This window comes from Malaya genurostris, chromosome 1, assembly GCF_030247185.1.
Source record: "Malaya genurostris strain Urasoe2022 chromosome 1, Malgen_1.1, whole genome shotgun sequence".
In the NCBI taxonomy this organism is placed as follows: Eukaryota; Metazoa; Arthropoda; class Insecta; order Diptera; family Culicidae; genus Malaya; species Malaya genurostris.
The window spans coordinates 58,248,913-58,321,001 of NC_080570.1; the positions used below are offsets into that span (position 1 = coordinate 58,248,913).

Genomic DNA, 72,089 nt, shown 5'->3' on the forward strand with positions numbered 1-72,089 from the left:
CAACGGGAATCCAACACGGGACATTCGTTTGCCGATTTTGAAACAGACCGTTTAACCGAATGCCATTTTTTTCATTCAACAAGCCCGGCAGACAAAGGTCCATTGTTGAGCCATTTTTAATATGAGGAGTTGGAGGCTAGTTTTACTGGACAATTTCCGAAGTTTTTTCCACTTATTTTTTCAAACTAACACTACATACCTGCACAATACTTCTACTTCACGTAGCATAGCAACGATTTTTCTTTATGTATGAAGGTAACACTTAGATTTCACACTTTTTTGCAAGAGAAAAAACAACAACAAACCGTTCCAGCAAACTGAACGAATATTTCGTGCAGTATGTCGTTCAATAAGCGCTCAACGACCAATAAAATAGAACCGCCTGCTGAGAGGGTAGTCTCAGCGGAGTTTTACATAGACTGAAAAAAATTTATTTGATGCGGGTGCCACCAGTTAATGTTGTTTTAAATAAAGAGATGGCTTTTTGGTCAATTGGTTTCTCGTCAGAACATATATTTTTCGTTAAAGGCCAACGTTTCGAAGGTTATACCTTCATCTTCAGGGCAACTGTAATTTTATGTATTATTTAGTCACAAAATTTTTTTCACAAAATACAATAATTTTAAAAAATGTACTCACAACGACTACAAATATTTTTCGTCAAGTAGGGTGTAACATTTATAATAGTTGGTTGAAAAACGGCTACTCTACACAGAAAAAAATAAATTGTGATATCACATCAAAATCGCTGCACATCATTGTTTAAGTAGATTGTTGTAATATAGCACACCTATACACCTTATTGAAACGACGTATGAGTATTGATGTGATTAAGGAGATGTACTGTACTTATTGTAATGTAGCACGACGCGATAAAAAAAATGCGTGACGGCAATCGATGTGACCACAAACAATGTGATTTAAAACAACGTAATTGCAAACGATGAATTTTGTGAATATAGGTATTATTATGAACTTATTTCAAACATTTACAAAAACATAAAATGTGGGATTTTATATGAAAACAAAACATATAAGGTAGGATAAAGTAATTTTTATTCCCATTGGTTGAAAATCGTTTCGTTTGAAATCGAAAATAACTCAGTTTCGAACTTTACTGCTATCAACTGCAGTGGTTTGGGAGCTTAGCTACAAGCGTAACTTGCATTCTTTTAAATGCATTAATAATGCTGTTTTTCATTAAAAAGTACTAGTGGCGTAGATTGCTCTGGTTTTGCATTTTCGAGCATAAATGCAATATTCCGATGGTGTTTCATTGCCATTTGATTGATTGAAAGAAAAAACATCGAGCTCTGATACCGGCACTGGAAATAGAGGTTATATTAGGGAAAATTAGTATGAATAATTTTCTGAACATTAAATCTGTGCCAATTATAGCGTTAATGATATTCTTCATTACAAAATATTTCATATTACTTACCCAGAAAACGGAAAAATCTTGTAAGTTTTCCCTGAACTTACGAACTTAGCTCTTAGCTCACGAATGGCCAACAGTGTTTGACACAAACAGCATTGCACTGGGGAAAAAACACTTTAATTTATTAAAGCGCGCAATAGTGTAATATCACACAATTTTTAGGTGAAGTATAGATGTGCATTAATTTCAACGTGTTAATAAATCTAAAAGTGTAATAACACGCATTTCATAGGACAGAATTTTACACGAACAGAATTATATCGACGTTCTCATGCTTGATATTACATTATTTGATTGATGGGAATTGTTTACTCTATAACTTCCATTGCAATATTATGTCGATTTGCACACAAGATTCAAACAATTTGATGTTTATAAATTCAGTACGTTGTTTTGTTGTAATAATAGAAGATTGGGGTATTATCACTTATGAAAGACGTGATTAATCCACCTAGCAGTGAGATGATACCTTTTTTTATCAATCCGCATGTGTTTTTTTGCATGGATATTCTTAGGTGTTTTAGTTCTCATGACATTATTTTAATTATCGTCGTTTCAAACGGCAAATTGAGATTTTAATCACTCATTACCCTGTAATTTCGAATCTGCAAATCGTATCGAATTTCAATCTTAACGTGTGACATTCGATTGAACATTCCATGAGATGTCGAAGTAAGTTCCACTTTAGAGTTTTTCGTCATTATTTATGGTACTTCCAGAGCTGGTATTCAGGAACTAGCATAACCCAAAATGATTCGAATGGCCATAAATTAATACGCCAAACAATTTACATCTTATATATCGGTATGAATTCTAAAAATTCATCATCTGTAATTCCAGAAACGGATAAAATTCACCAATTTTGTATGGGACCTTAAGTCCTTTAATTTGAATTTTTGTTTTTGAAGTTCGATTTGGCCTTTTTGAAAAACTGATTAAACTTTGAGAAACGATTCGAAACTGGATCCGGAGTTCTAAGATCGGTGTAGCCGAAATCAGATATATTCACCTGAGGAGTGTGTAGACATCTTTGAGAAATTGTAGTGCGAATTAAAATTTGGGGGTACATTCCGAATCCAAAAAAGAATACCGCTTAAACTTATTTATGTAAAAGCGACATTTTTATACTAATCACCCTGTATCTCCTAAACCAGAAATCGGATCTGACTAATTTTTATAGGATTTTAAGACCTCTCATTTCAATCATAGATGATTCTTAGATTTCATTTGAATCTTAGATCGGTTCAGCCATCTACGAGAAAAATGAATTGCATTATTTTAATTTCGTTTCACATGTCATCCTGTGGTTCCGAAATCAGAAGTCGGATCCAAATTTGGAAGTATACTATTTTTCATATGAATCTGAGTTTGTAGAAAACGGTTTAGCCATCTCCGAAAAAATTGAGTGAAATTATTTGCTGTTCTCGACGAACTGAGTCGTATGGTATATGGAAGTTATGTTCTTCCAGCTTTTATTGCTGTAAGTAGTTTAAATCAATATAATTATGGAATTACTTTCAACTCGAAAATGCTGATATCATCTGGTTTATAAATGCCATATTCGAACGATTATGTTGCCAAAAACGAACCGTGCTAAAATCGGTCCAAGGCAAATTGTCATGAAAAAGGATGCTGTACACAGTCTTTTGGGCACTTAGAAACAATTGTATTTCTTTGTCATACAGTGCTCAAAACTTCTACTGCTGGAATAAGGGGAAAAGTCGTTTACACAATATCTCCGTTAAAAATGGACGGATTTTAACAAACTATGGCTTGTTGGATAGCTTAACAAACTATGGCTTGTTGGATACCGTGCGGAATCTAAGTTTAAAAACATATTCTGTTTTCAAGGTCAATTGTGACAGATACTGTCAAAAAACTGAAAATTTTGACATAAAACTCCGTATAACTCAAAAAGTAAACATCCTATCTCAAAACCATTCAATAGCGTTTAGGGTGACGGGGAGACCTTTCATTTGCGACTAGTTTGATCAAAATCGGTCCAGCCATCTCTGAGATCTCGACCTTTTAGTTGACAACACACATACAGACACACACACACATACACACACACAGACATTTGCTCAGTTCGTCGAGCTGAATCGATTGGTATATGCCATTCGGCCCTCCGTGCCTCGGAAAAATTTTCGAAAGTTTGAGCGAATTCTACACCTATTTTTTATATATTTAAAAAAAAGGTAAAAACGCAATATTGTCTCCAATTAACGAGTACGTCTTTATTTCAAGCACATTAGTAAAAATTACATCGAGGACTATTACAACTTTTTTTGCTGTGTACACTAAGACACAAAAACGAGACATACGAATGCAATTTGTTAAGAAATTTCAATTCGAATTATTTGTTTTTCCAAGAACTTACACAAGCACTTCCCACGCACATCGACTTCGATTGAGTACTGAAATATTGCAAGCAGCGAATATGAAAGACAGTAGAGCAAAAATTAGAGTGAAACAGATGAGAAATGATAGACAGCGAAATTGGAGGCGCGATTGACAGTTAATGTGTGAGAGAGAGCAACAGACCGGAGTATACAGCATTCAAATTATGCGTGTCGGTCCTGAAGTTAATGGTTGAACTGTCAGTAAAAATATGGCACATTTCCAATGTTTGTAAAGCATTAATTCTGTTTTCTTGATCGAGAATTCTGGTTTTGTTCAGATCAAAACTGCGTTCATTGTCGATCATATGAACCATCAATGCGGTTTTTTTAACTCATCTATTTTGCTCTCAGTCTTTTCGGAATCTGACAATTTGAATTTTTTATATCGTTGTATTAATGAACGATGTCCAGACAACCGTTGTTTCAGTTGCTGTGTAGTCAGACCAATGTAAGAACTATCGCAATCAATGCAGGGAATGCGATAGATCACATTGCGTCTGACAAGTTTCGGTGTCGTATCCTTCAATTTGGAGAAAAGAGATGCGTTAGTTTTCAAACATTTGAAACCTAAACGCACATTTCTCTGGTTTCGTTTTACAACTTTCGCAAGCGCCGGGGTGAGGAAATCAGCGTGATGAAGAGATCTAAATACTGTCTGATCACCGTCCGTTCGGTTATCCACCTTGGGTTTGTTTACAAATCTATTGATTAGTCCAATAACTAGCGAGCTAGGATAGTTGTTGCGGAGTAAGTATTCACGCACTGTTTTTTTTTCTCAACAATAGATTTGCACGTCGAAGTGGGAAGTTCTTGTGTAAGTTCTTGGCAAAACAAATAATTCGAATTGAAATTTCTAAACAAATTTCATTCGTATTTCTCGTTTTTGTGTTTTAGTGTAGAGTAGCCGATTTTCAACCAACTATTATAAATGTTACACCATACTTGACGAAAAATATTTGTAGTTGTAGTGAGTACATTTTGTAAAATTATTGTATTTTGTGAAAAAAAATTTGTGACTAAATAATACATAAAATTACAGTTGCCCTGAAGTTGACGGTATAACCTTCGAAACGTTGGCCTTCAACGAAAAATATATGTTTTGACGAGAAACCAATTGACCAAAAAGCCATCTCTTTATTTAAAATTGAAAAAAATTTACATACACTTATATCATAAGGGATTTTTTATTGAACAATCTATCCTCTCTCGGATTAGTTAAAGATTGGTAAAAGATTAGTAAAAGACGGATTAGAAACAATTGTAGTGTATTATTTAGTAACCTTTTTTGTCACCGCAATGATACTGTGATGCCCCTCGTGAATGGCAAAAATGATCATAATTGACATATGTATTTTTTTTCATATATACGTTTAATTCATAAGGCACTATACATAAGTTTTTCTTCGTCGTAGCATCCCCTATACATAGTACTTCAAGCCTAATACATTTCGAATATCATATTAGTATGTCGGAATTCATTAGTTAATCTCAACGCTGTTATCAAGCGTTTTACTATTATAAATTTCATTAAAATAAATATTTATTTTGCACATGATCTTATAACTGTTTCAGGTTTGTTTAATTAATTTGTTTACTTTAATTCAATATGAGATAGCTGGCTATTGGTCAAACTCATGGAAGAGAAAGGAGTCTAACATAAAATAAAATTTAATTTGGAACTCCAATGGAATTAATGAAACCATAAATAAATTTCATGTAAGGAAGGTCACGACAAGCAAAAATGTCGCGAACTGGAACATTGGATAGTCTACCTTGGTTACGCAAGGAATTTATTAGTTGAGATCTGACATCACGATACTCCACGCATGTCCAAACGACATGATCAATATCGCGATAACCTTCATCACAAGCACAATGATTAGTCTCGGAAAGTCCAATTCGAAGGAGATGTGCATCTAACGTGTAGTGATTGGACATTAGTCTGGACATCACACGAATGAAATCTCTACTCACATCCAGCCCCCTGAACCATGCCTTTGTCGATATTTTTAGGAATAATTGAGTCTAAAAACGAAAGTAATGCAATTCGTCCCTTTATTTCTATGGAAACCAAACTGAGTATCTGATAACAAGCCGTTCGTCTCGACCCAAGTGTCGCGACGTCGAAGAATAATTTTTTCGAACAATTTTCTGATGCAAGACAACATTGCAATGGGTCTATATGAGTTGTGATTGGAAGCTGGTTTCCCCGGTTTTTGAATGGCGATAACTTTCACTTGCCTTCAGTCAGGTGGAACAATATTTTGCTCAAGAAACTTGTTAAACAATTCCCACAAACGTCTTTTGCCGAGGTCGGGAAGATTCTTCACCAAGTTGAATTTAATTCTGTCCAACCCATGAGCGTTATTGTTACAAGACAAGAGTTCTATAGAAAATTCTATCATTGAAAAGGGGCTATGTATGTATAATATATTTGGTTCAAGTCAAAACCGATGTTGTATGGAAATATGAAAATAATTACCTAATCACTTTTTGGATAAATCAGAATCAGAACAAATTGGCTCTAATGGCACGTTCCCCTTGATATTTGGAGATTTGTGCCTTTTCTCCTAATATAAGTAATTGTGTTAACTGCTAAACGTTCATATATTGTGAAATGAGCGTTTTGTAGGGAAAAACGTTTTTCTAACAAAAACTTTTTCTTATCCAGCACTGACACTTTTTGCAAATATCGGGCAGCTAGCAAAAGAGGAAGACTGCTAAAGAAATCAAGAGTATGACATCATTATGGCATGCTGTGATTGGCTCGTGAAAACATAAATCAATTCTAACCAATTTTTTCAATGGTATGCTATTGAAATACTGAAACGACGTTGCAATACGTGTTTACGTTTAACGTTTCTGAGCCTATTGATAGTCAAATCATATAAATCCATATTTTTTTTATTGACACCCGGTCCCGTACTGCGAAGAGAAGAGCTAATAAAAAGCTAAAAAAAACTAAAAACAGGATTTGTTCTGGGAATGTCTTTTTCTATATTCAATTTTGATCAAGATATTAAGATCAGTCGAGACCAGCTGGAACAAGAATTATTGGTTTTGAGCAGTTTTAGCGAAATAAAATACATCATACTGGGTTTATAATTGGATTATTCCTCCCATCTCGAATAGATCGAAGAATTCGGTCAGCATTATAATAAGTATATGTCAGCATTATAATAAGTAGGATGCTGCTCGACAATAACTGGATGTAACACACTGGGACGCACCGTTGTTCGATTAATGGAAGCCTCCGACACCCCCGCCCCAGTCGTGCCGTCGTCGCCAGCGTTCATCAGCCGTCCCGGTCCTGTGGGCGGATGCGGTGAAGGGGGTTTCCAAACTTTTCTTCATGGCAAGTATTTATCATTTCCCAGTTATGCATGCGCTGATTCGTTCTCCGGTTCCAGTTCGATGACTTCTACTCACCGGACACTGGGACGCAATGCAGTTGGTATTATGGAAGCCTCTGATCCCCTCGCCACAGTCGTGCCATCGCAGCCAGCGCTCGTCAGCCGTCCCGGTCCAGTGTGCGAGAGCGGTGAAGAGGTCTTCCAACCCGTCGCCGCCGGCAAGTATACTAGCAACTTGCACAATTCAACAATTGACTGCCTCCCTGCTTCCAGCTCAAACTTACATAGACTACCTGCTCTTCGAAACGTTTTAAAAATTCACGTTTGTTATCAGAACGCTGGCGGTATGAATTCATGCTTGGAGAACTACCGACTAGCCTGTTCGGACGACTGTTTTGATATCATCGCATTAACAGAAACTTGGCTGACCGAAAATACGCTGTCCATACAAGCATTCGATAGCAACTACGAAGTATTTCGAACCGATCGCAGCTCCCGCAATAGTAACAAAATCATCGGTGGTGGAGTTCTTGTTGCTATTCGTCGTCGTTTGAAAGCACAACTTTTGCAGAACGCTTCTGAAAACAACGTTGAGCAGGTATGTGTGAAGATCAGTTTGAATGATAGCTCATCATTATTTCTCTGTGTGGTTTATCTTCCACCGGACCGGATACGTGACCTGTCACTGATCGATACGCATATACAATCGATAGACGAAATTACTTCCGTTCATATGCGACCTAGTGATGAAATCCTTATTATCGGTGATTTCAATTTTCCCGGCCTGAAATGGATCCCCGCTTCGGACGGTTTCCTGTATGTAGATCCGTTACATTCATCCTTCCACACTGGTATCACGAACTTGCTTGACCGATACAGTCTCAACCTGTTACGTCAAGTGAATCACGTTCAAAATGAGAATGGCAGAATACTCGACCTCTGCTTCTCGAGCCAATCCGATTGTGCACCCAGAATTATCGCAGCACCCTTTCCTCTGGTGAAATCCGTTAGACACCACCCTCCGCTCCACATTGTACTCGAATCAGATGGATCGTCGCACGACCGATATAATTCTCGCATCGTCAGCTACAATTTCAAAAAAGCCGACTACAATAGTATCATTGTTTTTCTTTCTAACTTGACCTGGAGTGAAATTCTTGACAACGACGATGTTAATCTTGCGACTCAACCCTTTTCTAACGTTATGACGTATGCAATCGATCAATACGTTCCTAAGCGAATTATCCAGCCCTCCAAACAGGCTCCGTGGCAAACCGCAGAGCTAATACGTTTGAAAAGTTCAAAAAGGACCGCATTGAAGAAATACTCGAAGAATGGCGGCTTAGTGTTTCGACAAAATTACATGCAAATAAATAAAGTATACAAAAAGACAGCCAAGCGTTGCTACTCTAACTATTTGCGCAATGTGCAAAGGAGGCTAAAGTCCGATCCAAAATCATTTTGGAAACATGTAAATGAGCTAAGAAAGGAATCGGACCTACCCTCGACAATGTTTTACGAACAACAAACTGGTTCCTGCACGCAAGAGATAAGCGATATGTTTAGGAAAAAATTTTCCAGCGTTTTTTCTAGAGAGACCTTAAGCCCGTACCAAATCTCTCAGGCGGCTCTTAATGTTCCCATATCGAGCCAGTCTTTGAATTTAATCAATATCGACATCGACACTGTACTAACGGCAATCGTAAAACTTAAACCTTCACACTCGCCTGGACCCGACGGTATTCCGGCAGTTGTCTTGAAAAGATGTTCAAGTGCAATAGTAACTCCCTTATGCCAACTGTTTCAACTATCACTCACGACCGGAGTCTTTCCCGTTATGTGGAAATCTTCCTACATGTTTCCAGTTCACAAAAAAGGAGACAAAAAGAACATTGACAATTATCGTGGAATTACTGCCCTAAGCGCCATACCTAAATTGTTCGAATTAGTAGTCCTTAAACCAATTTTCGACCACTGTAAACAATACATCGCGGAAACTCAACACGGATTCATGCCGAAACGCTCCACTGCTACTAATCTCTTATCTTTTACGACGTACATAATGGATGCTATGTCTAATGGCTTCCAAACGGATGCTATTTACACGGATCTCTCCGCAGCTTCTGATAAAATCAATCACGCTATCACGATCGCCAAACTGGATAGGCTGGGTTTCGGTTCCAGTATTCTTCGATGGATGCAATCGTATCTCTGCAATCGACGGCTGGCGGTCAAAATCAATGACAGCCTATCGCAGGAGTTCTTTGCTTTTTCCGGAATACCTCAAGGAAGCCATCTCGGTCCACTAATTTTCCTCCTTTATTTCAACGATGTAAATTACTCACTAGAAGGCCCACGACTATCTTTTGCTGATGACTTAAAGTTATACCAAATAATCAAGAGTGCAGAGGATGCTTCATACCTTCAGCGTCAACTGACCATTTTTTCAAGGTGGTGCGAGATCAACCGAATGGCTTTAAACATTAGTAAATGCTCCATTATCACATTCACTCGTAAGAAAGACCCTTTGCGGTTTGATTATTGCCTCCATAATGCTGCGATTGAAAGAGTTACTTGTGTCAAGGATCTTGGAGTTTATCTAGACGAACAAATGAATTACAAGCAGCATATTGGTTACATAGTTACGAAGGCTTCTCGTTGTTTGGGATTTGTTATGAGAATTGCTAAGCGCTTCACAGATATATACTGTTTGAAGTCGCTCTACTGCTCACTTGTTCGCTCAACACTCGAATACTGCTCGGTGATATGGAACCCTCACTATGTTAATGGTGTTCTCAGAATTGAGTCAATCCAACGACGTTTCGTTCGTTTCGCTCTTCGCAAATTGCCGTGGACCAACTCTCATCAGCTGCCGAGCTACGAAAGCCGTGGAATTCTTATCGGGCTCGATACTTTGCATGTGCGTCGTGACCTGTTCCGTGCAATGCTGATTGCCGATGTCTTGACGAACAATATCGATTGCCCAGCACTTCTTAGTCAAATCAACCTCAACGTTCGTTCCAGAGCTCTCCGCAACAACAACCTCCTCAGATTGCCTCTACGTCGTACTAACTACGGAATCAACGGTGCCGTCATTGGATTGCAACGAACCTTCAACGGTGTTTCGACGGGATTCGATTTTCATTTTTCCCGCAGCCGAATAAGCGAAAATTTTTTAAATATACTTAGAAACAATCATTAGGACTTAATTTTGTCTGTTGATTAAATAAATAAATAAATAAATAAATAAATAAATAAATAGATAAGTATCAAATCACGTAAAACTTTCTTTCGAGAGATAAATATCGTCACTAGCACATTACCCACAGAATGAAAAATAATGCTAAGACCCGAACTAGACAACGTAAACAATTCCATGCGCATCTCCTACGCATCGTACACCTTCCGTTTTACAAGCTCGTTTTGTCTGGTTAACATAGTAGTAACACGCGGATAGTCACTAACGCTTAGTCTTGCTGCAATAAAACAGTACTTACGAATACTGTTTTGAACTTCGGTTCAACTCTTTTTAAAAATCTGATTTAAAATTTAAACACCAGTAAACTATACACACTTTCAATTCAGTAATAAATATTTGCAACCAACTCAATGTCCCTTCCACTCTTTGGCTATCACAAATGAAACGAAATTTCATATTCCATACGAATAATCTGATTCACATTTACGAGCCCATCGGGCTGCACAAATCCGTAGTAGTGAGAATTGAATTAAAACATAATCGGTAGATCAAGCTCGTTTGACTCATTTCGGCATACCGATTATGACCATCCAAAAACACCAATCCTTTATTCAACGATCAAAACACAAACAGGATATCTCTCGGAAGCAATTTCATACCCCAATGCAGTGGTGGTCTATCGTTAAGCAATGGCCATAATCCGTTGATCTCGGCTGGCAAGGTTTTTACCGCACTAACCGGAGTTAGCCATTTTTTCGCCAAATCCGGGGCTCGTGATGAAATTAACCAAACACGGCTTACGGAAGCACGTTGGTGTAGTGTTGCGAAAAACGTGAGATACCGTGATAGCACTTGCACGGGATTGAATTTCGCACTTCAAAGCACATCCGCACCAAATACACTGCTCGGTTTATTACGTAGATGAACAAGAAAACTTCTCGATGCGTTCAACTGTGCACTCGAATCGAGCAGACGTTAGATTTATGGATGAAATGGATGAAAGATTTATGGGCAAAAAAAAACATTTTAGATTAGATCACGAAATTGCGAATCTTCGAATGCTAGCATCTTTGTGAGGAAGAATACACTCTTGAAACTAATTTATTGCTACTGATAGTTTAGATTGGATTCTTGCAACAACGATGTTCCCAAAGACTTCATCATTATGCGTTTTTTTTAGTAAACGATGCCTGAATCTACAAACCGTTAAACTACAAAACTGACCTAATTAGATATTAACATTCAGATTGGCAATTATTCCATTCCTGCCTAGGACAGAAACGAAAAACTTTAGAATAAATAGATTCAAATAAATTTGAATCTACTAACACATAATTATTTTTTCGCTTATTGTTCCGTACCAACCGAAGCAACTTTTTTTTTCGATGGAAGTTAAGATTTTCTTGCGGCAGAGGCATGAGAGAAGATAAGAATTGGATAAAGATTTTTCCAGTCGCAAGAACTACAACCACGGTATCCTGCACATCACCCGCCGGCCCTGCGTTGCATGATCCGCTAGTTAAGGTACGACAAAAGCAAACTAATTAAGAGCGAATGTTTTTCTCGGAAAGCAGCTTGCAGATTTGAATAATGCACTGCTTTCAGCAATGTCGATGCTTCGGATAGGATGACACAAAACTAAAGACCTCAATACAATCAAATTGTAAGAAACACGATTATTCTTAATAGGATTATGCAAATGAAAATCCGTGTCGATCGGTGGACAAGCAGACGAGGTCAATGATCTACAAGAGCCAGTTTGATAGCGACGGTTCCTGAATCATTGACATCATGGTACACTTGAAATTTATGAATCTTTTAAAGCATTATTTTGGGCCTGAGTTAATTTCGAACGAGAGGCCCTATGTTCTTTCTATTTAAAACAAAGTTGAAATGACTAATCCACGTGAAATGTTTCGTGCAAATATGACAAACGTTGGGATCGACCTGTTTAGTCCAATACGTCGCACGGCATGTGGATTATTTAGGTTAAGAAAAAGTGACAAGGGGCTACACAATGTTGGAGAAGCGATGAGTCAAGTGTATCGCTCTAGATGTAGATTATACTGAAGAATAAAAAAGATTTCACGGTAAAAAATCGACTTTTTCTTTGTTAGGCCCGGGACTTTTCATTCCATGTAGTAATCTTTGCAATCTAATTACGATTCGTGGTTGAGCAGTAAATCAATAATTGTTTTTGTGGGACCAACTATAAAGTGAATTTGATTTTTATAATCTTCCGGGTTTTCAGCTTAATTAACTAAAATAGCATTCATATTTCACAGCTTACAAAGTTCGTAAATTCATCGTTTTTTTGGCAGTCAAACTTCGGTATGGAGCTAAAACAAGAACTGACAACTTAGCCATGCTGAAAATATTTCAACTGCTGGGTTAGGAAGCGGGTCATATCACCGAAAGCCATTTCGCCGAAAGTCGTTTCGCCGAATGGGTCATTTCGCCGAAAGGGTAAATTCGACTACATCACATTAATAATTAGAATTGAATACTTGAAATCAAGATGGCTCGACGGCGGCGCCAGCTGAATTGCTCGCTGACCTGCCGTCGGAAGCGACGGCCTCTAGCATACAAACTAAAGCATACTGTAGCCGCCTCGTTTACCCGGTCTACTCAAAGCTAGTTTTATTTGCCTCAGTTAAGTCCGAACGAACGGTAGCGAGTTCGGATAGCACACGAACCAAAACGATGTGGCGAAGCTGCATTAGATATTTTTCATTTGCACTCAGTTAACTGAAAACACCGAAAATATTTTCCTGGTAGATGCACCAAAGCATTTGCTTTGGTGTTTAATTGCTAATAAAGTTACCAAGTTTCCTTGTTAATTCTGTTCTGAGGAACATGAATCAATCTGAAAAAAATATATTCAAAAGAGTATTCATTCTGAATTAAACGTGAGGAAATTAATTTATTCGTTATTTTTGATATGAGATATTTCAGAAGCAGATTTATTATCATCTTTCGTTGGTATTTATTTTGAATCAATTCAATATAAAGACAACTGAAGGATTCGACCAAAATAACCTTTCCACGAAATGTCATTCGTCGAAATTACCCTTTCGGCGAAACGGCTGTCGGCAAAATGATCCTGACACGCTGGGTTACGTGTAAGTTACAGTGATGTCAGATTTATTGATGTAAATATGCTCATATGCAGTAATTGAAGTCAAGAAAATTCAGCACTACGACAATTGTTATAGATGAATTTCACGCTAACTCAAACGTATGTTGGCAGTACCCTCTCAGATTTTAATGAAACTTGCTGTGCATAAGAACTTTGTCACAAAAAACCACTTTGCATATTTTGTTTTTTTTTTTTCAAAAATGATCTACCCTCTCTTTTAAAAAGGACCAAAGTTTTTTTTAAATTTTCTTTTAAAGGCAACCAAAAGCTGACCAATCTTACAAAAAAGTGTTGTATGAAGGATTTATACAAAATTAATCAAGTTGTTGAATAAAAACATGAAAAAAATCCTAGTCGACTCCTACACTAAGAAAAATCGCAGAAAAAAAACATTTTTGTTTTGAATTCCCCAATTACAGTCAAAAAAGTTTGCTATAAAATAAAACTGAAAAAAATCAGTTTGGACAAGGAAAAGTTTCTTTCAAGTAATTTTCTACCATAACAAAGACAATAAAAAATAGGTATAGAATTCGCTCAAACTTTAGAAAAATTTTCCGAGGCCCGGAGAGCCGAGTGTCATATTCAAATCGATTTAGCTCGATGAACTGAGCAAATATCCGTGTGTGTATGATTGTTGTGAATAAAAAAATCGAGATCTCAGAGATGACTGAACCGGTTTTGAGCAAACTAGTCGTAAATTGAAGGTCTCCCCCTCACCCTGAACACTATTGAATGTTTTTCAGATCTGATTTTTACTTTTTGAGTAATAGTTTTATGGCAAATTTTTTATATAATATCTGTTACAATTGACCTTGAAAACAGAACATGTTTATAGACTTAGATTTCGCACGGTAATAGCTATCCAACAAGAAAATGATTGATAAAATCCGTCCATTTTAACGGAGATATTGATATTTTTGTATAAGCGATTTTTCGCCTTATTCCAGCAGAAGAAGATTTGCGCGCTTGATGATAAAGCGATGTTCGGAGCAAAATGAAACACGATTTTCAATACTGTTTTATGCTATTATTTCTCAGCACCTAAAAGACTATGCACAGCACTCTCTTCATGACGTTTCGATTTTAACACTGTTCGTTTTGGCAACATAATCGTTCGAACATGACATATGTGTTAGAAAGATGGCAGTATTTTCAAATTCAAAACAGTATCATATTTATATTGATTTATATTGCTTGCAACAATAATTGCTGGAAGATCACAACTTCCTACACCCTTATACCATTCGAAGAAGTTCGTTTGTGTGTAAAAAAAAATTTCATATTTTTTTTCGGAGATGGCATAACTGATTTCTACAAACTTAGACTCTTATGAACGATCCTATGCTCCCATATAAGGTTTATGAATCTCATTTGGATCCGACTTCAAGTTGCGGAACTACAGGATTTTGTAGTAGATGGCTGAACAGATTTCGTCCATCTATCATTCAAGTAAAACGTTTTAAGGTCCCATTAAAACTGCTAGTTTTCTGATAACCAAAAAATTTGATGTGAAACACACTACGATATCTCTAAGATAACTACACTGATTTTCAAAAATTTCGAATCTAATGAAATGGTTTACAATCCATTAGGCAAATTTAACTACACCGACTTCCGAGTTCCGTTTACCGAAAGTATCGGAAATAAAGAAGCCAAAAGAAGTCCAAAACGAAAACAAAAATTCAAATTAAAATAAAATACAAAATTGGTGAATTTTATCCGATTTCGACTTCCAATTTTGAAATTACAGGGCGATGAGTTTTTATATCAAGTGTATAACTTTGCTTCCGCCGTTTTCCGATAGGTGGCTGTACCGGCTAAGGCTGATCAAAATACATAGATGATAATGCCTTTAAAGTGAGTGTGTATAGTGCCTAACGAATTGTTATCGCCGTTTTAGTGACAGTTGTTCTTGTTTTCGTATTATTCACGCTCGAAAATGTCTGTTGATGTGCCCAATTCTCGCCATTTGCGGGAAGTTTTACTTTTCTGTTACAATTCGAAAAAAAATTTCGGTGATGCTGCTGAGTAATAGAACGTGTCGGGAGTGGTTTCAACGTTTTAAAAATAGTGATTTCGATGTCGAAGATAAACATGGTGGTGGAAGAGAAAAAACCTTCAAGGATGAACAACTAAAAGCATTGCTTCTAGAAGATTCGTGCCAAACCCAAGAAGAGCTTGTCGAATCGTTAGGTGTGAGTCAGCAAGCCATTTCAAAACGTCGCAAGGCTCTGGGCATGATTCAGAAAGAAGGAAACTGGGTGCCGTTCGAGTTGAAACCGAGGGACATCGAGCGCCGTCTATTTGTATATGAGCAACTGCTTCAAAGACAAAATCGTAAATGGTTTTTACATCAAATCGTAACCAGTGATGAAAAGTGGGTTCGATACGATAATCCTAAACGCAGAAAATCATGGGGAAAGCCCGGGCATGCTACTTCGTCAAAGGCAAAACCGAATATTTACGGCGCCAAGGTTATGATTTGTATTTGGTGGGATCAGCTCGGTGTGATTTACTACGAGCTTTTAAAATCGGATGAAACCATCACAGGAGATCGCTACCGAACGCAACTGATGCGCCATAGTCACGCGCTAAAAGAAAAGCGGCTACAATATCAAGAGCGACATGACAAAGTCATCCTCCAACACGACAATGCTCACATCTCACATCTCAAAAGTGGTCAAAAAGTACTTGGAAACGCTGAAATGGGAAGTCTTGCCCCAAACGCCGTATTCCCCAGATGTCGCCCCTTCTGACTTCCACCTATTCCGTTCGATGGCACACGACCTGGCAGATCAACATTTTCAATCCTTCGAAGTTGGAAAATGGATTGCTTCATGGATAGCGTCAAAAGAGGACTCCTTTTTTCGAGCCGGGATCCGAAAATTGCCGGAAAGATGGGAGAAAGTTGTCGCTAGCGACGGACAAAACTTTGAATAATACATCTGTAAGCACTTTTTCGCAATAATGCTTTTAATTTAGAAAAAAAACGGAGGAAGCAAAGTTGTTCACCTGATAGTTCAAACCGTCAATCTTCGAAGTTGGACTCAAAACTCAAGTTTTATTTATTCGTCAAATTAATTTATGGACATTCGAACTATTTTTGGTTACACTGGTCTCTAAATACCGTTTCTGTAAGTATCATAAATAATGACAAAAACTTTAAAGAGGAACTCACTTCTACTTCTCATACGATGCTTAATCGATTGTCACACATTTAGATGGAAAGGAATAAGTGTAAGGTTTCAAACAATTTCTATATCATTGTAACATATTTTTAATACAGACATTTTACTCTCCAGATAAATACACACGGAACGACCGAAATTAGCTCTGCGCCTAATTCGTATTACTGATTTTGAATTAGTTGATTTTAACAACAAAATTTCCAAAATAACTATAAAATTAGTTAAGATTGAGAATTTACTTTGCTGAAAAAAACTCTTATTTTTAGAGAATGTGTTCAGTTGGCGAATATTCTGGACACAAACCAGCAATATTTCAATCCAGTACGAAATTCTCATTGACAACAAATTTTGTTATTAAAATCAGAAAATTTGTTTCTATTTATCTATCACCATCATTACTGAAGGACAGGACAAAGAAAACAAAAATGAAATTGGTTTAATTAACAACTTTATTAGCTAAAAACTCATGAGAAGTGTCAAAGCAAAACAATCCATTAAAAAGCTAAAAGGGACAGTCTTGTTGAAACTGCTTGCAAATTGTTTAGATGTTTTTCGCATGTGTTACGATATATCCATATATAAATTTCTAAACCGATATGTAAAAATGACGTAAACTGTTAGTGGAAAGTGTATTTATTCAGAATTTTAAGCGATTGTGCGTAATAATGTTTTTACGGGGAACAGTGAAGTGAGTTTCGAATATTGCACTCTAATTGTATATGTCAAATGATGTTTTTTGTATCTTCCAACCTTCTCGGCTACGCTGTCCGGTGTACTACTTGTATTCGGTTTTTGTTTCCGACTGCTCAAAGTTTTCAGTGAGATAGTCAATTTCGCGAAGTCGAATGAACAAAACAGCAATTGAGAAGAAAAATTTTCAAAAAGAAGTTTATGTTTCGCTTATGTCTTTTTCTCCAATACAACATCGTATTTATACCTGCCAATATAGAAAAGATAATCGTGATTGAAATTTTTTTCGGTAGTCGTGTGCCATCTAGTGGCTAGTAGTCATTACGGTGTTAACGTTTTTTCGGTGACAGAGCGCCATATAGCTGCGAATTGCAGAAACCAATTCAACCATTTATGTTGGTAATTCAAATTCAAATAGTAGCGTTCCAAGCGATAATGGCTTGGAAACAGGGAGAATTAGGCATTGTTAGTTATAAATTGAAGTTTCGATTTTAGAAATCAAAATATATATCCCCTCGAATCGATTTGCAGAAATATTTTCAGGCGATAGTGATATCGGGAATCTGTTTCAAAGTGGTCGAGCTGTAGAAGTTAAAAAGCTAACCACAGTTTGTACGGTATAATCTGAATTCTGAATTCAAACTCTTACATAGAAAACAAAGGTGTAGTCCTACGTCAAAAAGAGATGTATATAGCTCTAGCTGACAATTTTAGCAATGATTGACGATGGTCAAATTTGGGATGGCCATCTAATTTAAATTTTACTGAAACGGTTATCGAACACTGGACTTTGTAATGATGGTAATTTGTTGCCGAGATTTGATAACAAAATTCCGGATACCAAACTCTCACATAAGATAAACTCTTTCTGACTAGATACCTCTGTAGTCGAAACAAGAAATCGGATAAAGTTGTGAATAAAATTTCTAAACGAGTACTCGTTACTTGTTTGTAGACATATAAAGTCGGATCTGATAAAAAAAAACCAACAAAATAATATGTCAATTTCAGACAAACAAAACGAAGAACAATATTTGAAATTAAGATGACATGCAAAAATGAGTCCTGGTTAAGAGCAGGAACATACTGAGTTCAGTTCTTAACTGAAATATTGCAGCTTACCGGAAACCACGCAACATCTTGGCTGATTATGCCTGAAGAAAGATAATTCAGTTATCAACCTTCTAATGGAGAACCGCCCTCGGAATTATATCAATCTTAGGTCGAGAATAAAAAGTAAACCAAAACCCATAACGAATTCTCCAGAAAGACAGCAATACACATTGAATATTCGGTACAATTTGTGCCAGGGAGGAGCTCCAACGGATAATAGAAAGAATCACGAATTACCGGCATCCGGAGCAGCTAATTTCTCGAAGAATTGTTTGCTTTCATTATTTCATAAAGCTTCTCAGTCTGTCTGTCTGTCTCTCTCTCCTTTTCTCTCTGCTTCGAAGATAAAAGATCCAATTCAACCAACTCGTAGCACCATCGCGTAGCACAACAAAAGGTCCATTCAGAATGGCAGGAAGCGCCACATAAGAGCAGAAACATAGAACTGTATGGAACATGGTTGATCTTTCATATGGTTAGCTGAGACTTGGTTATTGGCACTGCTTCGCGCAATGGTTGTTTTTCACCAACTCGGAACTGTGTGGAAGCCATGGAAGAGGTAGTTGCTGCATTTCCAGTATTGCACAGTTCCCGAGACCCGTTCTCACACAGCACTGTCGCATATTAAGGTGATTGAAGTAATGGAATCAATTAGAAACAAAATTAATTCAATGTTTTCTCGTACTGATAGTAATGAATAGATGAACTAAAATTGTACACAAATAGTTATAGTATAGGTTTCTCATTCCACCAGCTATCGCATGAACCACCCTAACGATGTTTCCGCACACTTTACAAACTGACTGGTGGAGAGGAAACAGCCACGAGAGGATCGCAAATGGTATGGTGATAGTTGAAAATTACATGCTTTTATGGCATATGATAGCCTAGAATTATCCGGTGATTTCTTTTCAATTTACAAATGATTTTTTCTGTTCTGAACGAATGAATAAAAAAAATAAAAGTTCTCTCCTCGGCCGGGACCACGAATAGGAAGAGTGTTCGCGTAATGTAAGGCCCCACCATCGTTCCCATGCTCTTCGTCTTAACATACAGCAGGAACATTCAAATTCAACGGTCGAACGGAGGCTGATGCGGGGGCTTGAACTTCGCCCAGCGCTAAACCGAAAGGGCAAATCAATCAAGTGTACAACGGATTATACGGCGAATACGATGTTCGACGGATGCTTTAATGATGAAATGGATTGCACTGATCCGGTGCGGTACTTGCCCGTTCAAATGTACAGTTAGCAGCACTCCGGATTGTTGGTCGGTGCGGTTTTTCTCGTTATGACGATAAAATGTTGAGTCATTGAGTGATTTTTCCTAGTGTTTTACTAATGTTCGCTTTAAATCAGTCCAATGACCTTCCGATCAAATTCCCAACGATGAACGTTTTGGAACAGATTTTGCTCAAGAAGGGAAACATTTTTACCTAAAATGTGCCTCTTCAAACTCAGCATTAATTCTCACATTATCACTCGTCAATTTGATGTTTGGGCGTTAATACGACTGACTCTTGGGCGCCTTGACCAAATTTGCGGAAGAGGGATAAGTTTGTGATCGGGAGAAAAAATCAATAATTTATGATTAAATTTTGAGTGGTGAGAGATATCCGTAAAGACGGTAAATAGCTCAAAAATTAGTTTACTCGGACATGGATAATTGAAATCACATCCGGGCCAAAGTTGACAGATTATGATTATGTTGAAAAATTACTAAAATGGTGTGAAGAATTTAAGAGACCGAAGCTATTGTTTTGATCTAGGACCAGATATGATAACTAGCTATTTTTTTTCAAAAATCTGTGCTCGAACCGAAAACCAGTCTGAGCAAAATCTGTGCACTCTTCCCGTAACATCATTACTGATTGGAAACATTTTGGTGAGCAAATATACGAGGTCTCGATACTTTCAAACGCTCTGTTGGAATTCTCTTTCGTCTGTGTTATCCCCAGCAAATTGAAGACTTATAAGGGCACATTGCCAGTTTCTGATCGATTTCAGAAATCTGTTTCATTCTTTAAAATCAGTGAACCTGGCATCTTTGCAAATGGCTTCTTATTCTACTTACTCTTTGATGCTTCTCATGACCCCTTCCGAAATATTAACGATACACCCAAATTAAAATTCACGTTAAATTTACATGAAAAATCACGTAAAATGGTTCCAAATGTTAAACTGAATATTTTACATGACGAAAATGAATGTTTTGCGAACATCCCTTTAAAAAAAGACACTATATTAACAAGATATCCAGCTCTCACATTTCCCGAACAAATCATTGGCAACATCCTTTATTGCGAACATGGCGCCCTCAGGCGAGTCCGCATCGAATCTCGTACATAGAAGTAAGGGAGAGAAATGTCAAATTCGTGCGCACCAAAATAGCAACACTACGCACCCTTACAATTGTCATGATATGTTGAATATGATGCCGTGCGATGGCTTTGCTGAACTGAAGATTGATTTCGCACTAAGCTGCCAGGGTCTGCTTAAAATTAATAGAATCATCACATACCCGCTTGCATGTGCCTGACAGATTTACCCCCAGATGCCTAACAACGTCTGTCAGAAGATTTTGCGGAATGCTGACAAAATTACGGCAAGAGTCTGGCAACAATGCAACAATCGTTTCCTGAAGTCAATCTCGTCTAGCGGTTATTAATGGTTCTGTTTCTGCCGGATTTTGTCCATACAAGATTGCCAGGATCGTTTTGAATCGGTTCTTCATTTTTAGTGCCTTTGGTTTTAGTTTTTTTCATAAGAAATTTGAAAGAAGGTTTTTGCACTACCACATGCGAAGCTTCTTCTCTCAAAATACCAGTATTTTAATTTCATTTGTGTGATCTTAAGACTCAGACGTTTTCATTTTTGGATATACATGCAGGTTTGACGAATATCAAATAAAGTGGAACAGAAAATTAGACGGAAAAGCAATCTTGTAACATGTCACGTGGCGAGAGAATGACACAATTTCGCCTGCAAAATTTTGACAGCTGTTGGAATCTTGTTTGACTTCTGCCGGCTGCCAAAATTTCTCACAAGCGGGTAAGGTTTACATGAATTGTTCAAACGTCAAAAATCTACTTGAATTTCCGGTGTGAAAAATTCGATTTTGAAAATGGCGAACAATGAGTTCTTGAAGTGTAAGTAGTTTGAAAATTTGCAAGAATTTCTTTTAATTACAATTTTTTATTACAAAACAAAAAGAATTGTAATTTTTTTTACATTAATATTTCAAATATGATGAATCGACCGAACAGGTATTTTGCAATAATAATTTCTTCGGCTTTAGCGTTCTGTTAAATAAGAACGGCTGTTATATACTGCCCGACGTTTCGACCACTGGTTATGGACTTTTTCAGAAGATCGTGCTTATCGATTGATGGCGTTTTTTCAGTCATTGAACTTATAGGCTATTTTTCTGAAATAAATGTTTTATTTTCTATGGCAAGAATCCTATTGATTTACATGAAAATTTGAGGATTCCTCGCAACTTCAACCATTATTTAAAATACCAATTCCCAAATTTCAAAATGTGATATGAACTGGTATGTAAATGTGATATGAACACTAAACTAGATTTTAGCAATGAACACGAAATGGAATGAAACTATTAAACTAATTAAGCCGTACTTCAATCGTCAAACATAAAATCAACATGGTAACTTCCGAAACCAAAAGCAAACAAAGAGAAATCATTTGTAGTTAAGCCATTTTTTGTTAGGATAGAATTATTAAACAAAAATTTGCACTCTGTTTTCTCGGAGATGATTCAAATCAAATACTCTATTGTTCATGGAACTTAATGTTAAAAAATCTTCCATGGGTAGGTTAATGTTTTATTAACTGTTTTGCAAACGAGTATAAATTGTATTTATCCAATTACAAAAACGTGTTTAATCCACCTAGCAGTGAGATGATACCTTTTTTATCAATCCGCATGTGTTTTTTGCATGAATATTCTTCGGTGTTTAAGTTTTCATGAAATTATTTTAATGACCGTCGTTTTAAGCGACAATTTGAGATTTTAATCACTCATTACTCTAAAAAAATCTAAAAGTGTGACAATCGATTAAACATTCCATGATATGACGAAGTAAGTTCTACTTTAGAGTTTACGGTATTTTAAGGTACTTCCAGAGCCGGTATTCAGAAACCAGCATAACCCAAACCGATTCGCATGGCCATATGACGAATAAATTACAACAGTTTTGAGTCCAACTTTGAAGCTTTTCGGGATTATCATCTTCTGTATCGCTTCGAATTTTAAAAATTCATCATCATGTAATTCGAGAACCGGAAATCATAATTGGATAAAATTAATTAATTTTTGTATGTATGTATAAAATAAATTAATTTTGTATAAAAGTTTATTTTAATTTGAATTTTTGTTTCTGAAATTTGATTAGGCTTTTTTTGAGAAAACGATTGAGCTTTGAGAAACGATATTATACTGGAACCGGAATTCTAAAATCGGTATGACCGAAGTCAGATAAATTCACCTGAGTATGGCTGTATAGTTTACATTTGTTTCAAAATATTTGAAAATCAGTGAAGACATTTTTGAGAAATCATAGCACGAATTAAATTTTTAGGTGCCTTCTGAATCGACAACTGAATACCACTAAAACTGGAAAAAGTAATTTTTTTATCGAGTATCCAAATCTGCTAACCCGATAAACCTGATTAATTTATGTGGAATAGACATTTCTATACCAATCACCCTGTATCCCCGAAACCGGAAGTTGGATCTGATTGAAGAGCAAGATGTTTTATAGAATCTTGAAACTTTTCATTTGAATCTTAGATGATTCTTAGATTTCATTTGAATCTTAGATCGGTTCAGCCATCTACGAGAAGAATGAGTTACACAATTTTGAATTCGTTTCACATATCATCCTGTAGTTCCGGAACCAGAGGTCGGAACCAAACATAATTTGGGAACTTTGTTTGGGAGCATACGACTTTTCGTATAAATCTGAATTTGTAAAAAAGAAATTTTCCGAGAAAACTGAGTGAAATTATTTGCCACACACGCATTTGCTGATCTCGACGAACTGATTCGAATGGTATATGGATGTTATGTTCTTCCAGCATTTATTGTAAGTAGTTTAAAACAATATAAATAAAAACAAATCTGCCATCATCAGGTTTATATATGTCATATTCGAACGATTATGTTGCCAAAAACGAGCCGTGCTAATCGGTCCCAGGCTAAATGTCATGAAAAAGGATGCTGTACACAGTCTTTTTGGTACTTAGAAACAATTGTATGTAACAATAAAAAAATCGTGTTTTCCGTTGCTCCCAAGCATTTCTTTATCATACAGCGCTCAAAACTCCTACTACTGGAATAGGGGGAAAAGTCGTTTACACAAAAATTTCGATATCTCCGTTAAAAATGGACGGATTTTAACAATCTATGGCTTATTGGATAGCTATTACCGTGCGGAATCTAAGTCTGAAAATATATTCTGTTTTCAAGGTCAATTGTGACAGATACTGTCAAAAAACTGAAAATTTTGACATAAAACTTCGTATAACTCAAAAAGTAAACATCCTATCTCAAAACCATTCAATAGCGTTTTGGGTGACGGGAAGACCTTTCATTTGTGACTAGTTTGATCAAAATCGGTTCAGCCATCTCTGAGATCTCGACCTCTTAGTTGACAACACACATACAAACACACACACACGGACATTTGCTCAGCTCGAGCTGAATCAATTGGTATATGTCATTAGGCCCTCCGGGCCTCGGAAAATTTTTCAAAAGTTTGAGCGAATTCTATACCTATTTTTTATATGTATAAAAAAAGGTAAAACCGATTGAAAGTAAATGAATGTTAGACAAAAGTTCCACGGAAATGATCATTTCGACATGCAATAGAATGAATGAACATTTTATTCTTTTTGTGTTTGTCATTTCTACTAATAATCATTTCCATGACGATAGTAACATAAAAAGCAAATTCAGTAAAATCCCTATCACACAGCCAGTTTATGCGCTATTTTCAATTTTAATTTGGCACAATCAAACGCTATTCGCATGAAATTCTTGCATAAAATTCTGTATAGAAGTAAGTGGAGCGCAGAATTTGCCTTACTTAGCTGACCTAGCATACGCAATGTTGATGTTTGCTGTGCTTACTGGTTTCGTCAGACCAGCAAAGTCATGAGCTCCTGTTACTTTTATGGGTAAATTATTTGATGAGCAAATGAAGTTATTTTGATTTTCGTTTTCCAGTACATACTCATCTTAACCATGGTATTATTGACCCATAATATAATAGTTTGAAAAGAATTTGATCTTGAACTTCACTACAACCGAACCTATGTTTGACAGTTTTGAAGAATCCAATCAGTGTGGTTACCAAGAGATGTCGTGATGGTTGTGAAATAGCCCGTGTATTTAGCAAATTTTGGGCGATGTTTTCAATTTGCATGAGTTTGAGCGATCTCAGATGATAAAATCTTACAAATATGGGTAAAAAATGATTAGTCACGTCTTGTCATAAGAAGTATGATTCAAATCTGTCCTGTAAACTTAAAAATCAGGAATGTAATTTTAAATTATCAGTTAAGTTATTCATATTTAATTCAGGTGATAAAACATGATGAAACATTGATAATTTTAGATTCGATCTAGATCCAGTCGTATAAACTTAGAATTTGTCGAACGTCCTACGATTTTGCATAAATATAAATAAAACGTACCACGAAGAGCTACTGAGTCGTTAAAAATCTAAGTTTTTACAACATTTTTACATGTTTTTGTAAATTACACTGCGGTCTTTTTTGAAGCAGCTTCTATCACGCGGATTTTCCAAGTTTGTACGCGGATTTCTGAAAGTATGTGGTTATCTGAAGTTACACGTTTTTTTGTGCGAATTTTTTTCATGTCAGCTTTCTAACACAAGGAAAATTTACGATTTTTGTCAAAAAATAGTGTTCGACATTACACCAGATCTCGACGTTTCAAGCATTTCTCTGACAATTTTTTTATTTGAAAATTTTTTTTTCGTTTCAGAAATCTCAAATTTTTCTTGGTCACAAAGCCGACGTTTTTGAAACAAATTTTTGTCGAGAGAACAGCAGATCTCGATGTTTCATTTTACAACACTATAGGTCTTTTTTTAACGCGTATCCGCCGCGTAAAAAAACCTTAGTGTACTAACATAAATGTGGTAAATATCATGATTCATGAAAAAAATTACAATTTTTCAAAATCTTCAAGCCAAATGTTAAAATAATCACACCTGCTTAGTTGAAACCTCGTCACTTGAGCAGCGCATCTATCGCAAAAAAGTTGGCTGGATAACTAGGATTAAGTATTGAATTTAACACAAGTAAAAAAAAGAACATGTCTGTTTTGCTTACCCCAAACGCCTGACAGCGTCTGCCAAAAGGTTTGGCCGGAATGCTGGCAGAATTACGGCAAGAGTCTGGCCACAATGCAACAACCGTTTCCGGCAGATAATTTCGCCTAGCGATTATTAACGATTTTTGCCATACAAGACTGGCAGAACCGTTTTGAATCAATTCTTCCTATCAAGCGCCTTTGGTTTTATTTTTTCCATTAGTAGTTTAAATGAAGGGCAATAACATCGTTATTGCACTACCAAACATGATATGCAAAGCTTATCTTCTCTCGATATACCAGTATTTTCATTTTATTCACTTGTTCTCAAGACTCAAGACTTCATTTTTGGATGTACATGTAGGATTAACGAATATTAAATGAAGTCGAACACAAAAATAGAATGAAAATAAATCTTGCAACACGGAACGAATGACGCAATTTCGCCTGCAAAATTTTTACAGCTGCCGGAATCTTGCCTGACTTCTGTCGGTTTACATGAATTGACCAAACGTCAAAAATCCACGTGAATTTCCGGTGTGAAACATTTCATTTTAAAAATGGCGAACAGTAAGTCCTTGAAGTGTAAGTAGTTTGAAAATTTAAAAGAGTTTTTTTTAATTACAATTTATTATTACAAAACAAAAAGAATTGAAATTTTTTTACATTAATATTTCGAATATGATGAATCGACCATACTTCCGTGTCTTCGTCTTTAGCGGTCTGTTAAATAAGAACGACTGGTATATGCTGCTCGACGTTTCGACTACTGGTTATGGACTTTTTCACGAGATCGTTCTCATCGATTGTTGGTGATTTTTTCCGTCATTGAACTTATTTTGCTGTAATTTTTCTGAAATAAATGATTTATTTTCGATGGCAAGAATCCTATTGTTTTAAATAAAAATCGTCAAACTTTTTCGAATAGTATACGTGTGTAAGAAATTGTGTTCTTCCAACAATTATTGCTACAAGCAGTAAACATCAATAAAAATATGAAATTGTTTTGAATTTGACAATACTGCCATCTTTCTAATACATATGTCATGTTCGAACGATTATGTTGCCAAAAACGAACCGTGCTAAAACCGAAACGTCATGAAAAAGGATGCTGTGCATAGCCTTTTAGGATCGAAGAAACAATTGTACAAAACAGTATTGAAAATCAAGATCTTTGTTTTATCATCAAGCACGTAAAACTCCTACTACTAAGGGGAAAAGTCACTTACACAAAAATATCGATATCTCCGCTTAAAATTGATGGATTTTAACAATCTTAAGCTTGTTTGATAGCTAATACCGTGCGGAATCTAAGTCTGAAAACTCGTTCTGTTTTCTGTTTTTGTGACAGATATGTTTCTGTTTTTGTGACAGATATTGTCAAAAATTTTGACATCAAACTTCGTATAATTCTAAAAGTAAACATTCGATCTCAAAAACATTCAATAACCTTCAGGGCGACGGGTATACCTTTCATTTCCGACTAGTTCGATCTAAATTTGATATCTTGACCTCTTTGTTGACAACACACATACAGACACACACACGAACATTTGCTCAGTTCGTCAATCTGAGTCGATTGGTATATGGCACAGTTTGAGTGAATTCAATGCCTTTTTTCTATAGTTACAAAAAGCGTAAAACTGCGAAAATGTTACCGCAGAGACGGGACTTGAACCCGTAGCTCCTAACCGGGGAAATTCACAGTTTTCATTACATAATTGCATTCACATGTCAATTTTCCAATCTGGTTTCCCTGATAGCTACTGATCATATTTAATCGAATATAAGTTTCAAACTTATCCCTAATTGTATCCTAAATCATAAGGTGATCTGATTAATAGAACAAAATGAGCCTCATGAATGAATTTATGTCACCTCACCATCATGTATCACAATACTCACCTCCGATAACGATAAAAGGAGCATTCAATATTTTCTTTTCCATTCAAAGTTGGCTATCAAGTAAATTGGTTCTCACCAGAACGGCCAACGATTTAAACATTTAGGGGTAAGCCAAATTTTGTGCTACACTCCAAAAAAAATTGAATTTTATAGGTGACTTAATCCTTCATACGATGTAATTCATAAAGACCTAATTGGTCAAATGACGGAAGATTTTATTTGTAATGACTTAATGTTAGATGAGCTTGAATATTACTGGTTCCGACTGTCACTTGCGTTCTGCTAGCAGGTGCGACTGTATGAATTTAAATGCACCTTTTACCAGCCAAGCAGATGCATGCTTCTGTGGCTCAGTCGATTAACAGACGTACTTGCGATACAATGATTCTCGGTTCAAGTCGCGGCGGTTGCTATTAGTATTTTTTTTATTTCAATGAATTTCATGCCATGGAGTCTTGGACACAATATTAAATGTTCTTCGACGTAAATTTGGGTGAACTGCGACGCTTCATTTATGTGCATTTAATAAGATGTAAAATACAGGTTTTTTTTAAAGTATGTAGGGCACATAACCGTTTTTATTACTTTTACGTTTCGCCTTTGACTCATCAGTGCAGAGCAGTTCAAATTGAACTAGTAATAGTAATAACAACGATTTGAAGGTTATTCTTCATGGCAACTATAAATTCTTATGTTTGTCACACCATTTTTCATAAGATACAATGAGTTTACAAAATATACTCACAACGACTACACATATTTTTCGTCAAATATGCTGTAATACGGAAACGGTTGCTCTATACTGAAGGCACAATCGAGGTGTACGAATACAAATTTCATAAAGTTATTCAACTTAATATGCTCAACCAAAACATACAAGGTGAGATGAAAAAACTGCAACCAACTTCAGACTGCTGTCATTTCTAAACCGCTCGTCCCACAGCTGTCAGATTTATTCTAGTGACAGCTCATTATATTATTTACAAGCGCACAAAAGCATTTTGGTGGGAATTTTTCAGAAAAAAAGTTATTTGTGATGGAATTCAAGTGTGATAGTGTGATTGCTTTGCATTTGGCTGGAAAACCACAAGTGGCTATCGTTAGAGCCCTCCAGCATTTAAAAGTGAATAAATCTTTTGTGTCTCGTACCATCGCTCGTTACCGTGATACTGGTAGCGTAGCCCGACGTCAAGGAAGTGGACGAAAAAAAACAGCAACATCGGCAGAAATGGTTCGAAAAGTGAAGAAGCGAATTGAACGAAATCCGCGTCGCAGTGGCCGAAAAATGGCTCGTGAGCTGAACATATCGCAATATGCCATTCGGCAAATATTGAAAAATGAGCTTGGACTAAAGCCATTGAAGTTCCAAAAAGTGCAAGATCTTACTGATGCGCAAAAAAAAGTTAGACTCGAAAAAGCTAAAGAGTTGCTTCGCTTGGCCGAAAGTGGTGAACTGCCGAATTTGGTTTTCTCCGATGAGAAACCATTCGTTATCCAGCAGTTTGTAAACAAACAAAATGATCGTGTTTACTTGCCAGAGAGGTCAGCTGAAAATTTGCAACTTCGGTTGGCCACCAGAACTCAAAAGCCGGCCATTGTGATGGTGTGGGCCGCCATAACAGCCGATGGTCGCTCGCCGCTCGTATTCATCGACCGTGGGGTCAAAATAAATGCGCAAATCTATCGCGAAAATATTTTGGAGGGAGTTCTGAAGCCCTGGGCACGCAAACATTTCGGCCGCAGACCTTGGACATTCCAACAGGACTCAGCACCATCGCACTCAGCACGCGCCACCCAAGAATGGTTAAGAAATGAGGTTCCTCGCTTCATTTCCACCGCACAATGGCCACCAAAATCTCCGGATGCCAATCCGTTGGACTATTGTGCCTGGGGTATTTTGGAAAGCAAGGTTGGCACTAAAAAATACCAAAGTGTCGATCATCTCAAGCAAGCGCTTCGCCGAGAATGGGACAAAATACCGCAGAGCCACTTTCGGGCAGCGTGTGATGGTTTCATTGGCCGTTTGAAGGCCATAGTTCGTGCCAAAGGTGGCCAATTCGAACAAATCTAAACCGATTCTCAAATTTGATGTTATTTCCGACATTTTTTGCTTTCATTCAATAAAATTTAAAAAAAAAATGAAAAAATTATGGCGTTTTACTTTGTTGCAGTTTTTTCATCTCACCTTGTACACAAACTCTTCGACATAATCATAGATGTTGTTGTCTTTAGAGAATTCATTAGTTTTAAAGTCGTTTAAGAATTGATAATACACTCCATCATTACTTTGGTTCAATTGGAGCCAATAAGTTTCTGGAACAATTCTTAGTGAAAATAGGATTGCAATGATTCTTTACGCTTGCGCAGTGTGTTTAAACCGTGCCAAGGATTTGCTATCATCATTCAAGCCCGCATGTACACTTAATGAATGCAGTATTTTTTCAATGGTTATGGTTTGTGTACATATTTTCACCGATTTATATCGTCACGCCACACCGATTATCAAAAAATAACATCTTTTGCAAATACCGTTTCTGGCAAAAAAAGAAGTAGGTACATATAATCCTATTTCATCAGTGATTTTATGATTGAAGACAAAACGTAAGGAATCCGTATCGCCATATTTGGTTAGGGATTTTGACAACATTCCGTAAGCATCCCGGCGGATAGATATCAAACGGGGATCTTTCATTCTCATCCATTTGTTTTCGCATGATCGTTGCGAATGCCGGCTGTGACTGTAACCAACGAACATCAGTGCCGTAAAATCCTCCAAAATCCCATTCGCTGTACCTTTTGTTACATAAAATGCGATTACGATGACAATTGCAATCGAATCGGCTTTCAATAACGTTTTACGTAAACAGATCTCACCGGGAGCTTGTAAACAGAATATTCGTGCATTTCAGTCAAAGCTAAAATTTGCCGGCCTGTTTGCCAGTTGTCATGGTTCGGTTTGGATCCTATCCTGCTTTGACAAACCTAATTTAGCCGAATCCATAATAACAATAAATAGAATTATGAAGGAAATGGGATATGAATGGAACTTTGTAATGCGTGCTTCTTTGACCAGCCGACTTCGTCGCTCCGTTTTTGGTTCTGCTCCTCCCGGCCGATAACAATGATGGCAATATTTTTACTTCTCAATTTGTACCTAGAGCAGCTTGCAATCACCGCCGTGAACGGTCAAACCCGACAGGATGCCATGATGATTGTACGTGAGTAATTTGGAAAAGGAAAACTTTTGTCTCGCTCTAAACAGATTGTCATTCGGTTTGCACGTACATATGTATCAAATCGGACTTAACCTGAAACCGAACAAGAATTCGACTTACTCTCTCAACTGTAAAGTCTTAAAGACTTGGAGTAAAAAAAAAACTTGACCCATGAGCATACGTTTCCTGTTTCTGTGTGTACCGTTTCCTTCCATTCATTCATGGTTGCTCGAAAATCCTGTTTCTGCCTTTCTTTTCCTTCTAACAGTAGAAAACATAAAACACATTTCGATTCGCTCAGCTGCATACTTTAAGAATGAAAACAATAAGAAACTCTAATCGTATTTGGGTGTTTTTTTCTTATCTCCGCCTTCGCATTTTATTACGAAGGCTAGATTTTATAATCTTTTTTATCCGTTCACCTTTTTTTTCCTTGGGGTTCGGACCCGTGTCAAGGCAAACCGTTGCATGAGTAATAGCCGTCACCAAATTTGTTTCCAGTATTTAGGTTTTCGGACTTGACAACATGTCTTGTCCTTCTTACGGTGGATTATGATTTCGGTTTCCTGGGTTTCGTTCGATGTAATCGCAGGCTCAACATGCAGCGAAGGTCGGATCTATCGGATTCCCATCTGCGATAACGCAGTGGAGGTTTTTGAATTTCCGATTTGTGAAATAATGGAACTTATTATTGCTTTTCTGGAAAATGGATTAACCTCAACTCTGACTAACATTAAGTAAAAACAAAACATCTTCGAGAGTTTTATTGCCAATCGAAAGCATTTGGCACAGCCGAAACGGAAATAAGATTTACGGTCACTAATTTACAGGTAATAGTAGCGCAAATTGCTTTAAACCATTAATCCGCTCCAGTCTGCTACTCTCCGTGTATTTCGATAATAAATCTCACTTTTGACCATTTTTCACATTAGACAGAATACCTGGAACGCGAACAGAAGAATTCAAAAGTTGAAAGACATAAAACGTGAGCTGCTTACGGCGAAAAAAGCAGACATCTCAACGGGAAATACAGGCCGTATTTTGCTACCAAATTGATACTTTGTCAGTGGAGGAGTAGAAATGATTGGCGTTTCCAAAATAATATACGGTTCAAAAACATTGTATTACTTCTAAATACAACTCTAGCGAGAGCAAAAGAACTCAAAATTAAGATGAAATGATCGTGGCTAACCAGAAAAACTAAAAAGACAATAAATCAAACTTGCATCCTTAGTGAACCCTCCTGCTTTTACGGGTTCTCATTTGCCTTTTTCGTTGGAAAATAAAAACCCAAGGCAAGATCGTGTAGAGTGTCGGGTTTCAGGATCAAATGAATACGGTAGATCTCACAATCCGGGTTTCAAATGTTATTCGAATGATATCTGCATTGTCTCTGCAGCACAGAATGAAGTACAATTTCCGGTTCCCACAAAGCCGTAAGCTGGTTTGAGTGGGCAAAGTAAGAAAACATTTATTGTTGATCAAATTAATTTAATATTATTTGCATTTTCTGAATATTCCCAATTTTACACGCATTCGATAAACCAAAAACATGTGAATAAATTTCTGATAGCTGTCGTACAATGCTTATCGAGGTGGAAGAAAATTCCTTAAAGAACTATGCAAAATTTGGGCTCGATTGGTAATAGCCTGTCCGCACTACACCGGGACGACCGGGACGGGACCGTCCGGGACTATCCGGGATGTTTTTTTCCTCATCGGCGATGACTGAGCTGCCGGCGTGTGCATGTATTGGAATCCCGGACCCGGGATAAAATCCATTTGCTTGCCGCCGATATTCCTCACCGAGTTTTTCGCACCATGCCGACAGCCCACACAGAAAGAAAGTGAATTGAGAGAGCAAGAGCGAAAGGAAGACCGAAATGAATCCAAATCGTTTCATTGATATTTCTTAGCTTAATTGATTGATTGATTTAGTTAATCATCAAGAGTCCTTACAATCGAGTAATGTCATTATAATTAGCCATTACATTACATTTTAGGATGGTGATTTTTTAATTGTTGCTACTCATTACATATTGAATTACACTACTGATCCTCGTCTATGGTTCCCTATTGATTATGTTATCATTGAATTAAATAGAAATGTTCATGGTTCATTGTACATCTATTCGAAAAACTATTTTAAATAGAATAAATAAATGGTAGTTCAGTCTTATTATTATTGAAAGGTTTGGTCTGAAGGAACTAGGCTTATTTTGATTTACAGCAGCGCCGCTTTTACGTAATAATGGGCTCGGGAGCAACATATATTTATGTGCTTATTACTAAGACCGTGGACACGTGCCCCACTGTCTCTCTTATTATTGTTATTATTAGAGATTGGAATTAATATGAAACAACGCAAGAAACAAGTACAATGTTTTACTTCAATTCGAATCCACTGCCATTCATTATTAATAAAGCTATAAAGTGATAATGTGACGAAACTTCTTTACAAGCACAGTTACTTGTTGTATCTGAGATGTTTTAATAAATGTACTTATAGAGACAATAGGTATTTTTAACAATGGAGACGTCTACTAAACATGAGGATTTAATTTAACCATATATTATGATTTTAAATTTTTTATTTTAATAAATGTTTATTGTTTGATTTATGAATAGAAGCTCTAGACTTAAGTAAAAAGAGGTGCGTGACAAACGAAGACTTTTACCCGCGAAAGACAGGATTTGGAGGCAGCCAACGGGTAGATTTAGTTCATTCCACTAACTAGCGTCTTGACTCGTACTATGGCAGCAGTTTTGGTATTTCAGGTAGCCTTAAAAAAACTGTTACATCCGGCAACTCTAGGAAGCCAGAAATACTTCTAGATTAGTATGCGGTGCAAACGGCTGTTTGAAATCGATTTATTTTCCCTATATTTCTCTGTATTCAGATGACAATGATTTTGCAGGTTTGAGTACAATTGTTTAACGGTTCGGTTAACCAACCTTGAAGAAGGATAAGGTCCAGACTATGTCAATTTTCAACATTCATTGAATTTTCTTTCACTTATTCAAATCAAATTGGATACAGTGGTTCCCCAACCGCCGCTTATAAGAATTAAAACTGATACATTGATGAAAGTTGTAATAAGCAGACCAAAATACTAGTATCTGCTTCTGTTACATCTGTTGATTATATATAAATATTTCGATTTGCAGTGACTTTAACAGCGAAATAACACAAGACATGAACAACACGATTGACACTCCTTATAACTACGACGACGCTGACGATAAAAACCCTTACAATAGTTCAATTAATGGAAGCGGAAACAGTGGCGACGATAAAAACTCCTACAATACTTCAATCAATGATAAGAAAATATCTGAAAATATCACCATTGATACCAACAATATCACCAATATGAACACGCCTACAAGTGAAGTCGTTAAAACAGTATTCAATACCATCAACAACAATTTTATGGAAATAATCAATCTCAGCGACATAACATCCAACTTAAACTATAATCATATAATATATGGAAGCTCCCCGAAAGCTTTTTCCAACTTCAAATAAATAAGTACACGTTTCTTCTTGTCTATAAGTTGTTTATTTATTCATTTTGTCATGGTACTGCTCCAGCCTCAGAATTGAAGTAATTCTTATAGATTTCTCGCACTTGGAAAGCAGATTTTGACGAATTTCCACCTCGTTTAGATAACTGTGCGAGCTCTAAATGATGCTGATGGGATGGCCCTTCTCCACTGTGCACATTTTTTATTGTAATAATGCATGCCATCATACTTACGGATAAAACAGTGCAGTAATATATATTCAGGGTCCAACTCGATTCGTCGATTGGAAATTCTAAACTTCTGTGTTAGAGCAAATTCAGCAGCTGCAAGATTCATATGGGTGGTCTATAATGTAAATGAAACTGAAACAAACGTATCCCCAGCAATCCATTTTAGTTTTATTTATTCGACCAGTTCTACTGTCAAATTTGAAACTGGTATACACTGCCGTTCTATTTTTTCTATATTTGAAACACAGATAGAATGCTGCTGGGGCTGCCAGTTTATTTTGTTATATTTTCTAGATTTAAATTTTAAAACTGACATAAATTATGCATCTAGAACTAGAACACTCCTGAATATGCCCTTAGGATACCAAAAGCATTTTCAGATGTTCTCCTGGCTCGAATCAACCGATAGTTGAAAATCCGTTTTTGATTGTTCAGATCTTGTCCTGGATATGGTCTCATAAGATATGTTTTCAACGGGAACGCCTCGCCTCCAACAATCACATAAGGTGCTACAGTATCAGTTCCAGGTAAGATAGAATCTGATGACACTGACAGATTGTTGTTTTCTAGTGCATGTCCTAAATTAGAGTTTGCGAAAATCCCGCCATCACTATCTCTTCCTTTGGCCCCAACGTTCACTGCCAAGAAGTTGCATTTTGCGTTTACTAAAGCTAACAACACTATTGAGAATCTATCTTTATAGTTATAAAATTCTGTACCACTATTAGGAGGCTTTTTGATAAAAATGTGCACCCAAGCAATTTGGAAAGTTCCACCGTTCGAAAAATTGTTTCGCTGTATCTTTCCATATTTGTTCAGTAGGCTGTGGTATAGCTTCTTTTAAAAGTTTATCAACTATTATTGTACAGGTCTCATGCACCATTTCATGAACTGTAGTCTTCCCCAGGTGATAACTGAATGATATAGTTGTCATTGGGTCCTAAATTAAGAGTAAATGCAATTTTTAGATAAACTTCTAGTTTGCGTAGAAGTAATTCAAAGCAGTGTTGCGACATCCTGAAGTATTCGTGGAATTTTTATCCATCGGCTACTAACTCTTTGAAAAGTGTAGCAAATTCTCCCTCCGTTTCACGTTTCGTCCAAGCTTCATGAACCCACTTCTTTTTTTTAGCAGAGGGAGTTTGATCCTCATCTTCCTCTTCGTCTTCAAATGCAATAGCCATCATCATCGAATGCCGCCGATATTCCTCACCGAGTTTTTCGCACCATGCCGACAGCCCACACAGAAAGAAAGTGAATTGAGAGAGCAAGAGCGAAAGGAAGACCGAAATGAATCCAAATCGTTTCATTGATATTTCTTAGCTTAATTGATTGATTGATTTAGTTAATCATCAAGAGTCCTTACAATCGAGTAATGTCATTATAATTAGCCATTACATTACATTTTAGGATGGTGATTTTTTAATTGTTGCTACTCATTACATATTGAATTACACTACTGATCCTCGTCTATGGTTCCCTATTGATTATGTTATCATTGAATTAAATAGAAATGTTCATGGTTCATTGTACATCTATTCGAAAAACTATTTTAAATAGAATAAATAAATGGTAGTTCAGTCTTATTATTATTGAAAGGTTTGGTCTGAAGGAACTAGGCTTATTTTGATTTACAGCAGCGCCGCTTTTACGTAATAATGGGCTCGGGGGCAACATATATTTATGTGCTTATTACTAAGACCGTGGACACGTGCCCCACTGTCTCTCTTATTATTGTTATTATTAGAGATTGGAATTAATATGAAACAACGCAAGAAACAAGTACAATGTTTTACTTCAATTCGAATCCACTGCCATTCATTATTAATAAAGCTATAAAGTGATAATGTGACGAAACTTCTTTACAAGCACAGTTACTTGTTGTATCTGAGATGTTTTAATAAATGTACTTATAGAGACAATAGGTATTTTTAACAATGGAGACGTCTACTAAACATGAGGATTTAATTTAACCATATATTATGATTTTAAATTTTTTATTTTAATAAATGTTTATTGTTTGATTTATGAATAGAAGCTCTAGACTTAAGTAAAAAGAGGTGCGTGACAAACGAAGACTTTTACCCGCGAAAGACAGGATTTGGAGGCAGCCAACGGGTAGATTTAGTTCATTCCACTAACTAGCGTCTTGACTCGTACTATGGCAGCAGTTTTGGTATTTCAGGTAGCCTTAAAAAAACTGTTACATCCGGCAACTCTAGGAAGCCAGAAATACTTCTAGATTAGTATGCGGTGCAAACGGCTGTTTGAAATCGATTTATTTTCCCTATATTTCTCTGTATTCAGATGACAATGATTTTGCAGGTTTGAGTACAATTGTTTAACGGTTCGGTTAACCAACCTTGAAGAAGGATAAGGTCCAGACTATGTCAATTTTCAACATTCATTGAATTTTCTTTCACTTATTCAAATCAAATTGGATACAGTGGTTCCCCAACCGCCGCTTATAAGAATTAAAACTGATACATTGATGAAAGTTGTAATAAGCAGACCAAAATACTAGTATCTGCTTCTGTTACATCTGTTGATTATATATAAATATTTCGATTTGCAGTGACTTTAACAGCGAAATAACACAAGACATGAACAACACGATTGACACTCCTTATAACTACGACGACGCTGACGATAAAAACCCTTACAATAGTTCAATTAATGGAAGCGGAAACAGTGGCGACGATAAAAACTCCTACAATACTTCAATCAATGATAAGAAAATATCTGAAAATATCACCATTGATACCAACAATATCACCAATATGAACACGCCTACAAGTGAAGTCGTTAAAACAGTATTCAATACCATCAACAACAATTTTATGGAAATAATCAATCTCAGCGACATAACATCCAACTTAAACTATAATCATATAATATATGGAAGCTCCCCGAAAGCTTTTTCCAACTTCAAATAAATAAGTACACGTTTCTTCTTGTCTATAAGTTGTTTATTTATTCATTTTGTCATGGTACTGCTCCAGCCTCAGAATTGAAGTAATTCTTATAGATTTCTCGCACTTGGAAAGCAGATTTTGACGAATTTCCACCTCGTTTAGATAACTGTGCGAGCTCTAAATGATGCTGATGGGATGGCCCTTCTCCACTGTGCACATTTTTTATTGTAATAATGCATGCCATCATACTTACGGATAAAACAGTGCAGTAATATATATTCAGGGTCCAACTCGATTCGTCGATTGGAAATTCTAAACTTCTGTGTTAGAGCAAATTCAGCAGCTGCAAGATTCATATGGGTGGTCTATAATGTAAATGAAACTGAAACAAACGTATCCCCAGCAATCCATTTTAGTTTTATTTATTCGACCAGTTCTACTGTCAAATTTGAAACTGGTATACACTGCCGTTCTATTTTTTCTATATTTGAAACACAGATAGAATGCTGCTGGGGCTGCCAGTTTATTTTGTTATATTTTCTAGATTTAAATTTTAAAACTGACATAAATTATGCATCTAGAACTAGAACACTCCTGAATATGCCCTTAGGATACCAAAAGCATTTTCAGATGTTCTCCTGGCTCGAATCAACCGATAGTTGAAAATCCGTTTTTGATTGTTCAGATCTTGTCCTGGATATGGTCTCATAAGATATGTTTTCAACGGGAACGCCTCGCCTCCAACAATCACATAAGGTGCTACAGTATCAGTTCCAGGTAAGATAGAATCTGATGACACTGACAGATTGTTGTTTTCTAGTGCATGTCCTAAATTAGAGTTTGCGAAAATCCCGCCATCACTATCTCTTCCTTTGGCCCCAACGTTCACTGCCAAGAAGTTGCATTTTGCGTTTACTAAAGCTAACAACACTATTGAGAATCTATCTTTATAGTTATAAAATTCTGTACCACTATTAGGAGGCTTTTTGATAAAAATGTGCACCCAAGCAATTTGGAAAGTTCCACCGTTCGAAAAATTGTTTCGCTGTATCTTTCCATATTTGTTCAGTAGGCTGTGGTATAGCTTCTTTTAAAAGTTTATCAACTATTATTGTACAGGTCTCATGCACCATTTCATGAACTGTAGTCTTCCCCAGGTGATAACTGAATGATATAGTTGTCATTGGGTCCTAAATTAAGAGTAAATGCAATTTTTAGATAAACTTCTAGTTTGCGTAGAAGTAATTCAAAGCAGTGTTGCGACATCCTGAAGTATTCGTGGAATTTTTATCCATCGGCTACTAACTCTTTGAAAAGTGTAGCAAATTCTCCCTCCGTTTCACGTTTCGTCCAAGCTTCATGAACCCACTTCTTTTTTTTAGCAGAGGGAGTTTGATCCTCATCTTCCTCTTCGTCTTCAAATGCAATAGCCATCATCATAACTTCGTCATCAGTGAAGTTCTCCATTTTCTACTAACTGAATATTATTTATCACTTTACGTTAACACTTAACGCTCGTCACTGTATACGTTTTTACGTCGTCCCTCATGAAATATATCGTATATTAACGCTTCTGATACTTGTTTCAAACTACTTTTATTACACCTAACTCGGTCAATAAATACTTGTTGGTAGGTATTCAAACGTTATTGAAAATATAAATATATAGGTACACAGATTCGCTAATTGATAGGTAACGAAATTGTGAACGTGGTATAGTGTTCATTTTATCAGGTAACCATTAAACATAATTGATTTTATGTGTATATAGAGAAGGGCCCATCGAGTCGAAAATCCGCATGTAGAGCATGTAAAGTACTGACCCGGCTACTTGTACACAAAATAATTTAAAGCAACAAATTTTACAATAAACAATCCACACTCCAAATTCTTAACTTATTAGAGCGGTTGGTGGAATGAACTAAATCGCTTTTAAAGAAAAAAACCTTTTATTTTCACTATATTCAATCCAATTTGATTTGAATAAGTGAAAGAAAATTTAATAATAGTACTAAATGTTGAAAATTGACATAGTCTGGACCTTATCCTTCTTCAAGGTTGGTTAACTCAGAAGCGAACCGTTAAACAATTGTACTCAAACCTGCAAAATCATTGTCATCTGAATACAAAGAAATATTGGGAAAATAAATCCATTTCAAACAGCCGTTTGCACCGCATACTAATCTAGAAGTATTTCTGGCTTCCTAGAGTTGCCGGATGTAACAGTTTTTAAGGCTACCTGAAATACCAAAACTGCTGCCATAGTACGAGTCAAGACGCTAGTTAGTGGAATGAACTAAATCTACCCGTTGGCTGCCTCCAAATCCTGTCTTTCGCGGGTAAAAGTCTTCGTTTGTCACGCACCTCTTTTTACTTAAGTCTAGAGCTTCTATTCATAAATCAAACAATAAACATTTATTAAAATAAAAAATTTAAAATCATAATATATGGTTAAATTAAATCCTCATGTTTAGTAGACGTCTCCATTGTTAAAAATACCTATTGTCTCTATAAGTACATTTATTAAAACATCTCAGATACAACAAGTAACTGTGCTTGTAAAGAAGTTTCGTCACATTATCACTTTATAGCTTTATTAATAATGAATGGCAGTGGATTCGAATTGAAGTAAAACATTGTACTTGTTTCTTGCGTTGTTTCATATCAATTCCAATCTCTAATAATAACAATAATAAGAGAGACAGTGGGGCACGTGTCCACGGTCTTAGTAATAAGCACACAAATATATGTTGCTTCCGAGCCCATTATTACGTAAAAGCGGCGCTGCTGTAAATCAAAATAAGCCTAGTTCCTTCAGACCAAACCTTTCAATAATAATAAGACTGAACTACCATTTATTTATTCTATTTAAAATAGTTTTTCGAATAGATGTACAATGAACCATGAACATTTCTATTTAATTCAATGATAACATAATCAATAGGGAACCATAGACGAGGATCAGTAGTGTAATTCAATATGTAATGAGTAGCAACAATTAAAAAATCACCATCCTAAAATGTAATGTAATGGCTAATTATAATGACATTACTCGATTGTAAGGACTCTTGATGATTAACTAAATCAATCAATCAATTAAGCTAAGAAATATCAATGAAACGATTTGGATTCATTTCGGTCTTCCTTTCGCTCTTGCTCTCTCAATTCACTTTCTTTCTGTGTGGGCTGTCGGCATGGTGCGAAAAACTCGGTGAGGAATATCGGCGGCAAGCAAATGGATTTTATCCCGGGTCCGGGATTCCAATACATGCACACGCCGGCAGCTCAGTCATCGCCGATGAGGAAAATAAACGTCCCGGATAGTCCCGGGCGGTCCCGTCCCGGTCGTCCCGGTGTAGTGCGGACAGGCTATAAAACTATATTTTCCCACCCGAGATTTGAAGTTTGTATGGGATTTTGTATGGAGAAACCAACCCATACACAACCTGACAGAAATGAGCCTGTTTCATATGTGTTCCACTGAATTCATGACGGCGCTAGTGTACCTAAACAATACGGGTGCAATGAATCACGAAACAAAAAGATTACAAGAGAAACCAGTACTTCATTACGTTATTTACCGTCACTGTGTATGCGTCCAGCAATATATTCAAAAGGAGAGTAATTTTCATACTGTGACTCACGCAAGAACTCCTGAATGAAATCAAAATATTGCGAATTTTTCTAACAGTATTTGGTATCATTCGATGATCTTCTAACGACTCGGATAAAGACAAGAGAACCATAGATTTAATCTTGATTTGAAAATTAGTAGTATTGCTCTTCAAGATTCAGTAGAATACCTTACTTCACGTTCATTGTTCATTGAAATGTGATGAACTACTTTTAAACCTTCTATTGATGAAAAGAGAAAAATTATACTTATACTAAACCATAGTAACTAATAATCCTAATTATTTTATAAATGTCAAGAAAGGCTAGTAAAATTTATTTTACTTATTTAAATTTAAAAATTTAAACCGCAGATTGTCGAAAAACAATTACGTTATTTCCAAATGATAATCTATTTACGACGCCATTGTGGAACCAGAGAACCAAAACTTTTACTTATATTCTCGATGTATGGGAGCTGTCAAGTTTGTTTATTTGTTTATTTGTGTATTTGTTAAAATAATCCATCTGATAATTAAAAGTCTTAATAAATAACACAAAGTGCAACGAACAAACTTATAACAAGGATACACTTAATAATTTCTGTGAGAACTTGTGCGTCGGCTCCCCAAATTCAAAGAGATGCTCAACTTTGGAAAATGCACGTATACATGCTGTCATTGGTTCATGTTGTCCGAAAGTAGTACGATGAAATCTTGGTTGAAGTAGACTCGTCGAGCGTAGAGATCGCTGAGAAACACGGAAGTCAAGAAGAGATAACAATTTTGGTGAATCAATATCGCCATTGATTACTTTAGCCACAAGTAACGCTTGCTGCATCTTTCTTCGTCACTCTAAAGATTCCAGGCCAATCAGACGACAGCGGTCAGGGTACGGTGGTAAATCCAGACGGTTTTGCCATGGGAGGTGCCGCAGAGCCAACCGGACGAATCTCTTCTATACACGTTCTATTCGTAAGTTCCAAACGAGGTGGTACGGGCTCCAAACCAAACACGCATTTTCGAGTAATGGACGTACCAACGAACAGTATAACACTTTCAGTCAGTACGGGTCTTTGAAGTCTCGGCTAATTTTCGCTATGAAGCCGAGTTGTCGTGTTGCTTTGGAAATCAAAGTTGATCGGTGTTGGTTAAAGGTTAGCTTAGCATCCAGCAAAACGCCGAGGTCATTGACAACGTCGACTTTTCCAAGAGTTTGTCCATCGATTTGATAGTCGAATATTATGGGGTTGGTTTTGCGATGGAATGTTATAACTTGACATTTCATGGTACTAATAATTAAAAAATTTCTTCTACACCAGCCAACGAAAATATTTAAAAGTTCCTGGAGACGATCGCCACTTTTGAATACTGGGAACATATAAGACTGTTTCCAGATTGTCGGAAATACGCCTTGCTCGAACGACTTGTTGTCAAGGTTGGGAGAAACTGAATTTTTACAAAAAAAAATCGACTGGAGATCACTCTATAGACTCTAAAAATCAATGCGTGTATTAGTTTCGCTGGAAATTTTATGAGAAAGAAAAGCTTTGAAGACTGAAAAGCTATCCGACATTTTTAGAAAAAGTTATCAAAGCAAAACCGACACAAGGTCCGAGCAATGGCTCATTCCTTCATAAATCTAGCACCACTGCAGCTAGTGATCTTAATATATTCTGTATAAAATGTTCCAAACGACGTATGTAACAATGAGAGATTCTCTTTGTTTACTTTCATTTTCGATTATTGCGAAATATTCCTGCTTTTTTCGGTAATTTCTCCAGAGCAGATTAAAAGATGATAGCTTTAGTTATTATTATCGGTAAATAATTGGAGAGAAGGATTGCTAAGAGTGCCGTAATAATCAAAAGAGAAAGTAAACAAAGAGAATCTCTCATTGTTACATACGTCGTTTTGAACATTTTATACAGTATTGTGACACTATTTTATTGTGCTATAACGGTTGATATTAGTTATTTGATGTCTTCACGATAGTTACTAAGCTAAGATTTTTTTTAAATCACAAACCATGTTCTAAAGCTTACCGTAAAAACACTTAATAAACGATAAAGGCATTGACATGACATGTTGGTTGACAAGTCGTTGAAATTCTTCGATATATCCTATAATTAATTCCCGACAGTGAAAGCAGGATCTGGAAGGAACTTTCTGTAAATAATCAACAATAATTTATAGTTCTTATACATTCTGAAGCGAAAATGTGAAACGTAAATGACAATTGTATTGCCAGCAAACGCATTTGTTTATTGTTAATCATAGTGAATTCAGCACCAGATTTTACCAAATTTCGGCAACAACATGCACTTTGCCGAAAAATCAGTAAATCTACTAAACGAATCTCAGAAAATATAATATTGATTACTGAGCAATCAACAAAATTAGGTGTTGCTGATCTCGGCATTGTACTACACTGATAAAAATTGACACGTTGGACGTGATGTGTTTTACACTTAGTGTAACTCTCTTCTAATCTGATTCAAATCAAATAATATTAATTTTTATTGATTATACATTTGAATTCCATCAAACAAACTGCAGATTTCGGTGTTGAACAGTCGTTCGCACCGCACGCGCATAGCTCTTGGCTCCTAGAAATTTTTTCTGGCTACCTAGAGTTTCATTGATTAAAGGCTTCAGTCTTTTTCAAGGCTACCTGAATCACTAACAGTCTTTTTAAAGACTAACAATTAGTCAGCCATTGTGTCCTTTATAGGATCCAAAACTGCCGATCTGCAAGGACCATTACAAGATACACTCCACAACTTGTCCACGTGGGCTCTTCAACTTGGTATCGACTTCTCTACGGAGAAAACTGAGCTGGTTGTATTTTCAAGGAAGCGAGAACCAGCACAACTACAGCTTCAACTAAGGGGTGAAACCATAGCTTAGGTCTTCACATTCAAATATCTCGGGGTCTGGTTCGACTCCAAAGGCATCTGGGGATGTCATGTTAGGTATCTGAAACAAAAATGCCAACAGAGAATTAACTTTCTTCGTACAATAACCGGATCATGGTGGGGTGCCCACCCAGGAGACCTGATCAGGCTGTACCAAACAACGATATTGTCCGTAATGGAATATGGATGCTTCTGCTTCCGATCCGCCGCGAACATCCATTTCATTAAACTGGAAAGAATTCAGTATCGTTGTTTGCGTATTGCCTTAGGTTGCATGCAGTCGACTCATACGATGAGTCTCGAAGTGCTTGCGGGCGTCTTACCGTTGAAAAATCGATTCTGGGATCTCTCATATCGATTGCTAATCCGATGCGATATCTTAAATCCGATGGTGATTGAAAACTTCGAAAGGCTTGTCGAGCTCAATTCTCAGACCCGTTTTATGTCCTTGTATTTTGATTACATGGCTCAGAATATTAATCCTTCTTCGTTTGTTTCCAACCGTGCTCATTTGTTGGATACTTCTGATTCTACTGTGTTTTTCGACACATCCATGAGAGAAGAGATTCGTGGAATTCCGGATCACGTGCGCCCTCAAGTGGCCCCAAATATTTTTTATAATAAATTTAGAACAGTCAACTGTGAAAAGATGTTTTACACTGACGGATCAAACATCAACGAGTCCACAGGCTTCGGCATCTTCAATCAGAACATCACCGCTTCGTACAAACTCAGTGATCCGGCTTCAGTTTACGTCGCAGAATTAGCTGCTATTCAGTACACCCTCGAGATCATTGAAACGTTGCCCAAAGACCATTACTTCATTGTCACGGACAGTCTAAGCTCAATAGAAGCTCTCCGGGCAATGAAGCCAGGAAAGTATCCCCCATATTTCCTGGGGAAAATACGGGAACACTTGCGAACTTTATCTGAACGGTCTTATTCAATATCGTTAGTCTGGGTCCCTTCACATTGTTCCATTCCGGGAAATGAAAAGGCAGACTCATTGGCTAAAGTGGGCGCATTAGAAGGTGATATTTATGAAAGACCAATCTGCTTCAATGAATTTTTCAGTATTTCTCGTCGAAGAGCACTTGAAAGTTGGCAAACTTCATGGAGTAATGACGATCTGGGACGATGGCTACATTCCATTATCCCTAGGGTATCGACGAAACCTTGGTTCAGGAGGATGAACGTGAGTCGCGATTTCATTCGTGTTATGTCTCGGCTCATGTCTAATCACTACACATTCAACGCACATCTTCGGCGTATTGGGGTCATGGAGAGCGGTCTCTGCACCTGTGGCAACGGTTATCAGGACATCGAGCATGTCGTATGGTCATGTGTGGGGTATTGTGACGCCAGGTCTGTTTTAAAGGACTCCCTCAGGGCCCGAGGTAGACCACCTGATGTTCCGGTTCGAGATGTGTTGGCGAGTCGGGATATATCATATATGTTACTCATATATAAATTCCTTAAACACATTAATATACAAGTGTAATCTGCGTTAGTTACCCCTGTTCCTCGACTGATGCGAAGAAGAAACTCCACCCACAGGTTCGACACTAACATCCGCCCGAATCTCCCCATCCCTCGTCTGTCCACCATCTTCATTGAAACTAACAAGATCTTTCTGCTGTCACTAAATTTTCTGCTTCCCCCTCCCACGTTTTTTCACCATCTCGATGTCAACTAATTAGATCTTTGTCGTTCTTAGTCATTTTGTTCCCATATCCCCTTTTTACTCTGTTCTCCGTAATATTTACTTCTCTGTATATTTTTTTTTTCATTTTCCTCCGTAACATCATCATCATTACCCACGGACGGCCGCTGTAGTCTATGAGATGAATATGGGCCACCCGTCTGGTATTCGTAGCCTGGGGGTGTCCCCCCGCGAACCCACACGGACAGAAAAAAGCGGCTAATACCAAGAAACTTACCAACGTGTTACATTCAGTACGCCGGCCGGTGCCGATTGCCAGCTGAAGGCGGGATCTGCCAAAGTCATTACATTATCTTAATATACTATCCTAGTTTTAAGTTATTTGTTAATTAAAATTAGAAAAAGCCCTTGGCATCTTAGAGCTTAAGCAGTGTGCCTTAATAAATTATATGATTGAAAAAAAAAAAAAATTAGTCAGCCTTTCTCAAGGCTATACAAAGAGTGACTAAGTGATACAAAGAGTGATATTAGAGTTACTGAGAAATAAATCAGTCTTTTTTGAGGCTAGCTATTCAAAGAACTATTCTTCGAACTAATCAGTTTTTATGAAGACTTTCCCAAACTAGGAGTCTAATCGAAGACTAATTTAGCCTAGTTAATTCAATTTAAAATTTCATTCATTTCAAAAATGCCTGCGTCCAACCGGAAAGGCAAGAAGCCTAAGGCTATAAATAATTCAATACGGAATAAATCACAATCCGTTATTCAATATTTATAGAATCTGAATGTAACAATAAAAGACAACGGATGGATATTCCTTCCGTTGATCCTATGCCGTCTAACAATATTTACGAGATTCTTCCTGAATCCGATTTCAGCGACATAGAAGAAAATTCTTCAAAAATTCCCAAAATGGACGCTTGTCGTTCTGGGAGGAAACATCAATCTATGTCACCAGTGACGGTGATGATTTGCGACTTCAAAGCATTCCGTACTGAGCTTTCTACTTTTCTCCCGGAAGTAAAAGTCTCATTTCTAATCGGACGAAGAGGAGAATGTTGATGGATTGGAAGATTACGAACGTCTTATTCGATATTTGTCAGAGAAACTTCCTAAATTTTATTCATACGATATAAAAGCAGACAGACCCTTCAAGTCTGTCTTGAAAGGCTTATCAAATGATCAAAGTACTGATGAAATTAAAAATGAACTAAAAGAATTGCTTGGTTTTGCCCCTTCCCAAGTAATGCTTATGAAAAAAAGAGTGAATGGTATTTCTAAACTACGCTCTGTAATTATCAATGAACTTCACCTAATACACTTCAATCGAAGTGATGTAAACAATTTGAAAACTTTAGAAAAAGTACGTTTCATTTCCCACATTAAAATCGGCATAATCGTGTTGCAAACTTAACGCAATGTCGTCGTTGCCAAGGCTTCGGCCATGGAACCAAAAATTGTCATATGGATATACGGTGTTTGAATTGTGGTAAATCGCATTCAAAAGCCGTTTGTCCAATGAATGAAACCACTGATAAATTTTCATGTTCAAATTGCGATGGAAATCATAAATGCAATTATTTGAAATGTCCTGTCAGGGAAAAAAATTTTTAACGCTCGTTCGCTTAGACAACAAGTCAAATCGACGACCTTAAATTTACAGAGCAAAGTCCTGGCATTACATTCCTTTAGTGGAATTTGGCCTTTCTGTTTCAACAGACTTCGCAGCCGATTCTTAATGTACAGAATCATTGCATGGCTAGTACTATGGATCCTACTGACACTAAGAATCCTTCCAGGTCGGGGCTCGAACTTACTACAACTGGCTTGTAAGACCAGCGTCCTATGCATTGAACCGCCAACCCGGGACAAAATTACAGAACATACCTGAAAATCAAAAAACCGTTACAAATGCCACGCCTAATTCATCTAAGGCACTTATTTCTTCGAATTTAAAACAAAAAAACAGGTACGCCTGCCAATTCGTCTTCTAACGAAAACAATTTATTGACAGATAGATCGACCTCGTCATCATCTTCTTCTAATGTCAGTTATGCTAGTATAACAGGTAGAAATATACCACTTAATTCTTCTAATGTAAATACACATTCAAAACACAGGACCGCTTTGCAGTTCATCTTCTAACGAAAACAATTTATTAATAGGTAGATCGGCCATATCATCTTCTTCTACCTACAAATATTCATTCAATGCCATTCGCTTCTTTAAATGAAGTTGATTGCCATTGCGACAGAAACTTTTCTTAAACCAAATGTCAAATTGAAAAGTAATCCACATTATGTGGTTCATCGATTTGCCAGGTTCACTGGAATGGGTGGTGGAGTTGCCATTTTTGTCCAACGGCAAATAAAACATCGAAATTTAACTTCTTTCAATACTAAAGTTATTGAAGGCTTGGGAATCGAAGTTGAAACCATTCATGGAATTTATTGCATCGCTTGAGCATATTTGCCATTCCAATGCACCGGCGAACAATTAAATTTCTTTAAAGGCGATTTGCAAAAACTCACAAGATATCGATCGAAATTTTTCGTAATAGTGGCAAAATAACAGTAATGGTAAAATACTTCATAATCAACTCTCAGCTGGTTACTTTACAGTTCTTCATCCCAGTAATCCGACTTGGTTTTCTTCCGTGAAAACCCCGTCTACAATTGATCTGGTTCTAACAGATCAAAGTCACATTTGTAGTGAAAATGATATGAGTTCCTTTTCCCCATTACACAATACAAGTAGGTTTACAATTTTCCCTACACAAAAATCGCAGAATTGCGGAAGCAAATGATGTCTTCATGGTAATAACCAAATCATGTATTTAATAGGGCTGAAAAGTCACCACTTGTGGCTGAACACCCAATTTAAATCTTAATAATTTAATTTTAACTCATATTCCAATTCTTAAAAAAAAGGCAGTGACATGCTAGATGCTTTATGCTTTGATCGATTCAGTAACTTTTTGTAAACGTGCATACAACAAACGCTCATATCCTGCCTTCCATTACTTAGCGTTACATTGTAGGGTTTTTTTTTTAATGAAAGTTATTGAAGCGCAATGAACTTATTTGGTTTTCCTCCTAACACCCAACGAGAACAATAGCTGTACATAACAACAATGATTCACCAACTTGTCGTTTCACATTTCAGATTTTTTTCTGTGTTATAAAACAACTTCCGCCAATGTGCTTGATTATAAATCTTTTCTTTTCTGGACTATACTAAATACATTCTCAGAGCTAAAGCTTGTTTTTTTTCTTAAGGTAGTTCATACCAAAAAACCCTCTCCGAGGATCTGTATAATAACCGTAAACGGTCGAACGGATTGCTTCCCTATGTAAATTTTTCTGCCTGCCAGACAAAAAGACAGCGGAGCGCAATAAAAGTGCATTTCAACCCGGGAGCAACAAATTTTCCAAGAAGCAAAAATTAATATGTCAGATCACGTATAAGCACTTCCTGAGTATGTTACTATTGTCCAAGAACACTGTACCGCTGTTCTTTTTTTTCTCCTCCCTTCCTGGTTTGTTTTCAGACTGCGCTTTTATTGCTACCGGACTCCGGCAGACGGTGCACTCTTTCGGTTCGCTGCAATATATTCGGCCCGGCACTGGAACCGGCAAGTAAAGAAATAAAATTCCCCGGGTATTATCGGCCAGCATGGCATTGTCTCGTTTCTTTCGTAGATTTCAGTATTTGAAGCAATCTGCTGGCTCTAGCTGTCCAGAAAGAGCAATCCTTAGCCTTTAACGGAAAATTTAAGGTTTGCTGCACATATGTTACGCCCGTAAATGGTGTCCTTTTTCGACAAACGGTTTTTGCAACCAGCATCCATACATTAGTCTTTAAGATTTTCGTATGCCGACGACATACTGCTAACAGTAAAGGATTGCCAAATGGTGGGCCCACTTAGCAAAAATGTGCATCATTGCACTTTTAAAGCATGGCCGTTCAAAAGGCCATAACTAACGACCTAACCAGCTACTTTTCCCGATGAGGATGAACTCAAGCTTTCGGCAAAGTTCACAATATGTTCAACGTAGATTCAATTCCAATAGACAATCCTATAATTGAATAAAAATCAGATTTTTATTGCTTCACTTTAGCCCTAATGAATTAAATGGCTTTCATCATCATCAATCGGTACAAATGGGCTCATTCATCATCTGTCGAAACACCTACATATGCTAAAGCTACTCGAGCCAGATACAACCATACAATTTCAACCGTCAACCGTGCATCGGGAAACCACGAACGCAATATAGGATTTGCATTTCCACCATCAATCCACAGGACCAACGAACCGTTTCGTGCATCGTCCAGCAGTCTACCATGAAGCAACCTTCCCCGCCCACCGAACTGTAATAACATATTGATTGCTGGTATTTAAATTGACACTGGTAAAATTAACACGCTATAAAAATATTGAATTTGGTCCCGGGTATTTTGCTATCGTCAAACCATTCAGTCGAATCCATCAATATTGCAGAAGCAAGCTATTGTTCATTTTCGAGTGTTTACACATATAATTGACCTTCGAATAAATATTTCTATTTGTTAAATATGTTTGTCGCAGCCCACGCTTTCAACGCACCCCTTTGATTCAGCGGAAAAGAAAGCCTTTTGCATTGTTTTTCTCAAGTATCTCTATCCGATGAGCGATACAGTGATGTATGAATTGTATAAAGGGTGTTCGGACTTAAATTACATCACTTTCAAATTGCTGTAACTTTTTACCCATTAAGTATTTTCAATGAAAATTTTGGAAATTTTCGGAATCGGAAGATTAGCAGCGTCGCTGAATAATTTTGCACACGCACCTTGAGCATCCGGATCTCTCTCATCGTATCATCGGCTGGGAACTGCACCATCTACGGTACCTCATGTTTCAAATCGATACATCGAAAGTTTGAATGTTGATCGAAAGAAAGAAAGTCACTCGAGTAAAACTTTCGTGCAAGACACACAAAACTAAAATAAACACCGCAATAAACGGCAAATACGGTGGGAAAATTACGTGCACAAAAGCTGTACATACAGATGTTAATGAAACCGCATTGTCTCACTATGGATGACGAGACGTACGTGAAATCAAACTTCCGGCAGCTTCCGTGTATGTTATTCACTGTCCATGATAAGTTTGATGTGACAAAAGACGTTAGAAAGCAAAAGATGTCAAATTTTTCCAACAAAATCATGATTTGGCAAGCAATTTGCTTATATGGGAAGCGGAGCACTCCATTTGTGGCAACCGGGCCAATCAATGGCCTGGTGTGCAGAAGGGAATGCCTCCAAACATGCCTTTCACTTAAAATGTAACAACTTACTCAGTTACTAAGATTTTGACAAATACCGTCTTTACTCGAAAATAAGTAAAACTCACTATAATGACTATATAGTAATTCCACTTTTAGCGAAAGTGAGTAAAATTGTACTCAGTTTACTCAGGCTGCCGAGACATGTTTCCTAAGATGTGCCTTCGTTAATGCCCAAAATTCCTAAATTGGTCGAAGTTGTGGGCCATTTGGTGGATTCATGTCTTTTGGGACGAAAGTGACATTTTCGGTAGTATTCCATTCCACCGTTGATTTCGAGTAGTGGCAAGAAGCAAGATCTTGCCGGAAGACAACAGGATCGTTGTGGCTTCGAATCATAGGTAGAAGTCGTTTTTGTAAACATTCCTTGATGTATATTTCGCTGCTCATTGAAGCAGTGGTGATGAAGGGTTTCGAAATCTTACCGCAGCTACAAATTGCTTGCCAGACCATAGCTTTCTTACCAAATTTTTCGACTTCAATCGATGTCTCGGACTGGTTTAACACTTGCCCTTCTCGCACCGTAAAATATTGTGGTCCCGGCAAGGATTTGTAATCGAGTTTCACGTAGGTTTCGTCGTCTATGATTATGCAGTTCAAATTTCCAGCTAGAATCGTATTGTACAGCTTTCGAACCCTCGGCCTGATCGATGCTTCTTGTTTTGGACTATGTTTTGGTTGTTTCTGCTTCTTATAGGATCGAAGATTCAAACGTTCTTTAGCACGAAGAACATTTGACTGCTGAAAGTCCACGCATTTCGAAACAAACTAATGAAAACGAATAAACAACTGCACAAGTGGTTAGAGAAGAGTGTAAACAACAGGACGCAGCCATAAAAATTGACAGATTCTGAACCATTGCGAAATACCAGCGGTTTTTGGTTGCGTCCATACTTTCTAGGACAGTCTTTAGATTCAAAACTGTTTCAATTTGTTGGTCATATTTGTTGCTGGCAAACAAACCAACGAATCGGCTATTACGGTTATCTTTTATATTACTTAAATAGAACGGCGGGAGTGATTCGGCACTGAACTCCCCTCCTTCGCTTGAATCCCCACCCCCCTTGAATATCCACCACTCCCTTTCACGGGCCTGTATACGAAACATAGGTGCAGAAAATCCATCTGAACTCCTGAAGTCTTGTGCAATCGGCCGTTCTAGAAAATTATCAAAATTAAATCTCAAAGTTTCCCATCCGTTTAGAGCCTAATTACAACAATCAAATCAATATCCGAAATCCGCTCCAACACACTGTCAATAGAATTTGCAAAATTTAATCCGCGCTTATGCTCTAAATCGAAACCTAAAATGCAACCAGAAGATAAAATTTCGGTTTTGAGTGGTTGTAGAATTGCTCCGCTAACCTGACCTCACTCGACAAAGCACCGGAGCATGCTTCTAGAATTGCGTGGCCTAACGTGCACTTTCTCTGAAATGTATCCGCGTAAATTCATCTACCGCTTGTCCTGGTAAAACATTTACCATTCAGTGCAGCTGATGATTCGATTACCGAGCGCACAAATGGAATTATGAATTTGAAACATGAATTTCCCCGTGCACGCAGAAAACTGTACGCCGAACCGATGGATTGCCGGCCCGGATCATCAGGTTAATCGGATTATTTTCGGTGTAACATAATCATCCATGGGAGCAAATTACATTGCTGTTTGGGTCGAGCGCCGACCGCGTGCATAATTGTGTGGTGATGATTTCATATTTGTCCAGTTTTGCGGCAACCGCAATTCAATCGCAAATGTACAATAATAGAAAATATTTCGATTACGAACCTTGCATTATTGATTTATGCTGTAGCTAAATTGTTTGGTGCTAATTTTCGCAACCCATGGGTGGAATGTTTCGCTTGCTTAAAAATATATGCGGTTGGTATTCCATAAATATTAAACGGCATTAAATGAGAGGACACGCGACCATGGGATTTCGGTACACTTTAATCTTCCGACACTTATGCTTGCTTTTATCACCCAAAATTTAGTGAAGCGAGCACTGAAATGCATTACTTGAAGCTTAACATTGTAATTCTAAAATATATTCTTGCGATAAAGATTACAAAAATGCATCTTAGGTAAGGGATTATTAAAGTTGTATACTCAGAAAAATATGTAAATATATAGATTGCGAGAAGTTCCTGTGGTATCCTGAGTTACGCTATAATGTATTTAAGTATGATCAGATTAGCAGGCAGGCTCGACAAACGAACGTTGGATGATACTGACAAAAATTGACACGTTGACATTATGTGAAAAACATATAAACTATGACTATATGTAAAAACAAAAATTCGTATGAATTCCATTTAGATTATAAAATAAGTGTGAAAACTATGAAGTTCAAAAGTCATTCATGGTACATCAATTTGACTTTCACTTCAACTTGCTTATGTAAAGTGTGTATGTTTGTTTTTTATGTATATATGTTTTCTCAATTATCTTTATATTTCCTGACAATTGGGGTAATACTAAGTGTCAAACATATAATACAAAAGTTTTAAACAAAATGGATGCAAGAATCTTAGTGAAAGTGGTTGAATTAGGTGTTCTACCATATATCTTCGAAAGTCTATAAAATGAGTATGTTCATTGAACTAACGGTGATTTTTCGAAACCAGCAAGTGACAGATTCATTTTGTTTATCAGGTGTACAACTTTGCTTCCGCCGTTTTTTTTCCAAAATTGAAAGCTTTTTTGCGAAAAAGTGCTTACAGATGTATTATTCAAAGTATTGTCCGTCGCTAGCGACAACTTTCTCCCATCTTTCCGGCAATTTTCGGATCTCTGCTCGAAAAAAGGAGTCCTCTTTTGATGCTATCCATGAAGCAATCCATTTTTCCAACTCTTCGAAGGATTGAAAATGTTGATCTGCCAGGCCGTGTGCCATCGAACGGAATAGGTGGAAGTCGGAAGGGGCGACATCTGGGGAATACAGCGGGTCAGCGTTTCCAGGTACTTTTTGACCACATTTGCTCGATGTCCCTCGGTTTCAACTCGTACGGTACCCAGTTTCCTTCTTTCTGAATCATTCTCGGAAATGGCTCAACCGATTTTAACAAGCTAAGATTCAAACGAAAGATCTCAAAATTATTTAGAATTGTCTAGAACGTTTTATCCCGATTCATCTTACGGCTTCGGAACTAGAATGCGATAAGTGAAAAATGTTACTTTTCATGAGTGTTTTTTTACAAACGATGGCAAAAACAAGTACAAATCCTATGAAACTGAGTGATACATTCTTGTAATTTGCAGAACTTATTAGTTTGTGGACATATAAACTTGATTCGGCACTAACTGTTCACCATTTCCCGTTTCGGAAGCACCGAAGGTAGTGAATAAAAACTCCGAAAGTATAACTCACTAGGATTTCTCAGTAATGCTTGAACCGATTTTCACAAATCTTGATTTAAATTGAAGCTCATATTGTCTCGAAAGCTACTGTGACATTTTATCCGGAGCTGACTCCCGGTTCCGCAATTACAGGGCGATGTGTGTCAAAGCTTTCAAGCCGCCATATAAAATGACGATACAAAACCAGTACACACCGGTACGAGCTGGCACGGAAGAAGAAAACACAGTTCGCCTTTATAAACACACAAATTCGTACACACCATAAGGAAAACGAACAGCAACACCTAAGCTGGTTACTTACTCACTTTCCTTAGACATAGCGTGACCGATTTTCACAAACTTAGGTTCAAATTAAAGGTCTTATAATCCCACACAAAGCTTTAGAACTTCATCCAAATACAGCTTTCGGTTCCGGAATTACAAAAAAAAACTTTTCTTAATCCACCTAGTGGTGTGGTAATGCCTTTCTTTTCTTTCATTACAGTCTCATGAAAATATATTTCATACTTTTATTAAATAATTTCGGATACTAATTTCGACACCAATTGATTCAGGTTGATTCGAGTAGTTCGCAAAAGCATGCTTCAGTGTTTATGTCACACAGTCAGCATCATTTTTTCAAACTAGTGCTTGACATTTGCGTTGCCTAATTGTATGAGAACAGTGATGCTAATCTAATAAAACTCTTCTCAGTCCACTTAGTGGAATTTTCATATATCTTGAAAAATCACCATAGGGGAGGGTACATGAAATTTTTGAAATCGAAAAAAAATTGTTGATGCCAAAAGTCTTAGAATTGCATGTAACGTCAAGATTTAGTGTCATCTCGAAAAAAAATTTTCAAAAAATATAGCTTTCAAACGAGCCCAAGTTTGTTAAAATCGGTTCAGCCATCTCTGAGAAAATTGAGCGCGTTTAAATATCTTCGAAAAGAACACACACACACACACACTCAAACACACACACACACACGCGCGCGTTCGTTTTTACCAATTGCACTACACCAGAGCTACACTTTTTCTGCACCGGTGTAGCACTCATCAAAAGTTTGGTGTAGCTCTGTGCAATGGAATCGTTAATTGTAGTCAATGGTTACTGTTTATGTTTTCGTCATTTTTGTTCGTTTCTTCATGCCTCAGTGTAGCACTGCACCGGTGTAGTGCAAATTAAAAACGAAAACGCCATTAAAAATGGTATAGCGTCATGTTAAACGGCGAAACTAAAAACTTGAAAAAAATCTAAACTGGGCTCGAAACTATTCAAACCGCTAGGAACTGTTAGTAGACGCCCTATCAAACTAACTCCGGCTATACTAGTTCCCGATTTCCGATTCCGGAAGCATCGAAAATAGTGTTTAAATACACCAAAATTTAACTCATACTATATTCTCAGAGATGTGTTATAAATGGCTGGAAAATTCGGAGGATTTTCCGAGTGTTATCAAAAATAGCTCTGAAAAATAAGTGTTTTTGCGATCCTTCACAATTATTTGGAGAAATAATGCGATGAAATGTTTTTTTTTAATACACTTACGCTGGTTATAAAAATTGCAATTAGACACATTTCTTGGAAAAGCTTTTCACGCTTTTCATGGAAAATCAACGAATTTCATATGGCCGATTTCGTTGTATTTTAACGATTTGGAAGTACTAAATGAAATACATATTATTTTACATCAATACTAATTCAATTTCTAAACGGAATAATGTTAGTTTTGTAAAGTTTTCTAAGCTTTCCACAGAATAAGATCCATTTTTCAATGAACCGAAGAAAGTCCGCTTCGTTGTAAAATGATTTGTATTTAATTTAGCACTTCCAAATCCTAAAATTTCCTAAAACCACCCGCGCTCTCATATCGAAGGTCGAATTTTGCACTAGTCAACAATAATTGTATTCTTTTCTAGTGGGTTTTGTTCATTTGTTTCACTCATTTCGGGATCGTTATATTGTTCACTAGACAATACTGTACTTGGTTTCTTCTGTCCCGAACGTAAGCGGGTTTGTTTTATCGACTGAGTTGGATTTTTTTATGAGTAGTCTTCAAGAGTTTTTTTTTTCTACTGGAATACGTGCTGAAATAAGATAAACTGATTTAATATATTCAAGGCGAAACAGAAACGCAAGCATACAATAAAAATCAAATCAAATAATCTCATTCACCGAACAAAAAAATTTGCCGAATCATCCTTTAGTTGACAATATTGTACCTACCGAACTGTTTTGAGTAGGTTAACAAAAATATATTACAAAATTGAACAGGAAACTGTTACAATGATAGCATCTGATGTTAAACATCTCCACTATTAAACCAATCTTAACATCATCGGGAAAAAAGACATTCTGCTAGAAACACACTGCATGTACAGCTCACGTGTGCAAATAAAACCTTGCTACGCCTACCTATATTTAGAAAGGGGTCTGATTCCTTCGTGATTTATGGACCTTTCTCGACTAGAACCATTTTCGCTTGGTTATTGCTTTCGTGTATGATTTATGAAGGGACAGCGTGGTGCGATGTCAAAACATGGTCCATATATTAATAACCGATTGGGCAGAAATGGCAGATGAGAACGATCGAAAGTTAGTCGATCTTTAAAGTCACCTACTCGCAGGTTTTGCGTAATAAATGTAGGTGATGATGAAGAAGTGTAATTTTGAGCGGCAAAACTATTGCCACTCGTCACATAGGCATTTGCTAGTTGGTCTGCTGTCGTCACGCTTTATAGGTCAACCGTACCGGTTGATGATGATAACGCGTCAGCAGAAGAGACCGATCAGAACATGTGCATTGCATGGCACCAAATTCGAACAACATTCTCCGATGGTTCGCTGAAAGTGATTTCAAGCGTTCGACGTTGTCACATGGCGTAGATCCGGTGTGTACATCTGCATAATTGCCACCGGATGTAGGTACAGATACAGTACAGTAAGAGTGTAATCACTGTCCGGATGCATCCGATTGCCATTACTTTTGGTACTGCTGACAGCTCAATCACGAATGTTAGATTACGGTTTCGGTGTTTTTACCTTGCTGGCAGTTTTTTTTCGTTTTCACGGCAACATTCACGGATAGAAAAATGGTAACGAGGGAATGTTTGAAAAAGAAAACATTCTCTAATTCATGAATCACGTGTAGCAATGTAAAGATTCAAAGTTGCGAGAGAAAGTACAAAAAAGACATATGGCGCTAATACCTTTCATACATGAAACAGAATGAATGCTGATTAAAGGAAAATGGCATCGATTTTAATGCGAGGTTAGCTAGCTCGAAGAAGAGCTTACCATACGTTAGGACTTTCTCGCCAGGTAAATTCGCAAACGAAGAACGATGCATACCAACAACGGATGGTTTAAAACCACTTTCAATTCCAATCCCTCAGAGCATCGTGTTACAGTCAGCAGTCAGTCGTCCCATCCCAGCATCGACATTTCCGCAAAAGGTTGAACATGTTGCTGGGCGCTGGGTAAAACGTGAAGAAGGTACACAAAAACAAGCCCCTGGTGGGATCGCCATTTACCATAAACCACTAACGCTGTTACGGCGGGAAAGACACCACCGCCACTTCAGGAAAGAACTTGGAAGATCAACAACCACAATCACCAATGAGATGCGGAGGCAGTACCTGGGCCAAGTTGCTGCCTGCAATAAGACGCGGGGTAATCTTCTGCCTTGCGTTAACGATGCTGGCACGACCAGGCAGCGAAGCAATTGCTAAATGCCAAACCTCTGAAAAGCTTCAGAGGTCGATTTAATTTATGCTGCTGGGGAAAAGGGCTAAGGCGTTTCAGTATTGGAAATCAGTAACCAAATCTGTTCTCGTTATTTATTCAAGATCATTTCGATGATTGGCATTTGAATCTACACCTAGTTTCTGGGTTCAAGTCTTCTCCCACGAGTGACATTTGAGAAAAGCATTGTCCATGCAGGCATATAACAGAACTAAATCTTTTCGTTGAAAAAGGTGTGAATAATAATTCAAAATGATGCAGTCTTCGAGGAAGTTCATGGACGTTCTTTTGTTCTTATAAGATGCAAACTATGTCGAATACATTAAATATCACTAGAAATACTAGACAATAAATAAGGTTGTTTATAATTCAAATATTTCCATTTTCGGATTATTCAAAGCCAATTAAAAAATGTTAAAACTTTTATTATTTTGAATAAATGTGACATTTTTCAACACTATAGAATTGTTTGTTTTGTATGTATGTAACTTTTTGGTTTGGCAGGCAATATGCAGCTGTGGACGAGCAAGCCAAGCCTTCATCACTGCCGAAACGAAATGTTCCATGAAGAATGTCTAAAGAAGCCATTATTACTTTTCCCACGCAGTTATGACGTTCACTCGCTACCAGATTTGGAGTCAAAGATGTTTTGGAATGGTATAAAGCGAATGCAGTCCACGTTGCATGGAAAGAGGCAACTGCACTTAACTGTCCGAAGTTGCGACCTATCGAGCGATATTGGGCTCTCATGAAGAAAAAACTCTCTAAATATAAACAACGAGCTATAACTATTGATAAAACCTATTTTAATCCACCTAGTGCTGTAATGATGCCATTTTCATATCTCACATATTCTCATATACAGGGTCCGGCACTCGAAGTGTAACCAATTAAAAAGGCCATAAATTCAGTTTGGAAAATTACTTTTACTTAATTCAAAGTACAAAATGTGTAAAAATAATACAAAATTCAGAATCAATTCACTTTTGCTCGATATGACCACCTTTTGCCTTGACTTGATGACTTGAGAGAGCGAAGGAGTTGCTTCGTTTGGCCGAATGTGACTTGCAGGTATTTTGGTCCACTCGCGGACAATAACTTTTTTCAGCGCCTCGAGACTGGTGTATCATTTAGTTCGGACTTTGCTCTCCAAAATGGCCCAAAGAGAATAATCCATTGGATTCGCAACTGGTGAATTCGAGAGCCATTGTTTGGACGTGATGAAGTTCGGAACGTTGTTTTTCAGCCATTCTTGGTTCACTCGAGCTTTGTGAGACGGTGCCGAGTCCTGCTGAAACGTCCATGGTCTGCCACCGAGATGTTTGTCTGCCCACGGCTTCAAAGCAACCTCCAGAATACTTTCCCGATAATATGTCGCATTTACCTTGACGCCAGGCTCGATGAAAACGATTGGAGAGCGCCCATCTGCGGTTACAGCGGCCCAAACCATTATCTGTTGCGGGTGCTGCCTCCTGGTGGCCAATTGATGACTCAAATTCTCGTATGAACGGTCGGTCAAGTAAACCCTATCGTTTTGAGAGTTTACGAATTACTCAATTGGAAAAATTTTCTCGTCAGAAAATACAATGTTCGGAAATTGACAGCTTTCGGCCAAACGAAGCAACTCCTTCGCTCTCTCAAGTCATCAAGTCAAGGCAAAAGGTGGTCATATCGAGCAAAAGTAAATTGATTCTGAATTTTGTATTATTTTTACACATTTTGTACTTTGAATTAAGTAAAAGTAATTTTCCAAACTGAATTTATGGCCTTTTTAATTGGTTACACTTCGAGTGCCGGACCCTGTATAAATGTGTGGTATTCTTCAAAATAATTTTCTTTTATTCTAAAAAAAAGGTTTGTCAATAAACTAATGCAACCTACAGAGTGAAACAATACTCAGGTCGGTTAGGCCATTTCTAAGGGAACGAAAAGAGGTACTTCCGAACCGGAATCTGGGAACCGGTGTAATCGAAGTTGGTTCGAGAAAAGTGACTGGGATCCATTTTTGAGTCTATGGCTACAATCTTCGTTCATTCCGTCTACTGACCATGACTACCGATTGGAAAAAATTTGAGACAAGTTAAGAAATTATTTTACATTTCATTTCCGTTGTTTCCGGAATCAGGAACCGAGAACCAGCATAGCCGGAATCGGGTTGTTTGGTTGTCTTTTGACAATGGCTACCGATTGAAATAGTTCCGAGACAAGTTAAGAAATTTTTTTACGTGTTTGGTTTCGCCGCTTTAAGTGACGGTATCCAATTTTTAACATACTTCACCCTATAATTCCGGAACCGTTCAAAAGTTTTGTATGAGACTATGAGACCTTTCATTTGAACTTAAGTTTGTTGAAATCGGTCATGCCATCTCTGAGAAAAGTGAGGAAGTAATTTGAAATAAGAATTTTTTCACTAATCACACTCTAACTCCGGAACCGGAAGTCGGATCAAAATAAAACTCAATAACTTTGTATAGGACAATTGTACCTTTCATTTGAATCTAAGTTTGTGGGATTCGGTTCAGCCGTCTCCGAGAAAAGTAAGTGCACTAATTTTCATTTTTTTGCGCATAACTCCGGTACCGGAAGTCGGATTCGAATAAAATTCAGGAACTTTGTGTGAGGTTACAAGACCTTTCATTTAAATCTAAGTTCATAAAAATCGGTTCAGCCATCTCCAAAAAACATGAGTGACAAAAAATGTTATATACATACATACACACTGTAGTAATTTTTGGTACAAAAAATACCTTCCCGGTCTCGCTGACAAACTTGCCCTAGTAGGCAATTGTCCTTCCACACCTCAGCTCCGATGACAAACTTGCCTTGTAGGCTATTGTCCATAAACGCCTTCAAATAACTGTATCGGATACACTATCCGAATCGGGCCTTCAAACAACGCTATCAGCCTCCAAACTATCGGAAACATTATCTGAATACGGAAATTTCGAATGAACCTTTCTACTCGAAAAATATTCAGGGAATACTACTAAAAACTTTCCGGTCCTATTCAGTGTCATCAAAGTACAAACTAAAATACAGGACATTTAAGAGTAAAAAACAGTATGCAGTATTTGAGTAAAAAATACAGTACAATACTGTAAAATACAGTACGTATACGAGCGTTACTAATAATGCACAGTTAAAAAAATAAAAAAAAAGTTGTGAACTAGCATTACAAGCAATCCAGATATTAAAATATCTTAAAAATAAAAATAAACAAACTATTAAGATCTTTAGGATATTTATAAGTTGAATCGGTAAAACTAAAAGTATTCTCCCTTCTGTTTTGGTTGCGCTGAAATGAAAGACCTTGAAACACCTAGCATTATTTTATGGACACACATCATCTCTTCATTTCGGAAGCATACCACATGACACTCTCCCAGTCGTTTTTAGCTTCCACTAAGAATTTACGCAATATTTCTTAAAAAGGAGAAGTTAAGAGCAACCGATAGAGTGGAAATCCTTTTTCTTCTAATCCGTTTGGCTCTCATGGAACCACCATGGCGTGCTTCTTGACGGTTGTGGCAGCTTGCCAAATCAAACCAATTCTCTGCAGAATGTTTTTTTGTACTTTGAGCAATGCGTTTTTATCAAGCACTTTTCCTAGAGTACTTCAAGTGCTCAGAATCATCAACAAAAATTTAAGTGTTTTGATTTCAACTGTGAATCGGTCTCCAACTCAAACTTTTTAGCGAACCTATTAGCAAACGACAATTAATATCTGACGCAAACCAACTGATCAACATAATCCGTTGAGCAGACGTAAAGTTAATGCTATTTGCAAGACACTTAATGCAAACTTAACCAGTTCAACTTGAACCGCCATTTTCGGCTTTCCTGGATAATTGATGTGAATGTTATTCGGCGAAACGCCTCTTTCGACAAAATGGCTTTCGTCGAAACGACTTTCAGAAAAATGGGTACTGGTGAAATTATTCATTTATATTCACTATCGAAATTCGATGCGTTAAAGATTTAAAACTCTGTAGTAATTTTTGGTACAAAAAATACAGTACAATTTAATGGCAAAATACAGTACAAACTACAGGATATTTAAGGGTTGAAAACAGTATGCAGTATTTGAGTAAAAAATACAGTACAATACTGTAAAATACAGTACGTATACGAGCGTTACTAATAATGCACAGTAAAAAAAATAAAGAAAAATTGTCGTGAACTAGCATTACATGATGATGATGATGGTCCCGCCTCATACCCCTACAAAGGTGTGAGCTGGACGATTTATCTAAATGATAAAAAAAATTGCATCACATATTTTAACCAGTTAACTAAATATAAAACGATCTGGTTAATCCAGCAGGTATAGATTCTCCTTCTAAAGTACAACTGAGAACAAGAAAACATTCAAATATTTCCGATTTACTATCCAGGGTCATTCAAGAAAATTTTCAACCCGGGAAGATCCTTGAACAAATCAGGAATCGAACCCGATATCTTTGTCAGTATCAGACAGTAATTCACCTGGCCCTTCCCGCCGGACCAGTTCATCGCTACACACATCAGCTACGATGGAGTAACGAGACTGCGAATGAGCAGAGCCAAGCCCAATTCCATCAACAACTTCCGATCCCTATTATTTCCGAAATATAATCAATAAATAACACGACACGTAGAATGCTAAAGCTCTCAAAAATAAAAGAGAACATGCAACCAATCCAGATACTTAAATATCTTAAAAATGAAAATAAACAAACTATTAAGATCTTTAGGACATTTACAAGTTAAACTAAAAGTATTCTCCCTTCTGTTTTGATTGCGCTGAAACGAAAGACCTTGAAAAACCTAGCATTATTTTATGGACACACATCATCTCTTCACTTCGGAAGCATATCACATGTCACTTTCCCAGTCGTTTTCAGCTTCCACTAAGCATTTACGCAATATTTCTTAAAAAGGCGAAATTAAGAGCAACTGATAGAGTTGAAATCGTTTTTCTTCTAACCCACGGTTCTTGACGGTTGTAGCAGCTTGCCAAATCAAACCAATTCTCTGCAGAATGTTTTTTTGTACTTTGAGCTATGCGTTTTTATCAAGCACTTTTCCTAGAGTACTTCAAGTGCTCAGAATCATCAACAAAAATATAAGTGTTTTGATTTCAACTGTGCATCGCTTTACAACTCAAACTTTTTAGCGAACCTATTAGCAAATGACAACTAATATCTGACGCAAACCAACTGATAAACATAATCCGTTGACCAGACGAAAAGTTAATGCTATTTGCAAGACACTTTTCTATTACACAAGAAGTGAAACGTATAAACTGAAGTCTCGAACGAAACAAGTTTCGGCCTGCTGGCCGTACAGATTGTGGTAATCTGAAGGGAGGAAAGTTTGTTTTTGCTCAGCGGTTATTTTTATAGCGTTAAGTGTTCTACTATTACTACCATTCTGCGATTCCGATTGAAGCCAGCGTTGCCATAATTCCAGATTTATTGGGCAAATGCCAGATTTTTCTCGTTTCGACAGACACTGTAACAAACCAGATCTTGTGCCAGATTTTACTAATTTTATCACTTTTCTTAACGTTTCGTCTTAGACTCGTCAGTGCAGAGCAGTTCAAGTTGAACTGCTTAATGCAAACTTAAACAGTTCAACTGGAACCGCCAAGCAGACGTAAAATTGATGCTATTTGCAAAACACTTATTAATTGGCACCGAAGTTCCATGTCTTTGCTAACGTGCCGAACGAAAACGTTATTTTCGGCTAATACTGGCCGATTCAGGTATGGTCATTTAGAGGTCATGGATTATTAATCGAGTTTATCCTATATAAATTATAAAATAATCTTAAGCACTCAAAATTTACCCTGGGGTAGTTGCAAATTTCCCAGGCGAAAACGACATAACATGGAATTTCATCCGAACTCGCATGACACAAGCTTCAAATGGAGTTAGAGTGCTTTGTGTCTTGCTGTCTAGCAACAACCTACCTCTGGCATGCTACACGTAGGACTTTATAATTTACTTTATAATAATTTCGCTTATATTTATAGGTTCGCGTGCTTCCAACAGCTTCGCTTTTGCATCAAATGACCAATCAGAGCAATGCTAGCTATTAATCCACATTTCAATAATATATAATTGAAAATACATGGCTATGAACATTCAAATCAATAAGTAGAAATATTTCCAATCAATTGGTGAAATAATATTATTGATTGAAACTAAACTGACTGAGCTGTAAGTGTACAAAAGCTGACCACATTTCTACTTGTATTTACCCTTGAATTTTTGATTTGCACCCCTATATAGAAAGCAAATAAAAATTTTTTTTTTTTTTGGAAAACTTGTGTGTTTGGTTCGAAACTTTAAATCGCTTGCCAACTCAGAGCTAACATCTTTTCGTATCGTAATATCATATGTGACTAGAGAGGGATAAAGTAATGATATTTGTGAGTAGAACGGAATACAGTTGCAAGAACAAAATGTAAACATGAAAGTTATTTAAATCACCTATCAGAACAGAGTTGACTTATCTCCATTGTTTTTCTAGAGTTAACAATTTGCAATCGTGATGGGACCAAAAGAACATAACCATTGTGCCAAAGAAGATAGTTTACTGTTTGCCTACGCTTGATTCTTGGCATTTTAAACCTAACCAACCAATTCTACACTTTCGATTTCGTCGACAAACTTGCCATGTTCCGGTAGGAAGGTAACCTCACACAGAGAACAGCACCTTCAGTTGCACGAGAGGACTTGATGACAAATCGCAATTTGCACTGAGATGTTCTATCAGGTAACTTTGAAACTATAAATTCATATATTGACGTAAATATTTTAGAACTTTACCTATTGATACCATATTATTGGATGCAGTACAGTTTCTAAACTCGGTAGATTTGTTAGAATAGCACTTCTGTCAGTTCTTCAACTGCTTGAACTGATGAGTCCCGTACGTACTCACTATCCGAAACACATTCTATCAACGTATTCCATCTATTTTTCATTTGATTTTAGCGATTCAGCGCTGCTTTCTTTTTTCTAGAGGGACGAGGCATTTTGAAAAGATCGTAATACTTGAACTGCTTATTAAATTTTGTCGTGGGGCGCCTTTTCAAAATTTACCCTGTACATGAATGGGCAGACAATCTGTGTTTTTTTCTACAAGTTATCGGAAATATGATCAGGAATTTGTGATTAAATTTTCAACAGCATGAGGTAACGATAAATAATTGAAAAACAGTTATCTAAAACTTTTGGAAATACAACGAGGAAAATTCATCACACTTACTTGCCTTTTTCGCACCCGGACGACGGTTTTGAGGTAGTCAGGCACATATCAGTTCCGACTCTCTACTGGAGCAGTATAAAAGATAAGTTTTGATTGAAAATCTTTCATTTCTTCCTTCTCCTTTCTTTCTCCGATGATTAGTCTTGCAGACAACTGTCCTCGTTAATAAATACTAGGTCTCGGTTTCCATCCTTCCCGGTCTCGCTGGCAAACTTGCCCTTGTAGGCAACTCTCCTCCCACACCTCAGCTCCGATGACAAACTTACCTTGTAGGCTACTGTCCGTAAACGCCTTCAAATAACTGTAGCGGAAACACTATCCGAATCAGGCCTCCAAACAACGCTACCAGCCTCCAAACTATCGGAAACATTATCCGAATACGGGAATTTCGAATGAACCTTTCCACTTGAAAAATATTCGGGGAATGCAACTAAAAATTCTCCGATCCGATGCAATGTTCATCGAAGTTCAGTGCATGGACACCAATATTCATCCACTCGTTTCAGAGTATTCACACCTGTTCGGTTTAGCACCGACACGAGATGTTTGAATAAATCTTAAGTGAGAAAAAAATATAAAAACTCCATAGGACTCATTTTTGTTCATCGTCTGTAAAAAAACTTCGGAAATCTATCTACAAAAGTACTCTAAAATCTATAAAAATCTTGAGACGAAATCTATAAAATATCTGCAGTATTCATAAAAATCTGAAAATTTGACATCTATAATCTATCAATAAATAGTGCGCTATCAAAGTAAAACAGATTGGTGCAGGAAAGTATAAAGTTCTCATAAAATGCAGCAGAAATGAAAAATAAAATTAAAAAGAAATTCTTTTTCCATATCAATGATAACGCTTTCACTTGCTGATTACACACTGGATCAATCGGTTGCATTTAGAGGCCACTCGCCAAATCACCATCGTGCAGCTAAATGCGTCATTCAAACAGGCAATCTGAAATCAATAAAAATGATAAGCAAAATGGTTTTAATGAGAACATCGTTTATACCATTTACAAATTTCACTCCATGTTTTTCCAAAGCAGTTCGTACTGGAACGGCCCTTTGGGTTGTTCGATACGCGCCCAGTGACCGTTTTTTTTTCGACGAATCCTTCCGGTCATATAGCATTCGCAAGAAGCTTCACAAAAACGTAGTCGCTGTCTTCGGCAACCATCAACATCCTAGATATTGCCTCAGCGCTCGGACAGCCTTGAAAATCTTGTAGATTCTCAAATGGGTTTGAACTTTAAAGTAACAAACTTCGACATTAAAGTTTGTTGCTTTGTAGCATAAGAATTCTAGATGGCATTTCCGATGTTTTAAGAATGATATCTGCTTCCGTTGTATTTGATTATCAGCTTTTGAATTTGCATTTTCTTTCGACGATTGACATGAGCATTCTAAATAGCATGAGATAAGCAGTGTTAAATCAATAAATTATAATATACGAGTTGATTAATTTGATTAGAATTTCACAATTGATTGACATATTTCGAATCACTTTAAATGCAAAAAAAATGCAATTGCGAATATGTCTTATCTAAGTGCAATAGAAAATATCCAATCACATACCTGATTCAGCTGTCGCTTCTTGAGAAATGATCCAACTGCTTCCTGCTTCCTCCAAGTCATCATCATTAGAGCAATCGTCGACCTGAGCATTCTGAACGTCTTCTGTTCTGAGAACAGTTCCCACACATCTGCCAGGACCAGACTTTGGTTGGTCTTCCGATCCAGAAAAGCCGAGTTCCTTCTGTTGGCAAGCTCAAGCACAAGTTTTTTTGCTGCCGAATTACGTTTACGACCCATATTAAGATCACTGAAACCGATGCGCAATAAAATTGGCATAACGCAACGTATGAATTAATTAGGAATGCAAAAAACTATAGTTTATTCCATCAATTATAGTTTTTTTTATTTAAAAAGATATTTTATTCAGGCCTATTTGCGTACAAGCTTTACGTGGCCGATTTAGCTGAGTATTTAAATAAAAAAATTTTTGTATTGGATCTCGTTGTCACCCTTTTTCTAGGGGGAGAGGAGCTTCCATTTTCCTCCTGCGAGGATTGAGAGGCAGTTTGTTCGTGGTTCGTCTCGTCATCCATTGCCGTGGTATTGTTGTTGATTTCGTTGCTAGTTGCTGTAGATGCGTCTTGTTGTACATTGTTTGCAGTTGCTGGTTGGTTGGATGGTGAGCTGTTAACTGCAGCTGGTGTACTTTGTTCTATTGGGGGTAAGTTGGATGGTTTTGTTGAAGGGGATACTTCCCTGTTGTTGGTGACTGTCACAGGTGTACTGGAGTTACTTGGGGTTGGTGTAAAGGAAGCACCGTTGTCCTTTGGTATAGTTGTCTCCTTGTCCGGTTTATCACATGGCTTACCGTAGTGAACAGCTTTTTGGCAATATTGACATGTGGCCATCTGATTTTCATAGGTAACAAGTGATTTGCACGGTATTCTTGTATCCAGACCGAATGTCACATAAGAAGGTATAGGCCTCCTCAAGCGCATGCGTAACAAACGTACGCCATTTAGAATACCGGGGGAAAAATTCTTCCAATTTTTCCACATAGTTGCGCGAATATAAGAATCGTTGACGCTTGAGGGAAGATCATGCACACGCACTTCTATAGCACTATCTTCCATATATACTGGAATGTTGTACTTAATATTTTCATGCTCCACATAGTGCACATTATTATTGTCTTTAGCGACTTGAATTGCATCCAACTCTTTATAGAACTGGATATAAACAACATTATTGGTCTTATTGCATTGAAGTAAATGCACATGTTTAATGTCAAGATGCATTTGCTCCTGAGGCAAACCTTCAAGTTCTCGTATCGAAGGTCGAATTTTGCACTGTCTGAAGTCAACAATAATTGTATTCTTTCGTACCGGCGGTAGCTTTTTTTCGTTTGGTTCACTCATTTCGAGATCGTCCTATTGTTCACTACACAATACTGTACTTGATTTCTTCTGTCCCGAATGTAAGCGGTTTTGGTTTATCGACTGACTTGGTTGAGATGTGAAACCGAACTGATCAATTATAGTTGTCTTGTATAACATATGAAGATCACAGTCAAGGATGCCAGATATTTAAATAGAAAATGTTTATTACCTTGAATAAAAAATCGGTATTTTTCTGAATTCATATTGAAACAATGAAATGATATTGAAACAATGCAACATATTGTGATTTTAGAATAAGAAACTCATATCTTCTAATCTCATCCTACAACTGTGAATATATATGTATTTTTTCATCAACAACACATAAGTTCAAATCACTATACTTATCTAGCCTCAAAATGTTGACTTCGTAAGTAAGTTGGCATGAAATTTCAGCGCTTAGAACGCAACCTCCAAACAGGTCATTCCATTTTCAGTCTGACAATAAAGTTTCATAATGCGATGACTTTCATGAGTATCCGGTCAAATTTGTCTTAGCTTCAAATATTTTTATCAATATAATTAAATGGTGATCATCGACTATCGACAGTTTCAAGAAGATTTTCAGATTATTGTTTTTGATTTTTCCACCATTTAAAGATTTTTAGATCAATTTGTGACTCGTCGATTAATTACAAAACTCTCATCTCGTCACTACTAACAAAGAGAGCTCAGACGAACAAAATTATTTTGTTCTTTTCTTTTTTTGAGAAATCTGTATAAATCTATATTGAGTTTAAAATATCTGCACAAAATCTGTATTCTATATGAAATCTGTATGTGCATGTAAAAATCTGTGTAATACAGATCTGTATCAATTACATCCCTGCTGTGATGTCCTTCGTGAATCGCAAGAGTGATCCATAGTGAAATATATTATATTTGGTTTACAGACCTGTCTATACACAAGTAGTCAGGTGTAAAGTACAAGGGACAACTCAATTGAACGGAAAGCATGATTTTTCTCTGTCTTCACAGTGGTAAAAATATAAAAGGAAATCAAATCCGTTATCCCGTCTGCAACGTAAAGCAACGAAATCACAAAACAACTGCTGAAAATTCACATTTGTTTAAAAAGTGTTTGAAGTGAGCGGGATTCAAAATCCGGTTTTGATTGAAAGCCGACATGGTATGTTTATGCTAAATTTTTCTATCCTGTCTGGCATAAATTTTTAATACTGTTATTGATTATAACGGTTCGTTTACTTATCTTGAACATACTTCTGATGTTATTTGTTTTTCAAGAAACAATAACAATCATAAGATATTATTGTTATTATCATTGTTGATTTTCCTATATTTTGAATTTGTGCCAGAATTTTCAATACTAGTTATGAAGTGCTAGTGATAATATTACGGATAAGGGAGCTAAAATTCTTAGCTTGAATTCGTGCTGAATAAACGATATTTCGAATAATCATTTATTATTTTTTATATTATTTAAAAATTCTACATACAATTTGGCTATATGTCCATTATTATTAGTATTATTTTCATATTAATGATAATAATAATAATAATAATAATAATAATAATAATAATAATAATAATAATAATAATAATAATAATAATAATAATAATAATAATAATAAATATTATTATTATTATTATTATTATTATTAATATAATTAAAAAACGGGAAAGCTGACACAATTCAAACAATCGATCAAATAACTGGTATTCGGAAATTCATGTTAAAATTGTTGTAGTTGGTTGTAGTATTTCTATAACAGGCAGGATCGCGGCGAATAGTCGAGTAGGCGGCAGTAGTGTAGCAAATTTGAAATGTACACAGGATTTTGAAAAATTTCGTTCGAGCCTGTATATCTGTTTTATGTGCTTAATACTAAATCTCTATTATGCTGACAAACCTAGGTTTTGTTGAAGTGAAATGTTCTCGAATCCGCAATTAAACCGAACACGAAGTCCAGCAAATGAGAACATGTGTCTGACATTTTTATTTTTAAGCAATACATTTATCGGAAGTGTTATCGTTGTATTACATTTCATTTTGATTTCACAAAATTTTTTTGAAGCTTGGTTATCAATTAAGATGCCTTCTTGGCCTGCAGAAATATGCGTGCAAAAAAATAATACGTTACTGAAACGAGAATTCTTGAATGCCTAATCTAATCAATACTAATAATTAGTTATCAAATTCATCATCTGAGCCTAAAATTACTCTTTCGTAATCTAAAATTGAACTGCAAAGTTTATTTACCGAAGTTCGTTTGCTCGATGTCATTATTTTGTACCCAGTGATACTGAGCTGGCGGTTTCACATGTAATACAACGAATGTTTTTACAAGAACATCGATACATGTGATCATGTTGTCCCTGCATCTGATCAATTCACCGCCCATATATATGTACGATGTCCCAGATTTTAATTTTTCTGCACGGCATAGAATATGCGCAGGAGGGTAACATCCATTAACAGTATATGACGCCGCGTATTCCGTTATTTGTTCGTTAAATGCCTCATCAGTATCCTGAAAACGAAAATTGATTTAGACAATTCATGAAATAATTAAATACCATTCATTAAATATGAAAATAACATAAATTGACTCATGGATCACGAAAATGTTCTATAAAACATTTTGTTAAATTTCCAGCTCCGATTTCTTCAAGATTACAGCTTGAACAATTGAAATTGGTGATATGACCAAAAATGTAAAAATTTTGTACTGCATAAATATTTTTTTTTATTATTTTTACGTTTTGTCTTTGACTCATTTTTTATATTCAAAACGTTAACATTCAGTGCGTTTTTGCCTTCCTCCATAGGAAGCAAATAGATTTACTGGAATTTTTATTGGAGCTCCGCAGACCCCTACTGTTATATACTATTCTACTCAGCTCGACGAGATCGGATCATGTGGATGTGTGTATATGCACTTTTTAATGCTTTTTCAACACACTCACTCTCCCTGATTCGTTCGAAAGCTACTATTGGGTTGTTGATTAAAAGTATTAAGGTGAATTAAGGAGTATTAAGGTGAAATTTTGTGCATGAATTGAGCGAATCATCGCACAAAACGTACCGCGCAAAACCGACACATAGAAATACTGAATATTTTTAATGGCTGAGTACGACATGTTTTGTTCGCTAGTAAAACAGACACTAATACCGTTTTCGTTTTTAAACCTAGACGCGGGCGACTCTGACTCCGAGTAAAACGAACACGTGGTACGCGCCCTAAACAACAACTCATGAAAAGAATAAAATAAACAAACTTGCATGGATGCGTGATGCGACCCGAGAAAATTTTCAGAGCGAAACTACGCGATTGGAGTCCGATCTAGAGCGACCTCAGGTTGCTAAAACAAACATATCAAACGTTGTTTGAGCGACTCTGGGTCAGCTTTCGGGGTGCTCTGATCAATAAACGAAAACGGTATAAATATGTACAAAATATGCACATACTTCCGCGCTTCCATCTCCAACTGCCGTAGATCTCAAGTGAGGGAAAGTTATCAGAATCTTCATTGCTAAGAATTTTTTCTCTTCCACCGATGGATACCTTGAATTAATTGAAAATACACAGTTCGTTGTTATTTTGATATAATTATCAGTTACGGGAGGT

At 36.9% G+C, this 72,089-nt stretch overlaps 1 protein-coding gene across 1 annotated transcript; it reads left to right on the plus strand.

Annotated features, from left to right (window-relative positions):
- Positions 1-7,083: 7,083 nt before the first annotated feature.
- LOC131425957 (uncharacterized) lies at positions 7,084-34,533 on the plus strand. Its single transcript, XM_058588295.1, has 2 exons — positions 7,084-9,359; positions 34,173-34,533. Exons 1-2 carry the CDS (start codon positions 7,084-7,086, stop codon positions 34,531-34,533), a joined length of 2,637 nt encoding a protein of 878 aa, XP_058444278.1.
- Positions 34,534-72,089: the final 37,556 nt, after the last annotated feature.

Bases quoted from the DNA above. Each gene is read 5' to 3' on its own strand.
- LOC131425957 (XM_058588295.1), top strand. From the start codon at position 7,084: ATGGAAGCCTCCGACACCCCCGCCCCAGTCGTGCCGTCGTCGCCAGCG. The intron at 9,360-34,172 runs GCTGGGTTTCGG...TTCGATTTGCAG, and splicing joins ACGATCGCCAAACTGGATAG to TGACTTTAACAGCGAAATAA.